The following is a 62057-nucleotide window of genomic DNA, read 5'->3' as shown; positions in this document are numbered from 1 at the left end:
TTACAATAGTTATGGTTGTATTTCTAATAACTTTATCGTTTATTTTTTTACTATCTAGAGATGTAATATAATTTATTAGTTAGTACTAAGATAAGATGTGGCATGTTTAAAAATATTACAAAGCTGCAATACTTAAAAAAATCGTTGTATTAGAAACGTTACTACTCATACGAAATCAATCTGATTGCCTAAAAAAATATTACGTACTTTTTAGACAAGATCTTGAAGGACACAAGTATAAAGTTTTAAGGTTCTCAATGAAAATCAAGAACCAAAAAGTTCAATTTAAACATATTTAGTTTTGATTTAACGTTAAAATAAAGTGCTAAATTCTTTTTCCAAATTTGGCATGCAAAAATATGAAATCTTAATTGTTTTTCTATTAAATATAGAACTATAAAAGCCTGATTTAGGGAAATGTCTGGATACTAATTTTAGAAATTCCTTCCCAATATTCGTCTTTATAGAATTACTGAAAGGAGGATTGAAGTAGAAAACTTTCTTTTTCCTTAACTTTCTTTTATTTTTTCCAATAGGATTATTATGAACATATGATAGTGTTGTTTTGAAGCCACTATTTTTTAAGGTTTTTTTCATACGGATCTTTTATCTTGTCAAATATGTCTTTAGTTTTGGATAGTGATGATAACCTTTTTTATAACATTGATGGAATTTCTTTTTTTATTGGGTATGGGTGATTTGAATTAAAGTTCATACAAATATTCTTAGCATTTTCTTTTCTAGATGGAAGGTACTCGTCTTTCTCCAGGTCCATAGTTATGTCCAAAAAGTCCACCCTCTGTGTGCTGAGTTCGATTGTCACTTTTAAGTTATGTTGCTGAAATACTTTCGTTAGAGGCTTTCTCAGTTGCTCAATAAATCTTAATAAATTTTACAAAATTTAATTTAAAGTCTTAATTTACTAAATTTAAGTTTAATCTACCTTTGTTTTCATTATATAGTTTTGTTTTGTCGTTTTATTTTTGTTATAACTGTATTTACGTTAATTATAATTTATTTTGCGGAATATTACTAAAATTCAATCAGTTAACCAATCACCTAATCAACAAATTACTTATCTAAAACTATATAAAATGTTTGTCCGTTGCAACTTATTAGTTACTTACTTTTTTACTTGTGATCATCGCACTAGCGTGAAACAATTGTTAAGTAATAAACTTTTTTACAATTTAACTTTTGTCATAATTGTATAAAGGCTCCTTAATTGTGAAGTTCTTTAAAAATTTATTGTTAAAACTTCAATACATTTTTTTTTATCATTAAAATGTTTTTTTTTTTCAGATATATCTATAGGTTAATTTGTGTCAATTTTGCTTTTGTGTTACAATTTTTGCTAAAACTAACATTATTGCTACCTCTTTCTTTTTATTTTTTGTTTCCTGTTCTCTCAATTGATAAAATTTTAAGACTATGTTAGATTTTATTAAGTTAGCGAAAACTGCTTATAGTGAAAATTTTTAGGATCCAACAGATTTAATTTCAAAAAATATAAATAAATCTTAATTGTTTAAACCTTGGTATACTAAAGTGCAAATTTTTAATGCATTATAATTATCATAATTATGCATTATTATAGTTATAATTATGATTAGTGCATATTTTTACAATTAAAATTTATCCCTTTGCATTGCTAAACTAAGTATATATGCATGCCAAAATTAATAAAGCAGAGTATTTCTAAGCTATTTGTTTAAAACAAGCGAGTTTTTAAAAAAAGAATATACGTTGTTGCAAGTTTTCAGAAACGTACCAAGCTATATGCCAAGCAGTAAGGTTTTATGAATTAAAAAAAAACTATTTTGTTTATTTAGTTTTTGTTTAACTGAATAAATGTCCTGAAATTTATCTATTTAAACCACTGGTCAGCAAACTGCGGCCCGCGAGCTCGCTTTTTTTTAAATGGAATGCGGGATGCGAGCATATAAATATGGCCTGCTGAGAAAAAATATATTTTAGGTTAACTTTTTTGTTATTTTGGTTTAATTTGATTAGTTTCGTTTATAATTCGTTCCCTGTATAACATTTTTAAAAAAATTAAAAGACTTTACTGCTTTGGTTTAAAAATGTGAAAAAGACAGATTAGCATTCAACCAGTGATTTTCTATTAGTTTCATACTAACTTTCTTATTATAACAGCAAGTTAATAGCTAAAAAAGAGATTGAGGAGTGCTTTGGTATCAGGAAGTTATTTATATAATACCTACTTAGTAAATAAACTAAAGGCAAATGTTTTTCATTGTGTACAAAAGTAATGCACAGTGATTTACTAAAATGTCATTCTTAAAATTTAGGTATTTTGTTTAACATGTTGTTTATACCGAAGTTTCCTCAATAAATATTTTATCACTAAAAGTTGTATTTGAGTGTGCACAAAAATATTTAAATAAAATAATAATAAGAAATAAGACTTGATTTATTTTTTAGAAGTTTTCTATGCACTTTAAATTAATTCCTTTGCACATAAATGTACAGAGATCATTTTAACCATTTTTTAATCAACTTTTTTTTTTAATACTTAATTCGGAATAAATAAAGTTTATGCATAAATTTCTCTTGTTATTGTTTCTACATAGAAAATCTAAGTATTTACAAGCACATTTAAAAAAGCATATATGATATAAATTATAAAAGTTTTTTATAAGTATATATTTTCAATTTTCAAATAGTATTTTGTGGAAAATCAAGTTTATTTCTTTATACTGCATACTAATATACACAAATGCTTTTTCCTGGATCTACCTGTTTAACACAAACTAGATTTAGGGATGTTAACTTTATTAAGGCTGTAAATTGTTAATCAAAATAGTTCAAATTCAAGCAATTAAACAACTTAACATTGGCACACATTCTGACTAAGTCAGGGTAGTTTGTAAACTTTTTAAATCTCAGGCCAATTGAGGCACTTTTTTTCAGTTTTTGGCATAAATTGAATTTTTTTTAGAGATTTTAGGCTAGTTTTTGGTCACTTAGGCTGGCTTTTTTGTTTTGAAGAGTAGCAAAGTAAACTATTGGTGTATGTTTTGTTAAACTATTAGTTTTGGTTTCAATTATAATATAATTAACCCAATAGTCTTAACTTTATTTTAAGAGTCATAATACGGTACCACAATTCATAGAATAAGCTTTTTTTTCTTTTAATACTAATATAGGATTGTTAGTTGCGATGTAAGACATACCAGAAATGCTAAAAATGATATTGAGTTTTTATCTTTATACACAGTAATATTTATATTTTAACTTCTAAGTAACTTCTAAGAAAAGATCAATTTCATTCCTTAATTCGTAGACTCGTAATAAAATCAAGCAAAAACTTAACTAACGAAGAAGCCAAAAGTAAACTTGGACAACATATTGCCTTTCTGCTTTTTTTACTATTTTTCAAAGCTGTCGGTGGTAAAGTTTGTTTGACAAAACTGTTTTCACAACTTTAAACGTTAATTTCATAAATATTAAACTTGTTGTCTTCGCACATAATCATTCCTGGCGTATTACTAAATTAAGTTAATTGATAAAGAAGATAAGTCTAAGATCTAGTTTTAAAGCAAAATCATGTTACTATAATGTATTTAGCAATAACCGCAGTAGCAACAATGTTTATGACAAAAACTTAAGATCAACACCCACTATAATGGTGCATTGCAGGGGCGTAGCGTGGGGAGGGACACTGGCGCATGCGTGCCACCCAAAAAAAGAAAAATTTAAAAAAAGAATGTAATATCTTTATCCTTTATAATTTATATTTTCTGCTTAATTTGCCTTTTTTCAACTATGTTTATCTAGTATTCAAAAATTTAAACGAAATTTTGAATACCAATTAGTGACAAGTTAGGAAAGTACATGTTATTACTCAATATACTGATTCGGTACGTAATTGCAAATGCGCACCGATATGATGAAAAACTCCATAAGTAAAAATTTTATAAGTTCATTAACTTCATAAGAATTTAGACTCAAAAAGCACGCAATTAATATAGCGCACGGCTGTAGTATAACCTTATGGCAGATTATTTTTCTACAAAAAGTTTACAAAAATACGTCACGCTTAATTAAAAATTAAACAATTTTACAATTTTCTTTTTATGCTACATTGTTAAGACTACTGCTAGTTTTCTGAACTTTACTTTTGTAAACATACAAGATAAGCGTGTCGGCCTATGAGAAATAAACATTGTTTATGATTTTTATTTTAAACAAATACAATCAAATGAATTAAATTTAAAAAGTATACTTTTAACTATTTTACAAAGTTGTAATAAACTGTAATAACAGTTATAAAGTTGGTCTATTTTAACATCTGTGTAACTTTTTTTAAATTATGTGCAATGAGGTGTTGTTATCACTGTTTTATTGTATATTAAAGAGATATATATTTTTTTCGTAAATAAAACAGATACTTTCGTTTTATTGATTATATTAATTTTTAAAGATATAAAGTTTACTATAAGTAATAAAAACAATTTTTATTTAGTAAGTTTATATTTTTGCAAGTTTAAGTAATTCTAATGAAATTTATATTTTTATTTAATTGTTTAATTTTGTAATATATAAATATTTTTTAAAACAGTTAACGAACTTATTTTACTTAATAAATTTATTTCAATTATATTACTTATAAAAGTTTTTTAATAGCTAATTACAAACGTTTTAATTTAGAGGATTTTTTGGGAAAAAAATTTGCGCACCCCCTGACCAAAATACCACGCTACGCCACTGGTGCATTGCACCATTGCTTTTAAAATGTCCTTACGTGTGTTTGTGCTTTGCATTGGAACTATACCTATAAGTGATTCTAATATGTCAAAGGCCGTAAAAACACCTCTAAAAAAATCTCAGATGAGCAGCATTTGTTGTTTCAGTTCTCTCATCTTAACAGATCGATTAAAGTCCTAATTTGATTTATGCGGCCATATAATCTTCAGAAATTTCCAAACACTTCATTTAAAAAAAAATCTTTTACTACCGCAAACACAAATTCTTTAAAAAATTTTCACGTCTAACCGGTATATACTTTTTAGTAATTAATTTTTATACTTTATAAATGCCTTGAAAATAATCATGTGCTTTGTTAATCTGACCTAAGCGGTTAGTTTTTTTTCGTTTTTTGCAATAACTCCTAAATAACGTTTTTTTAATTTTATAGTTCGTCTTATTTTTCACATTTACTCTTTTTAAAGTCAGTATTTTTATTGCAGATTAAGAATTTCCACAATACTGAATAAAAAATAACTATTTCTTCTTCATTAACGGCTTTATAATTGTTTGTACGTTCGTTATAAGTATTTAAAAAACTTTACTGTCCATTCAAGCTGACTTATAAATTTTTTTTTTGCTTCATATTTTAATTCACTGTTAATAAACTTCGTTATTTCTTTACTTTGTTAACTTTATTTTATACAGGGTTGCCAACAAACAAACAGGCTAGTTAAAAAACTTGAAAACTCAGACTAAGTTAAACCTGATTAAGACACTTTTAAAAACTCAGGTGTGTGTGAATTTTATATTTCAAGTACTTTGAGTAAATCTTCGACTTCTCAGAAAAGATTTTAATACTGCAGTGTAGTTTATTAACTGTGATGTTTTTCAAGGCAACTTACATATTTTGTATTTTTTTATAATGATGATATTTTAATTATGTATTTAAGCTTGATTAACAGCAAGTTTTTTGTTTTTTTCATTTTGTAGTAACCTTAGACTGGTTTGATACAACTCAGACATTTTTGCTGATAAAATAACAACCATGTAAAATACTACCTAATTACTAATAAGATTTTTGAGAATTATTTATGTTAAAAAAACTGTTTTATATTTTTACAGTACAAATTAGTATTATTTTCTTTAGTTAACTAATTACTGAATATTTTAAAAGTGCAAATAACTTAAACCGCAAAAATTACTTTCAACAGTTAATGTTTTTTTTTAAATGAGAAAAAGGTTGATAACATTTTTTTTTATAAAAGTGACCCTTAAATTTTTTCCTAGTTTAATTTGTATAGAAAGTTAGGTTGTAAGTAAAATAATACAAATCTTAAGTTAAACTTATTAACGGTTTAAGATAGTACATAGTTTATTAAGACTTGAGTATGTTGGCCAATGTAAATTTTATTCTAATAAATATTTTTAATTTTAGTAGGCATTTTATGCGTAGTTAAAAGCAAATTGAAATAATAAACTGAATAAAAGTAAAATATTTTCTAGTGCTACTATAACTAAAACCAAGAGATTTTTTAAATGTCAATTAAACTAAAACTGCGGCCCGCAAAGATTTTTGAAACTTGAAATTTGGTCCGCGAGCACCAACTGCCTACCGACCGCTGATTTAAACACATAAGAAACTTTAGTTATAATTGAAATACAAACTTCAAGGCTTGTTTTTATTTTTGTGTCAAAGTTTTTTTTCTTTTGAAAAGCAAACAAATTTAAAGTAATTTAATTGCAAAGTTATAAAAAACATGCAACAAGAGAATGTTTAAACTACAAACGTTTAGGTATAGGTATGAATGTTTGCTTTGCTTCAATTTCTATATTTGAAATAAACTAGTAACAACAAAATAATTGACACATATTTATAAAAAAATTATAAAAACTTGACAACTTTACAAAAGCTTTATTTGTATAAAGTATTTTGTTAATTTTATACAAACAATAAATTTTATGCGTGCATAAACTTGTTGAGATACTGAAACAAGTTAAGCAAAATTGATTGTTATATAAATAATTGTTTTCAATATTGTTTCAATTTTTTTTTTTAATTATTGTTTTACTTTTGTTTGTTATATAAAAAACACAAAAAGAGCGTAGCAGTTGCTTCTGAACTGCTATGAAACGGCCTTTTATAACTAAGTTTTAAATAAATAATCATGTTTGAAGAAATTATTTCAAAATTTTAGTTTTTTACAAAGTGTTCATATATTCTAGAAATAAATTGACTTTAAATTATTTTAATACTTCTAAAACCTTAGTTGTATAAGTACAATCTAATTAAATATGTTTGTTTTATATTTAAATTTATTTTTCAGCAAACAAAGCAGACGAAAAAAGAAACACAGTAAAACAAAAACTCAGAGTAGTATATTTAAAATAAAAGTACAGTATATTTATTATACTTAACAAGTTTCGAAATTAAATTTAAGTTGTTTGTTTAATTATTAAAAAAAGGTCTGTAGTTTAAACTTAAAAAGTTATTATATTTTATAAAAGTTAGATAAATGTTAGAGTTTAATTTCTTTGAAATAGTTGCATTTTAACTTTCATATACTGATAAATACAATTATTTTTTTATTTAAAACAGTTCTTGTACAAGTTTAATTAAACTTTGGTTTAACAAAACTTAATTATATCTAATTTTTTTTTTTTTAGTTTTAGTCAAATACATTTACGTAAAAATAATAATTTCTATTTGTCAGACGATAAAGTTTTGATATAGTAAAAATGTCAAACGTAGTTAAAATGTCATTAGTAGTCACAGTTTTCTTTCTTTGCTAAAAAAAGCTTGTCTTCGTCTCTGATAACACCTGTAAAAAGTTTATGAATATTTAGTTCTAAATAAAAAAAAAATAGTGCTTACTTTACTTGGGTGCGTACTGCGTACCTCTCAAAGTGCGTAGCGTACCTTACCGATGTCTCTACTTTTTTAAAAGCAGATTAAACAAATTTGGACCTGGTAGTAAATATATATTGTATATCATTAGAAAAGTAGGAAAAAGTTCCTTCAAATATTGTTAAATATCGTGTGCCCCGATTCGTGCGTATAACCTTTTTTTATTTAGAATAAAGTTATATTACTCTAGGTCTACTAGACTTTTGTTTTAACTTTAGAATTGATAAAACAAATACTAATCTCAAAATTTGCTTTACTGAACAAGCATGGGTTTCCATTCATGAATTTTTTTAAACTGTAAATCTTAAACAATCAACTTTTTTTTAATTTTTAGTTATAACAATAAGTTTGTATTTGTTAGAAAGAACATTCTTTTATTTTTTAAGAAGTTTTAATATACCTGACTCCTGAGTTTATCTTTTTAAACCAGTGTCCTTTATAGTAGTGGCAGGGTATAACTTGTTTTTACAAAGCTATCATTTTTTATTTGATACATGAAGTTTTTTTACTTAATTTTTTTTTAACTTTTTTTCTTAACATGTATTCCTGAACGTTGGTTAATTTGTTATCAAAGTATATTTTAAAAAATAGTTTTTCGAACACATAAAAATTTAACTCTAATAGTTTTTATTCATATGACTTGGTGTAGAAAAACCTTTCAAAACTCGGTCATAGAACTACACAACAATTATTTTCTTTACCTACTTTCTATAAAAAACAATGTTTAAAAAATATATAATTGTGTATTAAGAATTTACAGTTTTATGAAAATAAATCATATAAGAAGAATAAAAGACAAACTTTAAAAGAGAAACAAATCACAATATAACATTTTAAAAACAATAACTTATATTAAAAGTAAATGGTTCTTTAGAGGTAGAATAAACTTTTGTTTAGGACAATAACTTAAGCCTATTGACTAGATTTAAACTGTATATTATTGTAAACTTAAATCTATACTTCTATATATTCAATTATGAAAAGATAAACCACCTAAGCAAACAGCAAAAAATATACACTATAATTGTTTAATACAACAATTTCTTTATAAAAAGAAAAAAGTACACAACTAGCTAAGATATGTTCAATTCATATTTTACTAGTGATTTAGTTAGTAATTATTAAACATTTTTAAAGCAATTTTATAAAAGAACTTGTAAATGTACCTATAAAAAAGAAATACTAAACATTTAATGAAATTTTAGTAGTAGTCTTAGTATTATTAAAATATAATAGTACTAAATACAACTTAGACTTGATCCATGTCATCAGAACCCAATAAATATACTTAGCAAAGACTATATTTAGGTGTAGTAATTATCATAATAATTCTAAAACATATTAAAATAGTACCCTCATTGTATTCTATCTACACTTTAACTATTAAATTATTCCTTTAGTATAAAGTCTCACAGACATATCAGGTAGCTTTCAAGATGAACCTGATTTTTATAGACATTTAGTATATAACAGGGTTGCCACACACTCAGTGTACTTAAGATAACTTAGAATAGTTTTATTTTTTTATAAGTCTCAGGGTAGTTTTAAGCTTTTTTAAGTCTCAGGATTTTCTGTATTTAGAATAATATTTAGTTGATGCAGTTTCAATATTTTGTTATTTTATACAACCAATTTTGTTCAAGAAATATGATTTTAATTTATTTTGAAGTGCTTATTTAAAAAAAGTTAGACTTGCAGCTAGTTTTTCATTATTCTTAGAAACAATAATTTTGTTTTTGTTTTAAATCTGAAATTAATACTTATTATGAATTGAGTTTATATTAAATTTTTTAGTTAAAATAAAATTTAATAAATATGCATGTCTAGTTTTATTTGCTCTGCTTCAGCACAACAGACCAGACCATTCTAATGTGACTTATAGAGAGTGAGTTTAATATTAATCATATAGCCTAAAAACTAAAGAATATTTCTTTTATTTATGAGAATTAATGTTTAAATGTACAATATTTTTTAAATTAAACGTAAGTAAATAAATAACAAACATAGTATAATATTTACCTTTGCATGGGTTATTGCCTCTCGGAGTTGTTCAGCGGGGTGGTAGAGTAAAAAAATTAAAAATAAACAAAACGTTTTATAGAAAACATCTAAAAAACTAGAAATGTGACTTGTCCTGGACAAGACGTTGAAAGGTATCTGTGGTGTACGATAACCGAAAGGTTATTCGTGCACCAGATCCTACGACTATATGTTATGAGTTTTTTTTTTCGTTCAATAGAATAATAATAATAATCAAAAAAAGAATTAACTAAAGTAAATATTTTAATTAAAATACTTATATTATAAAGTTTTTACTACCTGTCTAAAAATAAGTCAAAATGTTCAATTTTTTAAAAGTTGCCCTGCTTAAAATCCTCATAAATGTTAAAGCTAGTATGTTATTAAAGACTAAAGTATGTTTTAAATTAAAAAACAAACTTAGTGTTATAGCTTAAAAAAGAAAAGTTGATTTTTGAATTTATATAGTTTTTAAAAACTACAAAAATTGCCTTTGTATAAACTTCATATTCATCTTGAATGATAAATAACTTTAGAAATATTTTTAAGTCTACCTTCAACCTAGTACAGTACACTACCGCTTAAGTACGCAAATTGAACCCGACCAAAAAGTGCGTACTTAGCACGGGTAGTGCGTACTTTTTAAAGACATAGTATAATATAAACTTTAGTTGTTTGTTTTCTTTCTAAAAACTAGCCACCAAATAATTAAGCCAAATAAACAAGTCTTTTTATTTTAAATAACATTTAATACATAATTATAATCTGCAAAACTTTTTATTAGATTTAAAAAACATTATTTTGTCTATAAAAAGTTTCTACATAATTAATACATACTATTAATATAGAAAGTCAATGTCAGTCAATGGTATAAAAAAGAATGTTAAGCCATATTTTGTTTTGTTAGAAGTAAAGTACCAAACTACATTGTGTTTACCAAACATTTTGAATACATCAATGTTTGTACATTTAAATTAAGTTATGACTTAACTATGTTGTATTTGTAGGTTTTTTAGCTTTGTCATCTAGATTTATTAATTTAATAGCATTACAGCTAAAATAACATTATTTTTTTCAGTTTTCTTCAGCCACTATATAAGTATTTTGTTTATTAACATTTAGCAACAGGACTGTCACAATTGGCCACTTAGACTACTCAGGATTACTCACCCTAATTTAAAATTTGTGAAAGTCTTAGGCTAACTCAGCAGGTTGGCCATTCTACTTTTCTTGATAAGTGCGTACTTAAGGCGTGATGCGTACCAAAAAAAGTGCGTACTTAAGCGGTAGTCTACTGTATTGTATTTGAATTTTATCATACAAAGCGTTAGCTATGTACTATTTTCATTAAACCAGAAAAAACAAGGAATACAAGAATTGAGGTAAAAACCCTGGGACAATATTCTGAAAAAACCTGTAGTTTTTAGCAATTGTTTTTTAATATTTAAATACTTAAACTCATGTTATTAATGTCTCAAATTAATAAATACATTTATCTATAGTTTTGAAAACTATATAGTTATTTATCTTAACTAAAAATGATTGCTCAATTTACTGAAATGTAAAGAGCTTATTTAGATAAAGATGTGCGGATTAAATATTTTATTCGCAACCTGGTTTGAGTGACAAAAAATTTTAGCATTAATAGTAAAATAAGTATTTTATTTAAGTTGAAGAGGTCACAATTTTTTGTCACCGAAACCCAGTTGTAAATAAAATATTTAATCCACACATAATTTTGAAAACTAATAACTGAAATTTAATTTTTTATTGTTAGAATTTTTTTAATTATTATTAGTTTATAAAAACTAGGTTTACAAAATCATAAACTGTGCCAAATTAGATTACATTTTTGACTATTATGATGAGTAAAATAAGAAATTATAATGATGTAATAGACATACAGTGGGTTCAAAAGAGAGGTCAAGAAGACATTGATGTTTTTGGTGATTAGAAAATCAAATCATATACATTGTTAATTTGACTGAACTTCTTGTACTAAAACTAGTCATGTATCTTTTCTGCTTCAAGTATTTCAGAAAATATGTAGGTTTAAAGGCAACTTATTTTTTGCTGTTAAGTAGTTGCAGAAATAGTCAAAATTTATTAAACTTTTGGTCAAAAATAGCTTGCAAAATTTACACAAAGTTATCAGAAATAGTTTTCTTTTAACAGTTATCTTAAATATGGTGTAGTGTTTACCGAAAAATCAGTAAGTAAGTCAAAATTCTAATTTTTCTTTTTGTGAAAACAAGTAATTAGGTTTCAAAGTTTTACTTTTAAACAACCTTTAAGATTATTTGCAAAAACAGAAGTCTATATTAACATTAAGCTTTCCTTATGTTTGCGCTAAATCCTTGATAAATAAGTTGATTATAACTTATTAAACTTTGAGCTATAAGATTCATATATCCTAATATTGCCAAACTTCACCATTGAATTTCTGAAAAAAAAGTTATAAACAAAAAAAAATCTGACTTTTCAAGCAAATTGTACTATCTTACAAGGTTGGCCAAAATCATAAAAAAAACAGGAATTTCGAACAAAAAACACTTAAAAATCTAGAACATTGAATATTTTTCACATGTAAAGAAATAAATTTTCGATAAAATTTGAAAAATCTGTCATATAGAAAAAATCATTAATTTGTTTATTATTAAAAAAAACATTTAAAGTAGCTTAAAACAAATTGTACAATATATAATCATATATGTGGGTGTTCTATGTACTTTTGTGTAACTTAATCAAGATATTAATTTTGAATTTAATAGTACAGTTTTTATATTACACCATGACTTTAATTTTTTTTCCGCACTTCAACTTATCTAACTACTTTACCACTTAAACAAAAAAAAAAGGTTTTTAACACAAGAATTTCAGTTTTTATCCAACCATGTTTAACACTTGGTTTGAATTTTTAGTCACAAAATGGTCAATGTCCGCTTGCTAGTCCATTTTGAGTCAGTAATTGTTTTTGTTTGTTTTAGCAATAACTAGTATTTTTGATAAAAAGGTTTGTAATTAGTACCGTAAGCTAATATATTTTGAACTGAATACAGTATATGTTATTCTTCAACCATGTTAAAATCAACAGTATTTTCATAAAAGTACATATTAAAGTCCATATAAGTTATTACTAGTAAAAAAAAACTAGTTATTTTAGTAAATTCATGTTAAAAAATTTAACAGAGTTTAAAAAATTTTATATTAATGTATAGAAGTAAATTTTTGTAAAATGTTTTTTATATTGTATATGACACCTAAAGTATAAAGTGAACATTTGCCTTATCTTGTAACCTATTGTGGACAGAACTAAATAAGTTTAAATTACTATTTTAGATTATCAATCAGAATCTGCAAAACAAATAAAGATTATTCTGACTGCTATGTTGATAAAGCCGATATTGTGATAGGATTCAGTAAAAAGGTGCCATGACAGCTGAGCTATTCCGTATGGTTTTATTAAATAACAGTTCAAATTCAAGATTTTTAAGGGGCCATTTAAAAAAAGTATATTTGAATTTGAAAACATATAAGTGTACTAGAATATCAGAGTACTGGAGATTATGATAATATATTTATAAACTTATTAAACAATTACATTAAAACATTAACAATCATCCAGAATTTTATTTGTGAAATTTTAAATTGTCGTGCATTTTCTAGGTAAACACATTTATTTATAAAAAGTCTCTATGAACTCTAAAATGTTTACAAACATCATTACTTTTTTATTTAACTGTTCAAAATATAGTTTTAATTGTTTGCTAACAAAAGATCCTAGTAAAGTAACTTCACTGGAATATAAATAAAAACAAATTATACAGTAATCTTCCTTTATTCTACCAACATATGTTTCTGTGTGTCAACGAATCAACACACTTCAACTGGGTTCTGTAAAAAAAAAAAGATTACTGTAATGAGAGAATAGAAGCATAGAATAAAGTAGGTGTATACATGTTTTCATTAAAATAAGATATTTTCTACAGATAATAGTTATTAATAGGTGAATATTAATATTAAATCCAACTGTTATAAAACTATATGATATTTGTAATTATTAAGTCTAAAATAAATAAGTAAGCTAAACTACACAACAAAACATAATATAAACAAACAACTCACGTTAATAGGAAAGATAACTAAATCAAAGTTTACTATTGTTAACTAACGAAAAAAATACATTCGTTACAACTAATAATTACGTCACAATGTAAATGAGGTTATTTAAACTATTTAATTTGTATTGCAAAGAACATTAATTTTGTTTTTATGTAATCTGTTTTGAACAAAAATAAAACATTAACCATTAGTTAGTAAATCAATAAAATTTAATAAAACTTAACGACGCTGAAGGCAATAAAAGTCACAGAAACTCGGTGTAACATGTATATTATATATTGAATGTTAGTAATGATTGAATCAAAGTTATATAGAATTAGGAAGCAGATTTAGTTCAAATGTAAAAATCAAAAAGTGAAAAAATGAAAAAATTAAACTTCAAGGAAAAAATTAAACTTTAAGGAAAAACAAAACACAAAAAACATAGTTATTACTAGGCTTACAATGTACTGACCGATAATTAATTTACAGCGACATACATAAAATCATAATGACCTGAATTAAATATATATTTTATTTTATAATTAATAAAATAATTAATTGGTAAAGTAGGAGTCGGCTGTTTAATTTGAATATCCCATACAGATAAATTATATATTTAATAAGTAAATTGTGTTATATATGAAAGTTAAAATGTAAAACAACAAGGTAGTCATATGCTAAGTATAAACCTGCAGTAAAAAACCTACTAGCTCTCTTGGGCGTAGTAGGTAAAAAAGCACGGTTTATCTGTGATTTGACTACAGGCTTCCAATTAAACTTTGAACTTAACATATAAAGGTGTGAAGAATTATAGTCGGAGGGTAAAGTGAATATATGAAATTTCAGAGAATAGAAAGTGACTTGTGTGAAATAGATATAAATAATAAATGAATAAAACTATATGTTACTTAGGATATATAATTATATTAATATATGTTAAGTGAATGTGTGTGTGTATGTGGAAGGTGAATGAAAAGTATGAAAGGTGAGAAGGCGTGGTTTGTATGTGGTTTAAAAAGTGGTTTTAAATGTAACTTAACATACATGATAACAAACAATAATAGTAATAATAATGATATTTTTAACGGTAATAACGATAATAAACATAAATATGACAATAATAAAAGTAATAACAGCATCATTAATAATATTAATAACAATAATGATAATAGTTTTAAAAGTAACAGTAATAATGATTATAACATTAATAATATTGTAAATAATTTTGATAGTAACAGTAACATTAATAACAATAATTGTAGTAATAATAATAACAATTACAATAATAATGATATTAATAATAACAGTATCACTAGTGAAAATTATATTAAAACGCTAAAAAGTAATAAGTCTCGTAATAGCCGTGTGTTGTGGTATAACCCACCATACTGTTCTAGTATTAACGTAAACTTGGGTAAAGAATTTTTGAAATTAGTAGATAAACATTTCCCAAATAACCATTGTTACCGTAAAATATTTAAAAGAAAAACTTTAAAAATTTCTTATAGTTGTATGAATAATGTTAAGTCAATGATACAATCACATAATAATTTTGTTTTATCTAAATATAATGAGTCGACAGCACAAATTAATAATTGCAATAAACCTAATACTATTAAAAATAATAGCAACTATTCAGATAAGACAAATGTAATTAATATTAGTTTAGACATAAAGGATAACAATTGTAAAAATAACAAGGTTAATATAAACAATAATGATAACATTAATCTAATTAACAAAATCAATTATAATAGGCCTATAACTAGAAGTATCAGTAAAAACCTAACTAAAAATGTAAACTCAATTGTACATAAGGAATCATGTTCTAATAAAAAAAATAATAATAATAATTATAATATTAATAAATATGATAATAATAATAATAACTGTAGTAACCAGAAAAATACCAATATCTGTAATACTTATAACGATGAAGTAATTAAATGTGGTTTTAAATTCAAGAACAATGTAGGTAAAAATTGTAACTGTCGTAAGTCGAATAAAATAAACTGTCCGTTACATGGTAACTGCTTATTTAAAAGTGTTGTGTATAAGGTGCGTGTTAAATGTAAACTTAGTGAAGATAAAAACAATAATAATGTTAATGATAATAACAAGGATAAGGTGTATATTGGTTCGACAGGAGGTCACTTTAAAGATAGGTACACCGGGCATAAGTATACTTTTAAGCATGTAAATAAAAAGAATAGTATAAGATTGTCAGATTTCGTTTGGCAGTATTTTGATAGGTATGGAACCAAACCAGAAATGGAATGGAGCATCCTCCACCACGCCAACAATAACATCAGTAGCGCGAGCAAGATCTGCCAAATATGCAACCTTGAACGAATGGCAATTTTAGCAGAAGATAGTAAACAATTACTAAATAATAGACGTGATATTTCAAACAAACGTGTACACAACCGACGGTTCTTCTTCAAATAACACCTTGGCGCCTTCTCACCTTCCACATACACACACACATTCACTTAACATATATTAATATAATTATAATCCTAAGTAACATATAGTTTTATTCATTTATTATTTATATCTGTTTCACACAAGTCACTTTCTATTCTCTGAAATTTCATATATTCACTTTACCCTCCGACTATAATTTTTCACACCTTTATATGTTAAGTTCCAAGTTTAATCGGAAGCCTGTATTCAAATCACAGATAAACCGTGCTTTTTTACCTACTACGCCCAAGAGAGCTAGTAGGTTTTTTACTGCAGGTTTATACTTAGCATATGACTACCTTGTTGTTTTACATTTTAACTTTCATATATAACACAATTTACTTATTAAATATATAATTTATCTGTATGGGATATTTAAATTAAACAGCCGACTCCTACTTTACCAATTAATTATTTTATTAAATATAAAATACAATATATATTTAATTCAGGTCATTATGATTTTATGTATGTCGCTGTAAATTAATTATCGGTCAGTACATTGTAAGCCTAGTAATAACTATGTTTTTTGTGTTTTGTTTTTCCTTAAAGTTTAATTTTTTCCTTAAAGTTTAATTTTTTCATTTTTTCACTTTTTGATTTTTACATTTGAACTAAATCTGCTTCCTAATTCTATATAACTTTGATTCAATCATTACTAACATTCAATATATAATATACATGTTACACCGAGTTTCTGTGACTTTTATTGCCTTCAGCGTCGTTAAGTTTTATTAAATTTTATTGATTTACTAACTAATGGTTAATGTTTTATTTTTGTTCAAAACAGATTACATAAAAACAAAATTAATGTTCTTTGCAATACAAATTAAATAGTTTAAATAACCTCATTTACATTGTGACGTAATTATTAGTTGTAACGAATGTATTTTTTTCGTTAGTTAACAACAGTAAATTTTGATTTAGTTATCTTTCCTATTAACGTGAGTTGTTTGTTTATATTATGTTTTGTTGTGTAATTTAGCTTACTTATTTATTTTAGACTTAATAATTACAAACATCATATAGTTTTATAACAGTTGGATTTAATATTAATATTCACCTTTTAATAACTATTATCTGTAGAAAATATCTTATTTTAATGAAAACATGTATACACCTACTTTATTCTATGCTTCTATTCTCTCATTACAGTAATCTTTTTTTTTTTACAGAACCCAGTTGAAGTGTGTTGATTCGTTGACACACAGAAACATATGTTGGTAGAATAAAGGAAGATTACTGTATAATTTGTTTTTACTTTTTTATTTATATATATTGTGATACAGTATATTTTGTTATTTGATACATTTATTTTTTAGTTTTTTTAAGAAATTTTTTTAAAAATATCGGTCATCACAATAACTAAGTAGAGCTGCAGTCGGCAGCCTGTAATGAGAAACGGGCTTGATCAGATTTTCCTAAAGTGGTTCAGATAATCCCCTTGAGGGCCATATCACAATGTTAGGGAACCATAAACAGCAAAGGAGAGGCTGTAACTGGTAAAGGGGCCATACTTTGAAACTTACACTAGGTAATCTGGAGTTGATGATGAAGAGAATAAAAAAGGTTTTAAGCGTATTTAAGGGTAGTTTTGGAACTTACACTAGGTATTAAGGAACAATTTTTAAATTTACACTAGATATTCTGAAGTTCATGATGAGATGAAAAAAAAGACATTTATAACTTACATAAGACTATGACTTCCCAGAGTGGGTTATTTTTGAAAGTTAGGGGAGGCATAGGGCTATCATTTGAAACTAACACTATATATCGATATCTGGAGTTGGTGATGCAAAGCAAAAAAAAAAGTCTAAGGTTTTTCTTTTTTAAGAAATCTTATTAGAGGGCCATTTATTTTTTAATTTCTTTAAATAGGGCTTTATGAACAAAAGTTTGGGAAACTCTGCGCTGAATCTACTGAAAAAGCTTCTTTGCGGGTCATATAATTAATAACTCTGAAAAAATACAAAAATAAAATAACAATTGTGTAATGAAAATAAAGCATCAGATTGCTGATCCAAAAAGAAAATTATTATAACTGTTTAAAAAATAACCTAGTTTTAATACCTTCTTTTCTGCGTTAAATTTAACTTTATCTTCGTTAAAAAATGAAGTTTTCTACTACAGATAATACAGCAGCCGAAATTTGTTGGGTATTTAAAACAGAATATAGTGATTGTCCTCTTAATCCATCGGAAGATCTTGTAGAACTACTTATAGCTACGCTTATGATAGTTTTGTAGCTAAAAACTATTACCACATGAATTCAAGTAAGTTGTCTTACTTACAATTTTGGCATTGCTCCGTATTCAAAAAGTATTTTAATAAAAAAAAGAATATTTCTTGTACTTTTTATTTTGTGAAAGCTTTAATACTCAAACATATAATACTCAGATGGACATTATTGTCAAGACTGCTTGAGAATAAAAAGTTAAAAGTAATTAATTTATAATTGACATCTAAGTTTTTGACTCATGGCTCATCAAAATTTCTTATTTACTATCTTGAAAATGTAATTAAGGTTTTAACCAAAACAAGCTGGTAAGGGTATCTATGGATAGTCCGGCTGTAAAATGGGCATGATTTAAAACCTCAAGTAAGGAACGTAATAATTAACAGCTTCCTAGGTAACTGTAACCTTCACGTTGTTCATGGATCATTTCAAAAAGGAGTAGAAACAACAGGTTGAAAATTAAAAAGATTGCTTAAAAACTTTTACTTTTTGTTTCACAATGCCGGTGCTAGTAGAGAAGATTTTGAAATTCTCTACTAGTTAAATGTTATCTCTTTCGTTTTAAAGAAGGCTGCTTGAGTCTAATTTTGAGTGAAAAATTTTTAACAATTTTCCCTAGCTTTTTGCTATTTTCCATGTATTTCCTTATATTTTAATATATAAGTTTTTTAAGTAATTTTAGTTGGAATCCTGTGTTTATAGAAAGTCGGAAAACTGTCTATATATAGATGCTGTTAACATCTTTTTTAGACGACATTATTTTTAAACTACCGTGTGAACTCTTAATCTATTTAGTTAAATCACAGTTAAAGTCTTGTAATACATGACCGATAGTATTTGTAACTTACAGAATGGTTAGATTAGTTAACTAGTCGTTGAACAGTTGAAGTGTTTTAATACATAGAGATAGTAAAATTTACTTACTCTTATGTTGGTTTGATAAAATAATAGTCTGAGATTTTTAAAGACTTATAAAAAGTTGTTAAATGACAACTTAAATTGCTAAAAATTAAATTCTGACACCTTAAATACTTAGAAAAGTTCTTAAAGGACCATCTCTCAAAAATTAGTTTGTATTTGAAAAAAAAAGTTTAATTTATGTAGTTCTAAATAATAAGGTTATGATGGTAAAATTTTTATTTAAAAAGTTTATAAATACATTAAACTGTTATATTTTAGTAACTGAAAAACTTGTTAGAACCATACTTTGAAAATAATTTAAATTAAAAATTAAAATTTCCCTTACCTCTAACTAATAATATTATGATAATAAATAAATAGATTAAGAGTAGTTAGAGTTTAAAATGTGATAATCTAAATTGTTGTGCACCCCTAATAAGTATACAAAAGCTATACTTTTAAGACTTAAAAAAGGTTTAAAATTACACTAGTTGAGCTAAATACTTTAGTATCACAAGCAATAAAAATAATCAAGTGTTACAGTTTGTGCATATAAAAAAGTTGTTTGAAACTTAGCATAAATAGAATGTTTTTTATAAACAAATAATTTAAATAAACTTAAAATTTTTATTATAAATTTATATACTAGTGGATAACACTAAACTTTTATAACTTGTTGATATTATAAGACGTAAGTAAATGACAAGAGAAGGTAATTTTTGAGTATTATAGTAAATAATTAAGCTAAAACATTATGGTTCAATAAAATATAAAATAATTATGGAAAACAAGTTTTAACAGTGGAAGCAAATATTTTATATAGTTGATATTTAAAAGTAAATTGTTTTTATACTAATTTTTCATGGCAATTATTTGATAATTAGTAAACAATTTGAAGTTATTAATAGTATAAGTTTACTTTTACTTTAATTGACTCAGTAAGAGATTTAAGCCACAAGATTTTAAAAGTAAATAATAGCTAAATATTCAAATTTTTACAGTAATTTTTTTCTTCAATCGCTTAAATAAACAACTTTTATATTTGTAGAAATTTTTAAGTGTTTAGAATTATTTACATAAGCGTTTATGGATCTTTCTAACCAGTATTCTAAATGGTTATGGAGTGATTGGTTTTGGTTACCTAAGGGAATTTCTTTTAAAGATCTTCAAGACAAACCTAATTTTATCTATGCTAAACCTAAACATTTAGTTTATATGCCTATGTATGCAATACTATTTTTAATTCTTCGAAACCTGTATGAAAAGTTTGTGTCACCATATTTTGCATCTCTTTTAAATATACCTACCAGGAAAAAACCACCAACTCCAAACTTACTATTAGAAGAAACTTTTAAGAGTAACATTGCTCCTGAGAGAATTGAGCTAAAAACACTAGCTAAAAAGTTAAAATGGCCTGAGTATAGAATAATTAACTGGTTTAAAAAACGTCGTAATTTAAACCGTCCTGATCTAACAAAAAAGTTTGCAGAAGCTAGTTGGAGGTTTATATTTTACTGTTTTGCCTTTTGTTTTGGAATGATAACCTTGTATCAGTCTCCTTGGTTTTGGAATCATATTGAGTGTTGGAATGATTATCCTCGTCAAACTTTGTGGCTTTCAGTTTATTATTACTATATGATAGAAGGGGGTTTTTACATGGGACTTGCTTGTTCACTAGTTTATGATGTTAAACGAAAAGACTTTAATCAACAAATAATTCATCACTGTGCCACTCTGTTCTTGATTGTGTTTTCATTTGTTGCAAACTTTGTTCGTATTGGAACTTTGGTGATGGCTTTACATGACGTGTCTGATATCTTTCTTGAGTTAGCAAAATGTCTTGTATATGCCAAGTGGAAAATTGCTGATACACTTTTCACCGTATTTGCTTTTGTTTTCATAGTTTCTCGTATTATAATATTTCCGTATTCTATACTATACACTACTTTAATAAAGAGTATGTGGCTTTTTTCTCCGTATCCTGGTTACTATTTTTTTAATGGCTTACTGATAGTTCTTTGGTGTCTTCATTTATTTTGGGCCTACATAATTGTGTCAATGGCCATAAGAATGATGAAAGTTGGTAAACTAGAAAAAGATGCTAGAAGTGATGATTATGAAAGTACTAGCTCTGAAAGTGATGTTGAAAAAACAGAACACCTCAAAAGTTGCTAAGATTTTTTTGTTAAGTGTTGTCCGTTATCACAACTTTATTGATTTTTAATTTATATTACACTCAGAAACTTTAATTATTGTAGAACTAAGTCTGGTATAAAATGATAATTGGAGCTATCTTTTCTCAACTGATTTACAAAGTCAAATAGTTAATAGATATAATTAAACTAATAGTCAACATTTACTTTTGAGTTCAATAGTTTGTAAAGAAAAATTTTCTCATCCAAACAATTTGAACAACTTTTTAAGTTTTTTTAATCTGAATTTTATAGTTTTGTCATGATAGAGTATTTATTGAATAAATACAAGAATTAGCAAAAAATAATTGATGAATTTTATTTTATAAAGCAAAATTTCAAAACTATAGTAACTACTAATAATTAAACAGTTAATATTCTTCAAGTAGAGTAATCTTTCTCCTGATTACGCACTTTTAACACGTTCAAAAAATGCGTACCTAAGAAGTTTAAGCCTAAATTAAAAATTTAATTTTCACCATAGAGTTTTGGTTCAAAAAAGCAGACTCAAGAGAATGATTCCTGAAAATTAATTTTCTAACCAAATAGCCTGACAATCTTTTTTTAATTAAAATAGAGCTACATTTTGAAGTAATAAAGTTCTTTTTTGTAGATAATAATACTTTTTTAAAGATTTTTTTTATCTCAGTTTAAATAACATATTATTATCTACATTATGCTTTTTGCCTAGAATTAATTTTTCTATTTATACTATATATTATTCTTCAAATTTTATCTGATTATAGTAAATGTTTTATTTACTTAAACATATACTCATTTATTTTGGTACATGCTCTGCTCATATTGATTACCTTTATATTTATATATGCAGTCTAACTTTTTTTCTGTTCCATTCGTTACCTTATCGTTGTGTTTTTTTAGCTTTAACAGTTTTTATTCTAATGTAAATAAAGTTATTTTTACTTTTGAAGTTATTTGTCAATTAATCTTTGTTTAATTATTTTCCCAAGTTTGACATAATGGCTAACAGATACAGGAAGTAACATTGTAATTATCTTACTTTTTTATTAATCTTGAACTGTGCATTTTATGAATAACATTATGGACTATCGTTTTAAAAATCAAAACATTGGAAAATATATTATTAGAAATTTAGACTAATAAATAACAAACATTTTTAAATATTGGTTATAAAAAACAAAATTTTAGCGTAAAGTTTAAAATATAAGTACTATAAGAAGTTTAAGGCAAAGTGTAAAAATCGTTTCAATAAAACTGAGTACAAACAAAACAGGTTATTTGAGATAGCTAAAATAACATTTTACATTAGATTTGCATTTAACATATTCCTTTAAGGGATAATAAACAAAAGAACCTTACACTATAAAATAGGGAGTACATATTTTAGAAATGAATTAATTAAATATCATACAACTTGCTTTCTTATATATTCTATTATGACAAGCTCGATTAGCATTTTTTGCAGTTATGAAAAAATGTCCAAACTTTAGATCCGATTATTTTCCTTATCTTTAAAGCTAACTAAGATTTTTTTTTATTCTAGAAAACGCTCCTTTGCCTTTTAATTGGATTGGGGCTTGAATTTTTGAGTGGGGCCAATTAAAAAAAATGTTTTTTTTTATTATGATTTTTACTCTAACTGATGTTTACGGCAAACTTTTTTTTTAATTCTTACTTTGCTGTGTTCTCAACAGTCGTTGTTTTTTTTTCAAAATTTCTAATATTTTGGTGATTTTTACAAATATGCCCAAATGTAAATTTCAAAGACCTTCAATTTTTTAACGGTCACTGCAGCAAAAAAAAAATATTATAATACACTTAACTATGACTATTTTAGATGGTCCACGCTTTTTTATTCATCTAAACTGTTTTTATGTAATACAATACCCATGCACGTTTTACTAAAATTATCATTATTTGAACATGAAATATTTCTTTTATGACGGATTTCATGTTCAAATAATGATAAATAATTTCTTTTTTTTTTTTGCTATAATGTTCGTTAGAAAATTGAAGGTCTTTGAAAATTACAGTCGGGCATATTTGTATCTATCATTAAAAGATTAGAAATTTTGAAAAAAAAACAATGACCCTTGAGAACACAGCAAAGTAAGATTTCAAAAAAATTGGCGTAAACATCCGTTAGAGTAAAAATTATAATGATAAAAAAGATTTTTTCTATGGGGCCCCACTAAAAACTTCAAACCCCAATCCAATAGATTTTTTTAAAATTAAAGGCAAAGGAGTGTTTTTTAGAACAAAAAAATCTTGGTTAGCTTTAACGATAAGAAAAATAATTGGATCTAAAGTTTGAACACTTTTTAAAAATTGCAAAAAATGCTAATCGAGCTAAGTAAACGATCGTTCTATTATGTTAATCAATTTTTCAAACCAATGTGAAAAAATGCTTCTTTAAACAAAATGTTTTGTCAGAAAACTAACAAAACTAAATACTTTTATAAAGTAAGAATTAATAAAGAATGAGTAAAAAACACTACATAAAGTGATTTAATCAAATAAGATGTATGATTCAAGGTTGCCAAAAAACCTGCAATCCTAAAAAAACTTAGAATTTAACAATTTAGGAGAAAAAATCTAGAATTTCCAACTAAAATCACTAACAAACCCTAGAATTTTAAAGAGAATTTTTACATGTAAAGTATTGAAAATTCGATAAGTACAAAAATACATCAAATATAAAATTGCTTCTATAATCATAATTTATTTATTAAAAATACATTTAAAGTAACTTTACAGTACCTTTTAAATAATCTAATCCTATCTAAGACCTTAAACTCGTTTTATATTAATATGAACCTAAAAATTTGTTTTCTAAATCTTAAAATATTTATAAAACCTGAAAATAAATTTCAAAAGTTTTTTGACAACCTAGTCTTATTCAAAGTTAGATATTTCTGTTTTTTTTTTAAACTGTTTTAATTTCTGCTACCGAGTAACTTAGACGTTAAGTAAGCTAAAATCCGACAAATTTTACTTCTTTTTAATTTATAGTTTTTCAAGAAGTTTTTTTAAACTGATAAATTAACTTAGTTATTCAAATTAGAGCTACCATTTAAGATAGAACCCTGAAAAAACCTAGAATTTGATATTTAAAAAACAAACCTTATTTATTATTTAGATATTACTAAAATTATATATATTTTTCAAGTTTTCATACTGTTTTAGTAAACTATTATTGTTTATTTTTGTTATTTATTTTAATTATTATTACGTATTTGTATTAATTTATATTTATTATTACAAATTTCTAATTATTATTTTTTTTTATAATTATTTTTTATTATTTATTGTAGCTTATCTTTATTTATTATTACTTACTATTGCTTTGTCTTATTAGTTTTTATTTTTATCACTTATTTTATTTTATCATTAAATATTCTTATTGTTTATTAGTATTATTGCAACATTTTTGTTCTACATTTGACCCAGGCATCAAAACCTGGGCCATTTAAACTGAAAAACAAAAAGAAAGACACAAAAAAAAGCAGAAAAAACCATGTTAATAAAATCAGAAAACGTAAATTGATGTATTTTTACAAAAAACAAAACTGTATTAACATATACTGTTTAAGTTAATAACGCATTGGAGTAGAAAGTTTTTCGAACATTTTGACAAACTTGTCTTTTCAACATAAGTAACTTTATTATCAACATATCTCAGTGACCTGTAAGTCTCAATAACAGCAAACATTGTTGCACTATCTTCCATTTTATCATCACCTTCTAGATTTTAATTAACAAAAAAGAAATTCTCTGCAAAACTCAGCAAATTATTTTGAGACACTTAAGTCAATCTTTTCAGTGAGTATGATGCAAAAATCATGGTCATTTAGATTACGTCAGAAATCAAAATTCAAACCAAAAATAAAAACTCAAGACTGAAATTTTTTTCTTGGGCAAACATTAACACGAAATACACATCCAGACTTTGCTTCCGCACATTTGTACAACTAATCGATATTTATTATTTTTCATTACTTATTTTATTTTTTTACCAAGGCATAATCACTGCAATAAAAAGGTACGATATTAGAGTTACAGTACAGAACAGACAATTATAAAAAGCGTTAAAGATTTAAATGCATCGACTAACCACAAAATTTAAAACCTAAAGCCCAAAGCATATTATTAACAATAGGCAGGCCAAAAAAAATATTTATCGAACACATTGAAAAAAGTCCTTTTATTCACAGAAAAGGAACTGCTAACAATTTAAATCAAACTACGCATTTAAACCAAGTCCTACAAATTAAATTAATAATAGATAGAAAAATGATTTACTTATAGGTTTTAATGGTAAATGACTTTTTAAAGTTAAATCTAAACTATTGAAATTATTGTAAAAAACTAAATTGCTTAAAAGTTTGTTCCACATTTCAAGTGAAGTTTTGTTTTATAAAATAAAGATTTGTAATTGTTTAACATTCATTTTTAAGTCCGTATCAGTATTTCCCACGACTTTTAAACATATCTTTCCGGAATTTAATTTAACTACTGATGAAGCCCATTCAGCAAAACTTTTTTTTTACTTAATAAAGTATAAAAATATATTGTATTAATTAAACAAAAAAAAAAAACAGGACTATGTCAAACATCATTATTAAAATTATTTCTGAGCGTAACCTTTTTGTTATTACCTCTCAAGAATTTTTTTAATAAGATTTAAAAATAGTTGTAAATTAATCGTAGTTTCACGTTAAATCTTTAAAGTAAATGAGGTCAAATTCAAGTCTTCTGTATTATAAAGATTTAATACTAACTTTTCTTAGACTATCAAGTAAAGACGTATAAGAAATGTTGCAGAGGTTGAAACTATTCTAGTATTCTTTCTATGGACAGATTTCTATAGACAGATTATTTCTGGTTAATATCTTTTTTTAAGTATGACAGCGTTGCCAAAAAATTCGAATCCTTGTAAAAATTTTGGAACTACGAACAAAAAGCGCTAAAATACCTGAAGTTTAAAAAATATTTCTCATGTAAAGTCACGAAATTTCTATTAGATACAAAAAATATATCGTAAAGATAGAAAAATTGTATATGTTTATGTAACTATTTACTTTTTCATTAAAAAAAATTTTTAACGAAGCTTTACAGTATCTTTTCAATGTTGTTAAACTTTTAATAACATTTTTTTTTTTGAGTTTAATTTTATACTAAAAATGGTCCAAAACACTTGTTTTAAAAGCCTAAAAGAAATTGACAAAAAACCTTTAGCAACCCTGAAGTTTATAAAAAGCAGTTTTTATAATGCTTGAAGTTTTAATAAGTCAAATGATTCATTACAGTTATATATAGATAATAATTACAAATGGTTGCTAACAAAAAATTTTACTATTTTCTAAAACACTTCAAAATTTTGAAATCCACAAAAGCAAACCTCATGAATTACTTAATTAATAACACTTAATTGCAGTATATAAAGACTTGGAAATTTATATATCTGAAAGTTTAAAAAAAAACATTTATATTAAATATATTTGTGTAGGACACTTGTGCAAAACCTTACTTTTTTTGCTTTAAGTGTCCAAAATTCAATAATTCAAATAAATCTTTATAAAAACTGTAAAAATTATTTATTTTAATAAAATAATCAAAACTTAATTATAACAAAACCAAAAACTGTAAAATCAATAACTTTGATAAAATATACAAAACTTTATTATTTAAAACTAGTTTTCACAAACAAAATAAGTGTTAATTTATAATGACTTGTGTTTCTGACTCATTGATTGAGCTGGAAATGCATAATTGTTTGCAAATGTTAATTAAAGAAAACTGAGAGAATTAAATTTTAGCTGCAAAAGTCCAAAGTTCAATTATCGCATGATTTACAAAGTCCAAAGTCTATCGAAAATTGCAGAAATAGAATCGAAAAACTATAAATATGCTCAATCAGAGCGTGAATTAGGTCATTTACCTCAGCAACAACTGGAAGAGGAATGCTGTCAGTCTAAGGATTGGATCACTTGCCGCCGTTTTACAAAGCTGAATCTCCAGCATACACTTCTACTCGAGTCAATTTGGATATTGAACTCTGACGAATAAGCCCACGCATTCGTTGGCATCACCATGATATTTATATCTTTCAATCATATATTTTAACATTTAAACTTAATCTTGCCGAGCTCTACAGCCTGTGTCAACGAGGAAGCATAAGTGCCACCGTCCTGAACCAGTATATTGTACGAGCAACCATCTCTTACAGCACAACTAGAAGCCGTGAACTACAAGAAGTCTTCTAAAGTGTATAACTGTAACGCCATTTTGTTGTGTGTGTAAATTTATTGTTAAATTTAGTATATAGAGGAATCTTGTTAGTTTATATTTAGTTTAAATGTTTTAATAATATGTATTTAAAAGGAAGATTGATGAGATTATTGAATCTTAGACTGTATATAATTTGAAGAGAATGTTTTTAACTTTTAAACCACCTCAAACTCGGTCGCAGACCGAGTGTTCAACCAAAATTTAAGAATGCCCCGAAACTATTGCGAATCTGGCTTTTGTGGAGACTGCCGAACCTGCTAAAGAGGCAGTTTCACATAAAGCTAGAGACGCAAGTAGCACGGAGAGCATAATTTGTAAAATTGCATTAGTTTCATCCATCCAAATGTAGAAAGTTTAAAAAAAATGTAAGTTGGAATATTGCGTCAAAATAAATAAATAAAGTTGATGTTTTTATTTAACCTAAACCTAAAATGTCATATCTACAAAGCAAGACGAAACGTTTAAGATGTTTTTTCTCTAAACTAAATAAAAATTCTTATCTTCATTAAACTTTAACTAAAACGTGTTTATAGCGAATAAGTGTTCAAAAACGCAAATATCTGATTTTGAGTATCTGCGAAACTTCAGCTTCCTATTTGGAGAACACTCACAAAGCTAAAACCTTAAACCACTAAAAACCACAAAGTGTGGGAAAATCATGAATCTCAAATCTCCACAAGTGTTCACCGACGCTAAAACGAAAACAAAAGATTTTCGGTCTAACCATTTTGATAAACACATGTCTTTTAAGAGACTTCCTAAAAAACTTATAGTTTTTTGAGTAAACAAATTCGTCTTGAAGTGTTCGCAATGACTATAGTTTTTTGCAGTTTTTATATAATAGTTGCAATTTGTACTGCGATAGAACGACTAATGCTCACGAGCCGCAGTTTTATCTTTCGCGGTCCGTATCCCACTTAATGTAAAAAAGTGTTCGCGGGCTGCATAATAACCTTTTTGCTGTAGTTTGCCGACCCCGGATAAAAGTAAATCATCAAGCACAAACAAAACTACAGTATTAGATACTTTACAAAAAGTAATTTTTCTATATTGGAAAACTTAAAGAAAGTTCATGGATATATTTCGTCATTAAAGAAATTATAATAGTGTTTGATAAAAATAATAAGGAAAATTATTAATTTAAACTTTGTTGGGATATGTTTTTAACTTAGTTTGAACAATAAAAGCGAATTGATTGATTCATAGCCATTTTTCTTTATTCTTTTCACAGCACACTAATACTTAGGTTTGTTGTTTTGGTACTGCTTAAAATTTTAATGAACTTTTTTAGTTATATATCAAATAATCTTGATTACATTGTTTATTTGGAATGTTTTAAACTTCTTGTCAAATTTGATTAAATTGAAATTTAATAAGTCAAACTTTGTTATCAAACTTTTACGGGGTACAAATTTTATAAAAAAAAATCAGGACAAATGTTTTGCATTTTTATTGAAGTTCAGTAGAAAATTTAACAGTAAATCCTTTTTAACTGCAAATGAGCTAAAAAATATAACATTAACATTTATGAAAGCTTGATATTAGATACGTCATAATAATTTTAAACTAAATATTTCAAGATTTGTAAGTTATTTAGATTTATAAATTATTCGCAAATCGGTCCAGGACACAAGTCAATTGTTTTTACTAGTGATTATTTTCCTGCATCAGTAGTTACAAAAAATTAATAAACGATGGTTTAAAAATCTACCAGTTTATTGCAACATTTTGTTCAAATTAATTTCGGACAACCGTCCTTCATCAGTGAACTTTAAAACTAGTAGAACTAAACACATTAATGCAACAAAATAAATAAAAGTTAAAAAATATATTATGACGTAGTAGTTCAAAACTGTGTAAAACTAAAATTTTAAAATCTAGACGATTTTTTACATTGTAATGATATTTTTGTATGTAAAAGTAAATTAAAATGAAATGCGTATAAAAACAAACACTTTACCGATATAAACTTTAAATTAAAACCTGTCTTAGTAAAGAAATGTTTGATGTAAGTTGTTGTTAATAAATAATTACTGCTATCGGCGAAATATAAATAAAAATAAAAACTTTTCCCAAACAATACTTAAAGTAATTACAAAAACCTATATTAATAAGAAGCTGTATCTTACAAACTTCTTATCTTAAAGAAATAGTTTAATCCATGAATAAAAATAACTATTTTGAAACAAAACTTAAATCTAAGAAGATAATAATACAAAAATTATATAAAGAATTAAATCAACTTGTTTCAGCAGCAAATTATTATTTCTAATATACTGTTTTTTAAGGTAAACATTTTATCAAATAAACAAACGGTTAAAAACTATTGTGAAACAAAAAATATTCTTAGTGAAACTATCCTATTAAAAACCGATTACTGTAAAATTATTGATTTTATAAGTTTGCTATTATCTATAAAAAGGCAGTATTGTTTTGTTTATGTTTATACTTGCTTGTAAAAAATTAGCCCATTTACTCTCTAAGTAATCTAAGTTCGTATGGTTGCTTGTTGAGTCTGTAAAAGTGATTGAATATGCTTCTTCAAAGGTTTTGTTCGATGTTGGATGCTTGTTGGCGTAGTGAAGTTTGAGTGCAGCTCGATCATTTATCTCGCTGGTGGTCATGTTCTTCCAGTTATGTCTGTGAGAGCACCACCTTTGGGAAAAAGACGTAATTGTCTGTCCCACATAGTGCTCACCACAGACATTGCACTTTGCCGCATAAATCCCAAAATTTTTGCAATTCAAATTCTTTTTTAATTCAATCGTTTTACCACTTTTTGATTCTATTAAGTTATTTTTTTTCACCATTTCGCCTACTCCCCCTCGGTCGCATAATAAGCATTTTCCACAAGGGTGAGATCAACCAATTGCTACACTATTTTCATGGGCTTGGATCTTATAGTTTGTTAATAGTGCCGCAATTGTTTGTGGACGTTTATATGCCACTAAAACATTCGGGTTTAGTTCTCTTTCTTTCTTAGTGAGTTTTAATAGTTTCGGGAAGTTTGTCGTCCAAACACTTATATTATCGTTAATTCTCTTGCCTTCTTCATTGGAGATCCAAACCGATCTTTCCATTCGACTGTGATATTAATCATATCCTCAACTAAAGCCTTACAGAAGCAAGATTTTAAACATTTATCTTTTGAAGACTTTATTGCTTCTAAATAATCATTGTCACGTTCGCACAATCTTCATAGTCTTATTGACTCTCTGAATACAATTGATTTGTAAATGGATCGTGGATGGTGTGATTTTCCATTTACAAATACACGATTTTTTGCTGTTGGTTTTATGTAGTTTTTTACATAAAACCTGCTTATTTCTGTCTTGTCAATGACGTGGTTGACATCCAAAAACTCAAGTTCGTCACCATCAATTTTTTGTAGATATTTGTCTGAAAACTAGCTTAAGGTTCTTCAAACGCACATTTCAATTGTCTTTTAACATTATCTGTAACATCTAATGTCTCAGATAAAAAGACAATATCATCAATGTAGCGTTTGAAGAGTTTTGTAGTATTAATTGTAGTTGCAATAGGCATTTTAACGTGGTGCAAATATTTGTAATTGAAACTGAGTTGTTGTCACCAGTTATAATTCCTTTGGATTGTTTGTAGAAGGAACTGCCGTTTTTAAGTTCTACTAGTTTTAAAGTGCACTGATGAAGGACGGTTGTCCGAAATTAATTTGAACAAAATGTTGCAATAAACTGGTAGATTTTTAAACCATCGTTTATCTATTTTTTGTAAAAACTAAATATTTGAAATAGATACTGGTCAGCTAAAAAAATGCTAAAATTAAGTTTAGTAACATGCCAACTAGGTACGCACTGCCAGTATAGCACTTTTCAAAAATAGAAAAATTAAACTGAATTATAGGTATCCTTAATTATCCAGGTTAGCCTAAGTAACCTGAGATTGTGGTAACCATGACGTTTACATATAGACAAAATGAGCAAAAAGTAAACTTATAAAATTTATCACTGCCAATATTGACTAAGGAAACCAGAGTCTACTAAGAGCATCACACAATTTTATCCTTTATTGTTAAATTTTCTACTAGGACAACCACTTAAAATATAAGTATTGCTAAAAAATAAGTTCTAAGTGAGTAAAATTCTATTACTTGCTAGCTTTTTTGAAAAGCACAGTTTAATTAATGCATGATAATTGTTTTTATCAATCTTTGATTACTTTAAAAAAAAATTATTAATTATACTTACCTTTTAAACTTAAAACAAACAAATACGTATATCAAATAAATACTCAAGACTTATAATATAAATAAATATGTTTTGTTTTTATGGTAAAAGTTGTTGTTTTGGAAAACTTTTCTTTAATAGTTATTTGTAAAATTAAGTGGATTTTAATATGTTTGTATGAAGCTTAATAGTGATTAAAGACCAAAATTACTAGGTACGCACTGCCAGTTGGGTACGCATTTTTGCGCTGTGTTCAAAATGCGTACCTAGTTGGCAGGTTACTGTATACAGAACTTTTTAAACATAAGTAAGTAGAAATTTAGATGTTAAAAGGATATTATGATAAAAACATATACATGTTTAGAATTATAGAAAACTAAATAAAAAGCGGCTATTAAACGTTTGATGTTAAAATATAATTCTCACAATTTAGTCGATGTAGTTATTTAAAAAGAATGATTTAAAAAAAAAATCTGATAATTTTATTTTAAGTTCAAACGTTTTTATAGCCGTTTTTCATTTAAGTTTATATTTTTTCAAACTTGTATACATTTTATTGCAGTATCCTTTCAACATCTTTAGTTTAAATTTATTTACGTATGCTTAAAAATTCTTGGTTTACTTAATTTTAATGATCTACCGGATCCGGCCGTTTTTTGCTTCGATCCGAACCTGACCGGATCCTAATTGAGATTTGGCCGGATCCGATCCAGTTTATTGGAAAGATCTTTCTTCGATTAGCTTCTTTCAGTTTTATACTAATATTGTTGTGTTTTGCTTAGAAAACTTTGTTCTAAAGAAATCTTTACTGTTGTTTAATGCCGTTTAAGTTTCAAACAAATCAATTAAGATTGTTGTTTTCGACAAGTTCAGAACTATTTATTTATGAGCTTTTATTTTAAAGAAGAATGCATATATAAAATGTTTCAAATATTTGTATAAATAAAAAAAATGTATAGTATTTAGTATATTACTGAAATTAAGAACTATGAATTTTTTGTAAATTACTGGTTTTATTAAATAGAAAATAGAAAGAAATATTTTGTTCAACTAATTATATGATTTTAAAATTTTATTTGGCCAGAAAATTTAGGCTTTGAAAAAACTAGAAAAATTAAAAGAAAGTGTCCAGTACTACGTGCTTTACAATAAACTTGATTCCAACTATGGAAGAAGAGCAACTTATTAGCCACACTATTGAACTGCTTGAACCTTTTAAATGGTAAAGCAGCAGTGTAGTAGAAACAACGCTTTTCTGTCAATTGTATTTTGGCATGCAGAAAGAGTGTTTTTTTTTTAAGTTTATAGCAAACAATCCACCAAGTCGAAGTAGTTCTACAACCTTAGCAGAAAATGTAGAAGAAGCTTTAAAAAGAAGGTTGTATACTACAAATAACAGCTCACACTTAAACTTCATGATAGCAGCTTGTTGTTAGTCACAACAGCTGTTGATCCATGGTATCAACTTTACTTTTTCTCTCCTAATTCTAGGTAGGATATTGAAAGGATGTTGAAACTAAAAGTAGAAAACCGTAGTCGGTCAAAGTAGTCACTTTCTTCTAGTTCCGCCTAATAATTCTTAAACTCAATTATCTAAAATTAAGTTCATACTGATTGATCCAAGTTTGAAACAGAAACAAGTAAAGTCACTCCCGAAAACGAGCAACAAGATTCAGTTGATCAAGAGATTGAGACAGAAAATAGTGTTTCTTTTATTTGCAGAAAAAAAACTTTTTAAACAAATTTATGAAGTTGGAGTCTTGTCTTGTTGGAGGTCAAACAAGAAAATATACCTACATCTCGCCAAGTTTGCAAGGAAGTATCTTTCGGTACCTCCATCTTCTGTTTATTCTAAAAAGTTGTTTTCTGAAGCTGTTAACTTGTATGAGCAAGAGCAAAATCGGTTGCTTCCAAAGACTGGCGAAAAACTTTTGTTTCTTCATCACATCTTTAAAAAGCTAGAATAGGTTTTTTTTGTAGCCTAAAAGCGTGGATATAAGTGAATGTTATTTACTAATTTACCTATTTTGTATGTCTAAACTTCATCTTTTAATCTAAACTTTTGATTATAAAAATTTAATTTAAGTTTGTCACAAAAAAAAATAAAGTACGTCATTTTTTATTATTTTATCACTTAAATTTCTTTTACATTATACAAAGTACATAATTCAAGTTCAATCGTATAAGTAGCTTGAAATAATATCTTAAATTTTAAACTGAGATTTTGTATAGTTAACAAAAGGTTCAATCATACCAATTCAATTACCAGACCGGTCTCAGTCTACAGAAGGTTTGTGGTCTGATTATAGAACCTTTTCTTAACTTGAGCTCGTCTCGTGGCATACGAAAGTCTAGGCTTAGACTTTGTAGATTTTCGCCGATGTTTTTGTTGAGATTTCGTATAGATATAATTTTTATCTTTTTTGTACTACGTTTAATTTTTTAAAGATAGTTTTTAAAATAGTTTGACTGTACCATTAGGCTTCTTTTTTAACAATATATATGATTAAACATTTTACTAAACTAGTGGTATTATAATAATTAATATTTTTAAGTCTATTCTCTATTAACACTACATAAAGCTTAAAAATTTAGGATCCGGATCTTAATTCAAAATATAACCCGGATCCTAAATTAAATAAAAAATATTCTGACCTTAATTGGTGGTTCCAGTAGATCGCTAATGAATTTTAGCAAAATCTTATTTAAACAGTATTCATTTCAAATATTTAATTTAAATTTATTATGACGTATCTATTATCAAGCTTTCATAAACGCTATCTTTGTAGTCTTAGCTCAGTTGTATACACAATAGTAGTTGAAAAGGGTAAATTGAAAAATTTTCTACTGAATTTCAATAAAATTGCATAGTATTTGTCGTTATATCTTAAATAAAATCAGAATTTATTCACCCTAATTTTAATTAATTGTTATCTAGAATATATTAATATTGGTGATCATTATCCGACCGGATAATACACTTTAGATCAGAATGCTAATAAAAAAAAATCCGGATACTAGTGGTATCGATTCGGTAGATCACTAAATTTACTTTCACTTAACTGCTTAGAAAATTCTAGAGCAGTAATCTGCACGGGTGCTTGAAAATAAAAGGTCACAGACATATTTGAAAGTTTTTTTAAATTACTCTAGATGTTAAAAGAAAACTTGAAACTCACACTAAACATTCTTTGGATCTAGTAGATTATTACTTGAAAGCAACTAGGTAAATTTAAGTAAAGCCTAATTTTTTTATTAACTATTTAGATTTAACCTAATTTAACTATTTAGATCATATTTACCTGAAAAAAAAGTACCATTTCTAGGAAAAACAACTAATTTTAACTCTTTTACAATTTACTCAACCGTTTTATATTCTTTAAAAAAAGGTTAATTTTATTCGCTAATAAAATGTGTAGGGTTAATAAAACAAAACAATTAAACCATTTTTGAAAAAACTTTTTCATTAGTTTCCAAGTTAGAATTGTTTATTTTCTATGAACTACTTATAAACTTAATATTTTTCAAAAGCCTAAATAAAAACGAAGCAATTTAGTTTGAAATGTAGTTATGTATTACACAGAAAAATTTTAATATTAGCATGTATAATGAAACCTAGCTAAGTTTTAATAATACTACTTTTATAAGATTTAATAAACTTATTGATCGCATAACAATTAACTAAATTTAAAACTATTCCGATTAATAATACAACTTTTGAGTCGTTTTAGGTAAAAAATATTGCCTTTCATAATATTTTGTGCTATTTATTATAATTATTGCTACATTTTTCACATTTTATTATACAGTAGATACAATAACAAAATAAATTAAAAATTAATACTGTTAAAAAAAGATCTTAATTTAGTCATTTTACCATTAATTATCTCAGAAAATTTAAAGCTTACTTAAAATAGATGTACATCATCGTTTTATGAGTTAATACTATGCCTTAGATTAATTTTTCTTTAGGAGTTCAAAATTTTCACAGTATAACTTTTTTAATTGGTAATTTGTAATTATAACTCACAAAAAAAATTCTGATTGTTTATAAAAAAAATCATGAAAAATTTAATTTTGTATTTTTAGTTTGTACTTTATATACGAAACCTTTTGATTTCACTTACACTGGCTCCTTATAACTCAAAAACTTTAAAAATTCTTAGCTGTCAAAAGGAATTGATAGCTAAGATAAAAATCAACGGAATAACATCAACATATAAAATTAAGTAAGACACATGGTCTTATATAAGTAGTACTTAATTTATTAAACTAAAAATATTTAAATTTAATCTTAAGAAAACAATTATATTTATACAAGAACAATAATTTAAAGATTTTTTTTAATCTCAGGAGTTTCATAACTTCTGTCACGTAAATTTAGAATCAATTATTTTTTAGGATATTTGGTCAACCTGGTATAAACAAAAAAAGTAGATGAAAAAATCGATCATGTTATAAAACAAATAAATGAATGAATTAGTTAGATTATAAATCACAGAAACATTCAAAATTTTAAACTTAGTTTTTAAGAAATGATAATAAAAACAAGTCTAAAACGTCTACGTAAAACAAACATATTAAAAAAATTTTTTTTTTATACTTCACTATTGTCTACTAAAAAAGCATCTTATTTCGAAAAGAAGTTAAATAAAAATAATTTTGAATAAACCATAATTTATTAACTAATAAGGACAACATTGGTTGTCAGCTACCAGCAAAGCATCAATTCCATACAATTCTAATAAGTCAATGACAAAATCACGATCGTGATTAGCATCCAATCCCATTGCTTTCATGTGGTTAGATGTTATTTCACGATTTCGAGACATCGAAATATCATAAAGCGTTTGAATTATTTCGTTGTTTTGTTGTGTGAAGTAACTGTTTAAAGTAAGTAATTAAAAGCATGACAAATATAAACCTAAAACAACTTGAATTATCAGTAACAGTATATTTTTAACTACTTAGAGTGGTAGCTTTAAAAAGAATGAATATACAACATTTCAAATCTGCATTTAGATTAACATTTAATTTACAATTGTATAGTATAAATATGTAGAGATTTTTGTCATAAAGTTAAACCGCTTTTAGATTTAAAAAATAAATTTAAAAAAAATTGACGACATATAATAGCAAAATATATGTACATCAAAATTAATGGTTATTAATATTAATCTGATTTTTTATACAAGCACTAGACTGCACCATGCAATCATCGAAAAAAATCTACACGACATTACACTACATTATACGACCTGCTTCGTCTTAATTAAAACTTATCAGAAATAATAACTATTGTTACTAGTTAACTAATCAAATTAGTGTAAACTATAATATCACATTCAAACTGACGATAACTTAGACGTTCTGTTACGAATGATTTATTTGCGTCAATTTTTGTCCGTACCAACAAGCGGATGCTTTAGTACTAATATACTTAAGCCTGTTTGATTTGAATGATACAACGGCTTATCTTATCCATGACTGCATTGTTGTTGATGGTCGCTTTAGCTTAAGGCTTATTGTATGATAATGAAAACATCTCAGCTTTGCTAACGATAGCCGAAATATTGCTCCTAGATTAGTTTTAAAAAGGTATGTATATAAATTTTCACAGTAAATAATAATTTCGGTAAAAATTTGATTCAACATCAGCTTAGAGTCTAAAAATAAAACCTATCTCTAAAATGGGAATGGGTCTAATTGGCTTGAAGAAACTTTTGCACGGAGGGTCATTTTTGCAGAAGAGTAAAAAAATATAAAAATTATGTAAAAAACAAAAAAAAAAAAAATATTATAATAATAAGTTACCGACCGAGGGTAAGGGATAACAGTTATAGTAAAAAAAAATAACAGAAAAAAAAAAATATATATAAAGTACATAAAATTAAAACAAAAAAAGAAAAAGGGGTAACAGTGATAAAAATATTTATATCTAATAAAATTTAATAATCAAAAAACAATAAAACAAAAAAATTGATAACAAATAAATTATAAAAATAAAAAATATCGATCGAGGGGTAACAGTAAAAAATAAAATAAATCAAAGTTAATTTTTTTTTTTGTTTAAGCAAAAGTGACCTTTCGTGCAGAAGTGTCTTTGTTCAAAAGTGACCCCTCGTGCAAAATTGACGCCGTGCAAAAGTGTCTTCATGCAAAAGCGTTTTCGTGCATAATGACCCTTCGTGCATATTAGACTCCTACCCCTCTAGAATATTCCCATTGATCTACTATATCTTTAACTTTTATTAAGTTGAGTAAAATTTAAGTTTTCAGTATTTAAATCGTTGTTGCACTTTCGACGTTTGTCTCTTATTAACTAAAATTTTTATTTTAAAATCAAAATGAAATCGTAGCTATTAAAGAAATTAAGATTCTTGAAATTAGTTAAACCTTAATTGATACACTTTATTGTAATAGTAATACTTTTTTAACGCTTTGTTACAATGTTTTTTTTTCAAAAAGTGTTCTATTTTTATACTTGTAATGTATTTTTAGTCAAAGCAGGTTAATTTTTATTTATGACAACATACTAATAATCTATAAGAAAGCATCTAATTTAAAAGAGTTTTAATAAACTTGCGAAACCTTAAAAAACAACAAAAAGTTATTATTTAGTGCATTAGTTTTGCATTTTATACTGCATACCTTATTCTGTATATAATACATAATGTTAGCAATTTTTTTTAATTAATACTAATAGCTAAATTACACCTTTGGTACGGCTAAAAAAAAATTTAATTTAACTGATTTACATAATTAAAACAGATTATAAAAAAACTTTTGCGATGTATAACACTTACTGAAAGCAAGTTTGCTTTTGTGATTTATTTCAATATGGACTTTATTACAATTTTTTCTACCTAATAATATACTAACTACACAACAACTTAAGTATACTTAATATATATAGTATTTATTTCTAATTAATTGTCTTAAATATAGTTTTTATCTTCCAAGTATTTTAAAGATTATTAAAAACAAGTAGTATATGATACATTTACTATAATTTTTATATGTTTAACTGTAATAAAGTATATTAAACAATAGACACATACAAATAAAAAAAAAAATTAAAACTAAACACTTTTTTTTTTACTTTTTAATTTAATTGTTTTTAAACTTATAAAGTAGTAAACTGTTGTCAATCTATTAACGTAAACATTATCATGGTTTAAAAAACTTACGCTTGATAAAAAGATTCTTCACTTGGTATATTTCCGTTTGAATCATTTAAATATTTAAAGTTAAAATCATTCCTGTGAGAAAAAACTTTTTTTTATATTGAACCAATTTCATTAATAGTTGTTATCACGAAAAATGTATATTTAAACAACTACTATTTTGTAAGCACCACTTTATTTGCAAAAGGCAGTATTTAAAAAAGTTTTTTAATTCGCAAACTCTTTTATTTTCTTTATTGAGAAAAACGACTTTTTGCAACATGTTATAAAGGTTAATAAACGAAGTAAATAAGTTTAACTTTATCTAATTTATTATTATAAGTAAATTAATATTTAACTTATTTCTTTTTCCTTTGAAAATTTGGTCACCATCAAAGCTCTAGATTTACTAAACTTCTTCAAACATTGATTTAACGATTAAAAATAACTAAGAAAGTAGTTACTTTTTTGTAATAAAAATTGTAAACTTAATCATACAATCGTATACTAAATTCTGTGCACACTAGACCAGTGGTCGTCAAGGTGGATACTGGTGCAAGAGATTTTTTTTTAGGTTACACGAAATTTTTATGGTGCACGAAACTAATTTAAAGGTGCAAGAAATCTTTAGATTGTATAAAAGAGTTAAAATTGATTCTATTTGCTAAATTCTAGTGATAAGTTCAACATTAAAGCTAAATTCAGTTCTGATGCTTTAGTTTGAGTTTTATTTATTAGTTCTTCTACAAATTGACCATTTTAGTAGGGTGGCTTGGCGTTTAGCCAACAGATCCTTCGCTCTACTGAGCACAAAAGATAGCTTTTTTAAAGATAGTGTTCAACGTTTAAAAAAAGCTTACTGTTATCTAAAATGAAAGTTCATTATCTTAAAAAATTAAATTGCGATGAAACCAATGCGAGTTGGAAAAATTAAATTTAAATATCAGTTTTAAACGGGCATATTTTCAAGTGTTTTTACTTTATTCTCATACTATATTTTATCTAACTTTCGCTATTTGTACAAATTAGTTATGTGGTTTTTAAGGTTAAAATATATAAATAAATATTATTTTATCTAAAAATTCCATGTAAAAATCAACCTTAAATAACAAAAAAATTATTTTATATATTAAATAAGTATTGAGATAAAATGATTGTTATTTAATAAAATTTATAATAGTGATTTAAAAGTTTTAAACAAAAACTTTTATAATTTTTGTACATTTAATGTAAAATAAAATTACAAGGTTTTTAAAAATTATTAATAAAAGCATAAATTAAAGTTTCAATTTTTTTAAGTTAATTTAATTATGCAAAGGGATATTCTTAACATATATAAATTTATTTATATTTTAAATATAAACTAATAAAAAATAGCATTTACTTATATAAAGTATAATAATAAATTGTATGTTGTAAAGAATTTAGACTTTAAGATATAAAAATGATTGAAACTGGTAAACGAATATACTTTTTCTCTTAAAAAGAAAAGAAAAGAAACTGTTGAAACGAAACAAATTCATAGATTAAAAGGTTTGAATTTGATCAATTTTAAATAAAAAATAACATTAATAAATTTATATTTAAAATAGAAACATTTTTAGTAGTTATAATTAATAATTTTGAAAGTTTCAATTAAAATTTTTCAATAATTAGTCTTTCACTTAAAATAAACCTAAAAAACCGTTTAAACGTCCTTAGTAGAACCCTTTTGTATATATTTTTCATTAGTAATTGATCGAAGCATGGCTTTATAGGCAATTAAAGTAGAGAATATGAGAATATATGTACTTTTAAGGTTTAATAGACACGAAAACAAAGTTATAGCATCTAAAACTCTGAAATATTGTTTTAGTACATAAATTAGACAGACAGTTTAAATCTAAAGTTATCAATTTTAATAAAAAACAAATAAATATACTTTTCAGTAACAAAAAACATAAAAACGCTTATAAAACCTCTTATGTAGAGGTTTTTAGCACAAAAATTAAAAAAAAAAAAGTTTGAGCAGGTATAGTATATAAACTTACAATAAATAAAATTTTTAACGGAAACAAAAACACAATTAAAGCGTCTTTAAAGTTATTTTAAACAAAGTTTTATGAAAAAAAACAATTACTGTACTTAAGAAAGAAAATAACTTTCATAAAAATAACAACCTACAATCCTCATTGACAAAATATTTTACAATTCAGATAGTTTAAAAATCCGTTCAGCAGTTAAACTTAGTAACAGTTTGTATAGGTAATATAATTTTCTATGATAATAAACAATTTAAAATGGTTTGGTAAGCAGTTATAAAAAAGATAATCTTTCAAAGTACAAACTTTTTGGCAAAAATAAATACAAAGAAATTTTTAAAACGTCCTAAGTAGAGGTTTCTATCACATAAATTAGAAAACTAGTTAAAAAATAAAAGTTTAGCATGTTTAAAAAAAAAACTTACAATAAATGAACTTTTAGGCTTAAACAACCACGAAAGAACATGTAAAACGACTTTAATGTTGTTGTAAACAAATTATTTTAAGGATAAATAAGTTGTATCTTATGTTTGTTTTAGGAATTAATTTTTTTATTATGATTTTTTGTTTTATTAGCAAAATAGACATATAGTTAATTGTTTACGCATATATTTCTTTAACTTACATCTAAGAATATAATTGCAATGCAGAAATTTGTGAAAAATCTCTAAAAACATAAAATTTATAAAAGCTAAATAAAAAGCGTTCAGTAAGCCTCGTTGGCCGAGCAGTTGAAGCGCAAGGATCGTAAACCCTAATAATTCACATGTGTGTGTTTAAAACCAAGCATGGCCACTTTTTTCATCATTAATTGGTGATCTGCTGGGCCCACATCTGTTGGTATACGCTTTTTGACTCAAAAAGTTTTGAGTCTAAATTTTTTGTTTCTTTAAAATTTGTTTTTAAAAAAAGTCAGTAAATGGATCAAATTAGCTTATTGAAATTACCCTACTGAAATTTAAAATTCACTAAAAATAGATATCCTCCATCTTTTATAAAGCATTATACTTCAAATGATTTCATAAAGGCAGTTTAAATTGTATGAGCAAAGAAACAAACAAACTGTTACTAAGGCTATTATAGGGAGGGGTCAATCAATTTTGTAAAAAAAAAAAAAAAACTTTAGGTGTTAAATGAAAACCTAAGTGTATCCTATAAGTCTGTTGGAATAAATACAAAAATTTGAAACTTTGGCAGAACAGAGTTCATATAAAACTATTCAACTAATCACTATCAATAACTAACATTTTTTACAATAAAAAAACTTTTATGGTATTTACCTTAAGCATTAAATGTTATATATTAACTTAGTTTATTAACTAGAAATAATCTGGTATATATCAATTAAATATCTTTATAAATAATGAGAACTTAAACTAAACAAATGGACTTAAAATTCAGTAATATTCACACTAATATCACATTCTTAGATTAGGCTTACATCAACTTTATTTATCTATGTACTGTTAACTGTGTCACCATTACTACTGTTTATAACTTAAAATATTATAAGACTTTTTTGTTTCACTCAAAATTTTTTATGTTGTGTTTTACTGTTTAGCTGTTAGCATCAATTTATACGGTTGAATGATTTTACTTCATTTAAAAAAGCTATCTTTTGTGCTCAGTAGAGCGAAGGATCTGTTGGCTAAACGCCAAGCCACCCTTTTAGTATTCTGAAGGCTGAAATCAATTTAGTATAAACATTCTTTTCTACAATAAACAAAGCAGCTGAATGGAAACACTACAAAATTGAAATCTCTTAATATTGGTCCAATGCATTAATGAAGTGAGGATCTTTCGATACTCAGCTACAAACAAGGGGAACTATAAAACCTAAATGGTATCTAAAATGATAGCTAGTTTTCTTAACTAGTTATTTTTGTTAAATTTTTTGATAAATTTTAATATGTACTAATATTAATATTTTTAGTATAATTCAATTAGTTCAACTATTAACAAATTACTAATATAAGGATTTAAAAAGTCTAGTTTGGTAAACGAACTTTTTCTGCTTACATAAACTGGGCCTTAAAGATTGAATTGATTTTATGTAAGCAGAAAAAGTTCGTTTACCAAACTAGACTTTTTAAATCCTTATATTAGTAATTTTAAAGTAATTAGTTTCTTGTTAAACTTTGTTTTTAAGCATAGTTTTAATTTAAAAATTTTATCGCTTCTTTATTTAGATTGTTTTAATTCTACCGAGTTTTATTAGTATACCAAATTTGTTTAGCATTAGCACTTATTTAATTTTTAACATTTGATTATTACGTCATTTTATGTCTTAAAACTTTAAACTGCAGTTTAATTTTATTTCAATTTGTATTCATTCCAATCCAGTAGGAAACAATTTCTGACGAGTCCTACTTGAAAGTACTTAAACAAATTTAAAGAAAATGAAATGCATTCTGTTATATAATTTTAGTAAGTTATGCACCGGAAAAAATCTGTTCAAAAATCAAAACATAAAATATGCTATTGAAAATAACTTTGAAAAGGGTCAAGACTTGAATTATATTTATTAAACAGGTATGTCAAACACTCAGCATAACTAAGGCTAATTAGAACATTTATTAAAAATAAGGGTGACAAAGGATTGTTTGATTTGTTTTGTAAAACACATGTTAGTTTTAATAGTTTTCTTAAATATCAAGACTAGTTTTTTTTACTAAGTTTCAACATTGTTTGTATTAAGTACTTTTAATTTAGTTTTATAAAGCAATGCAATTATAAAAATAGTAGCTTATCTAATTATTGAAGTACCTGTAAAATAATAAGTTTTTTGTTTATTTTTTTCCTTTTTACCAGTGATCTTTTTCTTATAAGTACTAAAGTTGTAAAATTAATTGAATTTTAAAGTAACAAAATAATTAGTCTCAAACTTGTTATTATTCGAAATGCAATTACTATGACACCTAACATTTAGTAAACAGAATGAAAAGCATCATAGAGCGCAGCATCAAATAAATAGACGGGCAGTGGGCTCAAGTTGAGACAACCAGTAAATATAGCTTTTAACAAAACAATTTTTGATTGCTAATATGTCTTTTTTTTTCACTTTTTTCAAATCAAATAATAATCAACAAAAAACATATGTTTGTAGTTGTTAGCTAATAAGAAAGACTAAGTTGAAATAATATTGTTAAACTAATGTTTAAGATAGGGGTAGGCAAAGTTTTTAGTTATCGGGTCAAATGTGGAAAAATTTAGCAATAGCTGGGCTGGAGCATTTAAAATTTCTTTAATACACAAAATTAATCAATTGTTTTATTATTTTCAACAAAATTATAATTATATCTGAACTTATACTATTATGGAAATTTATATTTCCAATAAATTAATCTTAATACTTTTTTTGGTATAAATTTTAATTTCCAGAATGCATTTTATTAGCTTAAAATTTGGTTTAGCGGGCTAGATTTGCATTGTCACAGGCTATAGTTTCAATTATTGCAAATTTCCACCTAAATATTGGCGGACAAGATCATTCTAACTCCGCGAACCTAGCGAGTATAAAAATTAAATAATGTTTTAAAAGTGTGATTGATGAAGCAAAAGCGCTCATTAGAAATATAAAAAGTACAATCATCATAGCCTAGGCTTTGTAATTATAACCTAGCTAAGGTAAATCAACAAAGCAGAAGCTGCAGTCTCCTTATAAAAACGATTAAAGTTATTTACGTGTTTTTTATCACTAGCTGCCTAATGTGTAACAACTAAGGGTGCACAGAAACTTTTTTTTGCAGTTTAGTGTGCATATATTTTCATAAGCTTGACGACCACTGCACTATACTGTAAACAATACAAGTTAACATTAAAAAACTTTATTTTATGTCTTAAGTGTCTTAATATATTAATAATGTTTTAAAAACTGTTATTTTTCTTATAATTATACTGGGCAATAATCATTCCTCAAAAAGAATGGTCTTAAGTTTCTTAATACACTTAAAAGTTTGCTCCTTGAATATGAACTCAACTTTCAGAATGAGTTGACAAAGTTGCTTTTTGTTGGGTAAAAAAATTAAAATTACCAAATATCGGGTATTATATTGTTCCACTAAGTTGGTCTTTTATATGCTTGAAGTGACCGCCTATTGAATTTGAGCATTGATTCTAGAGCGATTTGACGAGAATGGGAAGCAGTATTTAAACGGTCTTATCACTTATTAGCTGAACAAAAGAGTGTTTCTTTCGTACCACTACAATATTTTTAACTGAGTAAACAAGAGTGCTGAAATTTAAATTAGTTGTGTTATGTAAATGGGCATAGTTTACATACATCAATAATTCTTAATTTTAGACCTTGTATAACTAATAGAGATTATTCTAAAGTACTACGGTAGCAACTTGTATAGTAGCACTAATACTGATAGGATAACTCTTGGCGTAAACTATGAGGTTAAGTAACAAAAAAGCCGAAAGTCAAGTCTTATCAGCGTCTAGCTTCTTTAATTTGGTAACTAAGCACGCCAAGCAACAGACAACTGAAAAGACTTCTTGTCCTAATTTCACAATTTATCCTAAGCCAAATACCATTATTATAAAATTTTATATAAGTAATTTATTTATGAAGTTGTGTAACTTTTTTTGATATTCAGGTCCTGCAAAATGTTTAACAGGGGAAATTCAAAAAAAAAAAAAAGAATAATACTTAGTATTTTTTGAATATCAAAAAAAGTTACACAACTTCATAAATAAATTACTTATTATAAAATTTTATAACCTTTTATAATAAGCAACTAAATTATAAATACTTGCTTATCTATATAAAATATTCTGACTGTACAAACTGTCTAGAAACCCTATAAGAATTTAGGGACTATAAGGAGGGTCTAATATTTTTTAGCAAAAATAAAATTGTACGTTATTTAAAAACTCAAAGTATTTACTAAAAAAAACTTTACAAAATATAAATACTTCAATTAATTTTTGATATGTAATTATTTATATTTATTTATTCTTTAAAGTTCAGTTTAAGTAAGCAGCAATAAATTGATTATTTGACTAGACTTTTAAAATTTTTATATTAAGTAGTGTTATAGTGATCGTTTTCTTAAATTTTTTAAAAAGTGTAACACTATTATTGTAAGTTTTTATAGACGGTTCGTTTTAGTATGACTTTAAATATTTTATATTTTAACAGTAAACAGTTATTTTTTAGCATTAAAATTTAGTTAATTTTTTAATTATAACTTTGCAATTGATTATTACGTAATTTTATACTTTTTATGAAGTTTTTAATATTTCGACTAAAATATACCTTTATTTCAATTAACTTACTAAGATACTATTTTGATGAGTCTTAGTCGAAAGTGCCTAACAGTAAATAAACAATAATGAAACGTGTGTTGTTATATTTTTGAATTATAATAGTAGTTTTATGTTATTAAAAATTAACTTACTTGAAGTTGACAAGATTGTTATATTTTTCAATGTCAGACTTGTTTACTTTCATTAAACTACTATTAACATTTTGGTTAGCACTTGTTACACACTGGTTATCGACATAGACATCATATAAATCTTTCTTATCTTTAAAAATTCTTTCTGTTGTACCTTAAATAAAACATAAGTGTTTATAATAGCAACCGAAATTCTATATAATTTTAATTACACTGTAACTTATATTTACTTAAAGAAGTAAATATTCAACGTAAAAGGGGGTTAAATCCTAAAGCTAAAACACGCAAGAAAATTATCAACTTTTATAATAATTTCAAAACCATTGTTTCTATGTTTGACATACTGCAAGTATACTTATTATAATACATAATAAATAGTAGATGATAACTATTTTTATTGCAAATAGTAACAAATTCCTCTAATTCGTAAAAGTTTTATGTTTACTATTAAAAGTTAGTGATAAAAATTATAACGATTACTAACTGTCAAACAGCAATATACTTAAGCATAAAGTATACTTTTGGAAAAATAATATGAAAAACAAAATTAAAGTTTTTTTTATAATTTTCTTAAGATAATAAACTTCAATCAAGCTTTATAGACTTACTTTTTACTTACTTAACTGCTATCAAATGTTATTATTAAAAAATAAGTAAAAATAAATTACATGCAATATATGTTTTTTGTTGGGAGATAAATTCAATGTCTGCAACATTAACGTAAAAAATTGGCTTCACTTTTTCTATATTCGAAATGATGATGCTTGCGTTTGAGATTGAGTTATCTACATTAACAGTTATCCTTCCAAGACAGCACGCGCAGTAAACTGTTTTATTAACCACAATTTAATATTATCAAATAAAGTAAAATAAATATGATAAAAGAGTTTAAATAGACATATTTACAACATAGGAATACACAAATACCTACCAATAAACATAGTTTATTTTTTAAGAAAACTTAGCCTCATAAAATTTTTATTTATAAATACATACTATAATACTATTTTGAACTTACTGAATGGTGCACAGCAAAGAAAAGTGTGTATAAATACACAGTTACCTTTGCAAACAAAACAAAGTTGCTTATATGAAAGTAGATATCAACAATTATAAACTAACCTCTATAACAAACAACACCAATAGGAGGAGGTGAAAAAAACAAAATTCGTTTTCTCAGCATAACTAACTTCCAAAGCACGAAAATAGAAGGACCAAAAAATTTAATAAATTGTGAAAAACAACCAGCAGGATGGGTTATCTATAAAAATTAAACTTAAATCACATTACATTAAAGATTAAAAGTTTTTGAATCTCTGGCAGATTTAAAATGAACTTACAGTCATGGGAGGCATAAGTAAATTTTGGTAATTGTAAGACGTTGATTCCAATAACTTTATGTTTGTTGGGTGAACATACACAGATGTTTGATGATCATATAAAAATTCTTGTAATGCATCATACTTAAGTGGATTTCTTATTTGAATTCTATATTACAACAATATTACATACATTATGCATAAAACAAGCACTAGTTTACATGTATTGCAGAATAATATTTATTTTGGCGCTAAGGTTGGTACAAAATGATTAAAAATTAACAGGAAATTGATAAAAACTTACTAAAATCCTAACAAAATTCTAATAAAAACTTAACAAAAAAAATTGATAACAACCATTTTTAAGTAGGGCGAAATTTTGTGTTAATTTTTAAGGCTGGCTGTTGAGATGTTTTAGATAGAACTTTTAGTAATTGATGCATTTTTGGTATTAAATTTGGTGCCCTGAACTTACAGCTTTGCGGTAAACAAATTTAGCATGGCAAATCATGTTAAAAAGTAGCACAAAAGACAGCTTCCTAGCATTTACCAAAAATGAGCTAATGATATTTGATAATTTAGTTTTTATTAGTATTTTTACAAGTTTAAGGGTATAGGGGGGTTCACCTTGATTTTTACAAGTTGATCTTGTTTTATAGAGTTTTATCTGAGCTATCAGATACTTTTAACCATTTGAATAAATTCAAAGTAATTTTTGGGATATAAGCGATAAAAGTCAGTGACCTCAATAGGTTCCTTATAGAAGGCGCAAACCAAAAACACTAAAAATCTATCTCCTCCTTCATTTTTTAAGCAATCTTTTTCAAATTTTTACACAAAAACTATTGATAAACTATAAAAATATTGAATGCAGGAATTTTTGGTAATAAATTTATGCCCTTAACAAAGAGAGTAATTTTATTTTTCAAAAGTTAGGTTCATTTTGTAAAGAATTATCTTATAATTTAATTATGACTTGGAGAAACTACTAGAGAATTAATCAGACATTTCTGCAAAACATTACTGTCTCATTAAGTTCAAAAATCAATTAGTTTTTTTTTTAACTTGATCAGAACTTTATGACACAAAAATTTTAAATTTTGAAAAACAAATTTTTGAGAAATTTGACAACTCCTTAAGAGATATCTTTCTAATTGTTTTTAAAAACTTAAGATAATTAACTCAAAAAAAAGTAGAATGAGATAAACTTTTAGCTATTTTTACTTATTAACCCTTTTAGTTTTCTCCTACCATAAAGAACCTAGTGTACTTTCCGTCTCTAACCAGCTATATTTCAAAAATTAGTTTCAATATATAAAAACTGTTAAAAGCAACTTGTAGCTTACTTAAAACTATACAAAATAAGATCAATTGTAAAAAAGTGATTCAACCATCCACCCTCCAGGGTCTTTAACTTAATTCAGAAGTATTTTACCCAAGCAAAGCATATTATTTATGTTGATAAGTATTTTAATTATATCAAGTTTTTATTTGTTTATTTTTGTTTTAATAATAAATATTTGCACCATATTAAAAACAATGATAACAAATTCAACCAACAAAACTTGATGTTGAAGAAATTGCATATGTTTAAAAAGTGTATTGTAGTTAGGTGCAAGAATTGCAACAGTTTTCATTCGAGCTCCTCGTTCTACCTCGTTTTCAACTTTTAACCGGGCATAACAACCAAGTCCATACAAGTTGTTGTGCTTGAAATATCTATATTGAAAAGATTTAGAGTTTAAAAAGTAATTTCAACACATGTTTAATAAATTATACACAGTTTGCTTAGATGGTAAGTCTTTCTTTAAAATACTTGGAGAAAGTTTATTAAAGAAGTTAATAACCATACAAGGAATTTATTTTTGTAATAGAGATCTAAATTTTACATCATACTTTTAAATATACATTGAAAAGTGCCTTCATTTTAACATTGTTGGCTGTTTGCTTAATTCATAAACCGGATTTATAGCCGTTGTTTTGCAACATAAAATATTAGTGTTACTATTGATCTAAAATTTTAGTTAAGGAAAAAAATGTGCCTAATGCATGTACAATAAATAAATGTAATTGCTGTGAGTATTATCGAAAGAATTAAGAAATCATCGAAATTTAACGCAACTATAAATAAAGCAACATATGAAAATATAAATTCTGCACAAGCTTTTTTTTATTAACTAACAAGACAGTATTTAAAAATACTTTCAAAATTTAAGCAACATTGAAAGAAATTAAAACAACTTTAAGTAAGAATACAATATTAAAAATAAACTTGATGATAAATTTTTGAAGTCAATTTTTATTTCTAATTTATTTATACTTAACTATTAATCTAACGTTCATTAATTATATTATGGCCTTAATTCATTACTATTTAGCTACACTACTTTATAAACATTTAAAATTTACTGCTCCTCAAAAAACAAAGTAACTATAAATAAGATTTTCATAAGCAAACTATAAAATTAAATCATAATTATTTTTAATAAGTTGAATTCTATTGTACAACTTATTCTTTCTTGTAGTTTAACAATTTCTTCAAGGGAACTTTTTAATTCTATCATTTAGATCTGTTCGTCTTTTTGCACCTCTAGCTTATTAGATACTTAAACCATTTTATCTGGGACTTAAGTAGTTTAATATTTTTCAAAATGTTAAAAGTTAAAAAATAAAAATTGAGGAAAAAACTGAACTAGGTATAATTTTTTCTTACTGCTAGAGAAACTTACCTCTTCTAATTGTTTAACATGCTTCTAGGAAAATTTTGTAATTTTTGTCTGACATTAAATGTTTTTTTATTATTCTTTTACCATTTACAGGCTTTGGAAATCAAGGAATTTTGAAAATTTGAACTGAAAAAATCTGAAATTTTGTTATTTTGACCCAAAAACTGACTTTTTTCAACTTTTTCCAAAAAACTGACTTAGTCTGACCTGTTGTGACCCTGTACTGTAATGCTATTTTAAATGAGATTTGTGATAAATAAAGCAAAATAAAAATATATTAAGCTTAGTGTGATTTATATTTTTTAACGATTTTTTAGTGACGTAACAATCCTTAAAGTGTTGGCTTAATTTCACTATTTATGTTTTAAGATATTATTACAATAAACAAACTGAAGATTTGTTCTGTTTACAGACAGTAAAACAATTGTATTTTAAAACTTAGTGTTTTGTTGATGTATAAACCTTTTGTATATAATCTAAATTTTATTACTTTACATGTATAAATTTCTTAAAGTTAAGTTTTTTAGCCATTTTTGCTCAAATTTCTAAATATTTTTAAGTTTATTTTTTTCAAAATTTCTCAAATTCCAGGTTTTTCCGGAACTCAAGGTTTTTAGAAAACCCTGTTTGTATAACTTAACTAAAAATAATCTTTTATTTTTTTTTTCTTAATAAGGTTCTTCTTTGTTACCTGCTGTGGTAGGAAAACTGTAAGTACAATTAACCTTATTAGTTAAGTTGATAATTTACTCTTTTAGTTTGTTGTTTTACTTATAACAAAAACTGTATCAACTTAATAGAATAAGCTTAAAGAATTTTTATTTTTTAAGTATGTTTCATCTTATATAAAGTTTTTTTAATTTTTATAATGTTCAATTCTTATTACAAAACTTTTCAAACTATTGGCTAAGCCCTAAAAATATACAAAAACAGTTAAAGTATTTTGTTAATATTAAAAATCAAATAGTAAAAGTATTTGTCCTTAATTTATTGTAAACTAATATTTACATGAAATCACTGTCTACTTGGTGAGCACCACTAGGAAGAGCTTTAAAAGCAAGAAACTTGGATGCTTCTAAGCTTTTAGGATAAGACCATTCAATAACATTACCTAAAAAAACATTAAGTAATAAAAAAACTAGTTCAAATTATTGTTATTAGCACATTGCATTAACTTAATATTTTTTAAAGTTGTTTAAGAAGTATATTACCACATGAAAACCAATGCTTAATAAAAACAGAGTAAACATATTTTCAAGCTTTTTAGCTCATTATAGCATTTTAACTACTAAATATTCAAATTTACACTTAATTTATGCTAAATAAAATATTTCAAACTGTTAAATAAAATATTATATAATCAAAAAAACTTCAATTAATGTATAAATGGAATTAAATTTTAAAGGTAATTAAAAAGATCAATACTACAAGAAAAATATCAGCTTTACTCAGAAAATTAAGGTCTCAAGTTTTTTCAACTTAATGCAAGAATTTCTTAAAAACCTTAAATAAAAGTAACCTTAAAAACTATACTTCATACGTATTTATACTACACAAACCTTAACCGCTATAAAAAGTTCTTAATTAAAAATATAACCAAAGTTTACAAGATCTCTAACAAAAACTTAATCAAACTGATAAATTTGAATTAAAAGAAATAGTCTACAAAAGAATTACTATAATAAGAAAATACTTAAACTCTGAAACTTTGACGCTAATATAACCAGAAAAGACCATTAAAAACACTTTCCTATCATTATAGAATACAAACTTCTGAACCAAAACAAAAACTAATTTGGCCAAATAAGATAAGTCATATTATTAAGTCTATGACTTTTATAAAAATCAAAACTGTCCAGAGTCATCCTGAGTTTAGTGAAATGTCAAAATATCCTTGAGTTAAACTGAAATTTTCTAGATTTCAAAATATGTTGAGTTATCTTGAGTACCCTGGGTGTGTCCCAAATGTGTAGAACAGGGGTCGGCAGGTCAAAAAAAGAATGTTTTTTATGTGGTTTGAAAAATATATTTAAAGATAGTTTTTTAAACAAAAAATTTAGGCGATAGATTATTCTTTAAAGATAAAACTTAAATTTTATTTTTGTTTTTTGAGAATATTAATATATTAAGCTAGTTGAAAACAAAAATTTAATGTGGCTCGCAGTTTGCCGACCCATGGTGTAGAACTTTGGCTTTCTACTCATTATTTTTCAAGAATTTCCTTTCTGCAATTTCCAGTTGCAGACCCACTGTGAAAGTATATTTCAGAAAATAATTAAAATTTGGCTATAATTCACTCAACCAGAACACTTAAGTCTTTAAAAGCTTTAACCTAAAAAACTGCAATCAATAATACTAAGTGCTTACTATAAAACAAAAAATTACAGACCTAAAAATAGTTTTGTATAAAAAACTTAGCCCTAAAAATTAATTGTAAATATACTTTGCTAGAACAAAAACTTCAATAAGACTTTTGTAAATAATTTTACTACTTATAAAATTAATAAAAAAATACCTAGTTTTGTATCAAAATTTGCAACAAAAACTGCAGAGACAAAATCTATTTCTTTTTCTTCAGATACTTCAGATAACCGAATAGTAAATCTGTTAGATGCACTTTTTGTTAGTTTTAAATTTTTATTAAATCCAGACAGTTCATCACCACTGATTAAAGGCTTTTTTTCATCTGTCATTACTATTCATTCCATTCAATTAATTGTTAGTTATTTAAGTTAAATAAATATTAGCTTAATATAAACTACTTAAAATAAAGTAAGGGTTATACACACGAATTGGGGCATACATTATTCAACATTGTTTGCAGGAACTTTTTTCTATTTATATAATATTTAATATATATTTACTAGCAGGTCCTAATTTCTACAATGTGTTTTTAAAAAGTAAGACATAGGTAAAGTTTAAGAGGTACGCACCCGCGTAAAGTACGCACTATTTTTTTTTTTTTTAAATCTTCTGAACAATCTGATATTGTTTTTAGGAAACTTAATTAAAATTAAAAATGTATAAATTTTCTACAGGTGTTATCAAAGACGAAGACAAGCTCTTTAAAGCATAGATTGAAAATTGTAACTTCTAGTGACAATTCAACTACGTTTGAAATTTAAGCTATATCAAAACTTTATCGTCACATAAACAAAAATTATTCTTTTTATGAAAACTTGTACATGTACTTGACTAAAACTAAACCATAACAAAACATGAATTAAGTTTAACGTAAGTTTTGCTAAACCAAAGTTTAACTAAACTTGTACTAGAAATGATTTGAATAAAAGACTAATTTTTATCAATAGATAAAAATAAGAATGCATCTGATTTAAAGAAATGAAACTTTAAAATTTATCAAACTTAAGTTGTACAATTTACTTTTTTTAGTTTAAACTACAAACAATTTTCTTTTTAATAAATAAATAAACAACTTAAATTCAATTTAAAAAATGATTCATCAATTTTAAAATTGAATAAAAAAGTTTTTTATTTATTTGTTTAGTAAAAAGAAAAAGGTTTGTAGTTTAAACTAAAAAAAGTATTTTATTCAATTTAAGTTTGATAAATTTTAGAGTTTTAGATTTAGGCTAAAAATCAATGTTTTAACTTGAAGGCTAATATGTTTAATCTAAAAAAATACTTTGTTTTAAAGAAGCGATATAAATACATTGTAAAATTAAATTTATTTATTCTAAAAACTAAAATATTTAATCGATTATTATATGTATTATTAATAAATATATATTACAGTATCGTAATTTTGCCGATCTACCGATGTAGTTGTTACTTATACGCCCACCTGGATATTAACTAACTTAACGCGTTATAACAATATCGGTGACGGTTACTTAAATGTTTAGAATTGACTTAGCTAAGCTAAGTTATTTATTAAGTCGATATATGAAACGCGAATTAACCTTAGACTATCATTTAAGCTTAGCCTAATTAAGTAGTAAGATTGTTAAAATGCTTAAATACCTATATAAAGAAATCGAGTCTCTGAATATAAGGTGTATTATAATTAATAGAAATACGACTAAACACAATATAACAAACTGTTCAAATTAAACTACTTTAATTCAAAAGTTCATATAAAAACAGTCGCCGTCGTACACATGTACACAACGCAACACTAACACTTGCAAGCAAAAGCGTTATCAACTAAACACTAAAAAAACTAACTAACTCACCAAAACAAGAGCGTTACTAAATTTAAGTGATTTGAATAGTTTGAGAGAAATGAAAGTAAGAAAATCGCTTTCGACTGAGAAGAACACTGTTGAAGTGTTACATAATCAATATTGATTTACCAAAAAATCTTTGTAGACCTTATAAATTAGAAAATGTTTTTCTAGCTCCGCAGTTTCTAAAAAAAGTTATATTTTGAAACATAAAAGATTTTATACAACAGTAGTATAAAAAAAAACTTAGTACATTTAACTACCAAAAAAACAATTCTTATGTCTTAATAAAAATAAACCTTTTTTTTTTCTCATACTTTTTTTTATTAGCTAAAAACACGTCGAGAGCCAAACATTTTCAATTGACGCCTGGTGGACAGCATTTGGCATACGAGTTGCTAAACCCTGTTGCCTGTGTTATATGAAGAAATTTACTTAGATAGTTTTACACTTGAGTTTTAAAAAAAGATACAAGTCTTAATGGGTGGGTGTCACTTTTGCACATGGGAAAACTTTTGCATGGCGACTTTTTTGCACGCAAGGTCAATTGTACACAGCATCACTTTTGCACAAAGTACGCACTTAAAGGCGTCTCAGTAGCTGTTATTGCCTTTACTATTGTTTAATTTATTAATTCAATTCTTAATGTTTGCTGTTTTACTTTTTATTCACAATAGATTACTATTACTTTTTTTAATTAAAGCGCTCTGCTACTTTTTCCAAACATAAGAAAATAAATTATCTTACTTTGTAGAATAAATTAACTAGCTAGTTTTAATGTTCATATATATTTTGACGTAATTATTAGATACACTTTTTTCAATGAATAGTAACCAATAAATATTTTAGAGTTAGTTCTTCCTTCATTTTCATGTAAGTAGTTTATATTATATTTTGTTATCTTATTTTTCATATTTACTTTAATTTAATTAATATAGACTTAATTATAAATATTACATAGTTTTTTAACAGTTGGATTTCACATTAAGTTTTTTTCTATTAATAACCTATAAAAATCTATAGTAACTGTTTTTATTTTTAATAGATACATGTATATACCTACTTTAGCCTCTATTCTTTCCTTACAGAATTTTTTAACAGAGCTCAGTTGAAGTGTGTTGACTCGTTTAACACACAGAAACATATGTCAGTGTAATAAAAAACGGATATTGATAATTTGTTTGCTCATATATAAAGGCTTCCAGTATAAACTACAAGTCAGTTTTTGTAGAATTAAAAAAACTTATTTAACTTTTGTGATATTGTAATTTTTGTAAAAAGCTTCCAAAACAAGCGTATAGACAGCAAATTTTTTAGTTTTTTTTAATCTTTGTTTGGTTATTATAGTTTAAAAAGTTTTAAATCTTTGCATATATTATATATCATAAGCTTGTTAGAAATTAAATTAAAAAGCTATTTAAAATTCAGTTGTTCGTTAAAACCTTAGATAGTCATAAAAAGCTTTAAAATTCTACTGAATAAAATTTGAAAAATACAGTTGTAATGTTTTTGAAATTGTTTTTGGCTTTTGGTTATCTAGTCGTTTTGCTTACAAGAATAAAGTTTTAAAATAGTCGAGCTTAAATTGATCAAGTTTAAAATTATCAGCTCCTTAAGTTTCAAATGCTGTCATATGTCTAAATTATTAATATCTTGTTTAATGTAACTTTATAATATTTAAGTTGATGATAGTAAACAGTTTGTTATCATCAATTTAACAAAGTTGTCGAAAACAAAGCTTGTCTATTTAAAATAATACAATATTTATATAAAAACAAAAGTAAACCATTAAATCAAATAAAATCCGTTTTATTTTTGTTTAAACTTTTTATTTAATTACTTATAGTCAAAATTTTAGTTTTATATTTCGTTAGTAGGCTCAGAAACTTTTGGTGATAGAGACAAATAAATTACAACAAAGTATTTTTATTTTCGTGTGTGTGTTTAAATGTAAATAAATAAATATAAAGTTTAGTTTTATTTTATGATATTAAGTATAAAGAACCTATGTTTGTTTAACAATAGTTTCTTGCAAAAATATGTAGGCGTTGAACTTTTTTAGTTTTAAAGTTTAGTGTTTTTTAAATTTTAAATTTTTTGTTTCTAAAAAAATCGAAGTTAAAAGATTTTAAAACTAACTATTAGACTATATCGTGGTATTAAACTATTATCGATGTTTAAATAAGTTCACCTCCCTTAACTGTAAACCATTTGCACAATGTAAAGTTACTTTGATAAAAACTACTGAGAACACCGTGTGGTTACTACTGGATTTTGTTATTACAAAAATGTTCAGGACAATAACGTTAAAGTTATTCAACTAGTATTCTAATTATTGCGTTTTTCATTTATTGTTTTTTTTTTTGTGTGAGTTTTTGTTTTAAAATTTTACACAAAACTTAAAATTTCATTATTAATTTGTTAAATAAAACTCTCTAAGATTTTTTTTTTGGTTCTCTGATTTCTCTTTAAGACAGTCAGTTTTGTGTTGAGTGAGTTCTTTGGCTTTCTTTTAATTTTAAAGTTTACTTAATCCATGGTTTTTTTTCTAAGCGCTAATAAAATAATAATAAGTTTATCGCTCATATTTGTGTTTGAGCACTTTATTATTATCCAGTTAGAGACTTCTATAGTCTGTTATATTTGTAAGTTAACAAATTATTTCTCAAAGTACCTTTCGACTAATTGTTAGTTTGATAAAGCTAAAATAAACAACAGTTTCAAAATATCTCGTTGAATTCTTAAAGACTTAAGGAAATTAAATTTATTTCGAATTTGTCTACAAGATACTTTAAAGAAAAGTTTATAAGGGTTTCCATTAATGTTACAGCAGTCTTCTGTTGAATTTGCAATTTTAAGTTTGCTCTTCCTGTTAAATTCAACTTTTTGAGTCTAATTGAAACTTTGAGGTACTTCCCCTAACATTTGCTGGTTCAGCAAAACTAAAACGTTTATTTTACAATTTTTTTTATTTTTAGTTATTATAAATTTAATTTTTGATTAGTTTTTAATATGTTGGGTAAAATGGGTTAGGGATAAATGTATAAATGAAGTAAAATAAAAAGCTTTAGAAAAAATTCTGACCCATCAAATATTAAGGGAAACACCTTAAAACTTCAATAACACTTAGATCAACTTCTAAAAAACATATCTTACCCCCCCCCCTATGGCCTTAAACTACAAATAAATAGTTAACTAAGTATAACAATTAATATCTCAAAACATTTTTCTCTGTGCAATTTCTAAATAATGTTCAATATCTATTTTATATCAACAAAAAATTTTTGTAATAAACTCAAAATAACTCATACTTTTAGTTCGTTGCAGCTTTTAATATCTTTATCTTTTATATAAACATTTTAAATCTTCAGTATTAAAATTGAAAGTTTTAAATTTTTTGTAGAACAAATCTAAAGAGCTAGTTTTTTTTTTAACTTCTTCATTTTTACTTATATTACAATATAAAACTGTAAAAATAAATCTTAACAAATGGAGAAAAACTTAAGTACAAAAGAAATTAAAAATAAATATTTTATACTACTTGAACTGTCTTGAGTAATAGCAATATCTGGTGTTGGTCAGCTATTTTTCAATTCAAGCTTTTGAACTTGAGATAATTTTCCTATCTGACATATTTGTAGACTTGCAACATTCCATACAATATTACTTTGCTTATTTTTTAAAATAAAAATCTAAAAATTAATGAAAACAAATGTTTACTTTTTCTTTAGTGTTATAAAACATATTTTACAAAAAAAGCAAAAAACAATTAACTTTGAAGATATCAGGATTGCCTTGCCACTCTTTGAGTAAAAATAACTGTCCTGAGTTAGTTTAAAAATATCATGTGTCATCATAAGCATTTTAAATTGTTTTAAAGAATTTTTTTATTGTTTTAAAACTAATAGAAACTAGACTTTATAACAAAGCTTTTAAAACCACTAAATCTACCTTAAGTTAAAAAAAAAATCTATCCTTAGTCAGCCTGAGCTTTAAAATATTTAAAACATTCTGAGTTATCCTGATTTTTACTTAGTCATACTTTCCTAAATGTTTTATTTTCTATGCTTTAGAAAAAACTTAATATTTTTCAAAACTTCATAAAATCCTGAGTTATCCTGAGTGTGTGGAAAGATTTTACTAAATGTTTAACAGAACAAAACGAAATGTTTAAAAGATAATTTTTTCAAGGTCAACTTTTTCAATGCTTTTAAAAATTCACAAGAAATATAACTTTTCACTTATCTTAAAATCAGTTATTCTACGATCTTTAGGGAATAGCATTTTTTAAATACTAAAAACAGTTGGTAGAAAGATAATTTTTAAAATACCATTTAAAATTTGATTTAAAACTAAATAAATTTAAATTTAAAATTAATCAATTATGTCTTCTAGACTAAAAATTAATTGTAAAAATTTTGTTTTACAAGTTGGTATAAATTTGTTCATGATGTGACTAAAGAAATTTTAAAATAATTGCTACAAAAATTGGTTAATTTTTAAACTTTATGGCTGATAGAATAAAAAAGTTTGATTTATTTGATATCTTAATACAAAAAGAAACTACTTTTAATAGAAATTTTAAGTTATGATAATTTAAACAATACTTTTTGTATAGTTAGATTAAAATTGTAATCACAGTATGAACTGTTTGTTTATTATTTGTTTTAATTTATTTTTTTATTTTTTTCTGTTTTTTGTTATTTATCTTTTAAATTATGTTGTTAATATTTTTTATTCTTATTATCAATTTATTTTTATTTTATTAGCAGTTGTTTATTGCTATTTTTACTACAATTTGTTTATTCTTGAATCTTTAACACTATAAACCAGGTTTGGCTTTATGGTTTGTTAACAAAATGTTAGCATTTGTCCTTGTAAAAAAATCTGTTATAAGGTTATACTACTGCGGTGCACTAACTAGTTGCGTACTGTTTGAGTCTAAATTCTTATGAAGTTAATGAAGTTATAAAATTTTTCCTTATGGAGTTTTTCATCAACATCGGTGCGCATTTGCAATTACGCACCGAATCAGTATACTGGGTAATTTCCCTAACTTGTCACTAATTTTTATTCGAAATTTCGTTTTACTTTTCGAATACTAGAAAAACATAGTTGAAAAAAGGCAAATTAAGCAGAAAAAATAAACAATAAAGGATAAAGATATTGCATTTATTTTTACTTCTTTTTTTTTTTTTGGGTGGCACGCATGCGCCAGCGTCCCTCCCCACGCTACGCCCCTGAATTGTAGTAATTTGAATTGTCAGAATTATGATCTTTTTTAACCCGGAGATCAGCAATATTTTTTATTGAAATATTTAAATGTTTTATATTTAAATGCTTATTTTAAGTATTTTCTAACTTTGTTAAAAAGTATTAAAATTTCATAATTAAACATTTCTGTTATTAGTCTTAACTGAAAAGTATTACTCAATAGTCAGTTTACTATAAAGTAAATAATTTTTTAAATTTAATAATAAATGTGCAAATTAAATATTTTATTCACTACCCAGTTTTATTAGAAAAATAATTCCAACTTTGTCAAATACAACAAAACAGTAAAATGTTAAGTTAAATTTTAACTTAATATTAACTTAAACTTACTGTTTTGTTATACTTGACAAGGTCGGATTTTTTTCTACTGAAACCGGGTAGTGAAAAAATAGTTATCTACATATTTATTATCTATACGTTTAATATTACATATTTTTATATACAATCTATAATGGGTGGGTGTCACTTTTGCACGAGCGTCACTTTTGCACGAGAGGACACTTTTGCACGAGGTGACACTTTTGCACGGCGTCACTTTTGCACAGAGGGTCACTTTTGCACGAGGTGACACTTTTGCACGGCGTCACTTTTGCACGAGGAGACACTTTCGCACCGCGACACTTTTTCACGATGAAAATTTTTTACGGCAACATTGTTGCACAACGTCACATTTTTACAATGAAATTTTTGCACAGCGACATTTTGGCACGATGACTTTTACGCACAGAAAATCAATTTTGCATGCAGGCCGATCAAAAGTTTTTTTAGCTACTACCAAGTCTGTAACATAAAAAGAAACTGAAAACTAAAATTTTATAATATACCTATATTAAAGGTAAAAAATTAAAGGTCTAAAATCTTAAACAATAAAAGTTAATGTTAAGAACAAACTAACGTATAGATAAAATAAAATTATTTATAAAAGATTCATACCAGGGACAAAAAGTTAATTTATTTAGAAACTAGGATAAAAAATACTTTAAATGTAAATAATTTGTTCTAGTTTATTTTGAATTTTAATATATTAATCAACAACTATGCCTTTTTATATATTTTACTATACGGTTAAAAGTTTATTGTTCATATGATGAACCTAGGTATCAAAACCTAGACCACTTAAACTGGAAGACGCATAAATAAAAGATTAAATAACACCTATAGTTTATTTATTATAACAAATATAAAATCATAATTTGATATAAAATTTATAGGTTAACATAAAAAGCAAAATTTTAACCACATTATATTTATTTACGATTTGATGTAGAACGATCAACATCAAGTATTTAAATGCATTGACTAACAACAAAAATAAAAACCTAACGCTCCAAGGACATTAACGTTAGTCTCTCATCGGCTTATTTCATGATCATGGAATGCTGGTGTAAGCATCTCTTGATACTTATGATAAAAATAAGTTCAAACTTCCAAATGATATTCTCTCATTATTATCATGATCATGCAACATTATTATTATAAAATAATCAAAGTTTACACCATGAATAATGCGCTATTTTATTGCTTTTTTATTCTCACGCTAAATAAAAAAATAAAAATAAACAACAAGTCAAATCTGAAATACCTTTACACTTCATAAACTAACTAAATCTTTGTTTTTAATTAACTATTTTTTGAAATTAAAATAAATTAAAAATATTTGTTCAACAACTATATAATGCTGATTATAACATTAAGAGAAAACAAGTAAAAAATAATACTCAAAAGTTTTAAAGCCTTACTAAATTAAGTTTATTATCCTGTTTGAAAAGTAACAAAATTCAGATTATTTTCTTTTAATATATTCAAAACTGTTTTTATTTAAAATTAAAAATGTGTATTCATCTAGTTTATTTAAATTAAACTAAAAAATATAAATTAATTAACTGTGGTACATTATTATATTTTTCTACGTAAAACTTCAAATAAAGTCTTAACATTTAAATTTC

At 25.2% G+C, this 62057-nt stretch overlaps 1 protein-coding gene and 1 pseudogene across 2 annotated transcripts; one reads left to right on the top strand and one right to left on the bottom strand.

The window, feature by feature from the left end:
* The first annotated feature begins 20396 nt into the window (after positions 1-20396).
* LOC145829245 (ceramide synthase 2 pseudogene) lies at positions 20397-22402 on the top strand (annotated as a pseudogene).
* A 13937-nt stretch (positions 22403-36339) lies between these two features.
* On the bottom strand, positions 36340-53403 carry LOC145849639 (DENN domain-containing protein 11-like). Of its 2 annotated transcripts, XM_082954637.1 has the most exons (9): positions 53166-53403; positions 51659-51761; positions 49485-49643; positions 47946-48093; positions 47728-47866; positions 47274-47432; positions 46606-46759; positions 39204-39275; positions 36340-36897 (listed from the first exon to the last, which is right to left on the bottom strand). In XM_082954637.1, the coding sequence occupies exons 1-9, from the start codon at positions 53341-53343 to the stop codon at positions 36699-36701; spliced, it is 1311 nt and encodes a 436-aa protein (XP_082810763.1). In that variant the 5' UTR covers positions 53344-53403; the 3' UTR covers positions 36340-36698. The 2 variants fall into 2 exon arrangements, with proteins under 2 accessions (XP_082810763.1, XP_082810764.1); XM_082954638.1 differs by lacking the exons at positions 36340-36897; positions 39204-39275 and adding an exon at positions 41903-42034.
* Between the last annotated feature and the right edge of the window lie 8654 nt (positions 53404-62057).

Source organism: Thalia democratica, chromosome 2, assembly GCF_965202585.1.
Source record: "Thalia democratica chromosome 2, ktThaDemo2.hap1.1, whole genome shotgun sequence".
NCBI classification, from domain to species: domain Eukaryota; kingdom Metazoa; phylum Chordata; class Thaliacea; order Salpida; family Salpidae; genus Thalia; species Thalia democratica.
Note: the sequence above shows the minus strand (reverse complement) of the source record. Positions and strands in the feature narration are given on the sequence as shown.

Coding starts and splice junctions, on each gene's coding strand:
- LOC145849639 (XM_082954637.1), bottom strand. CDS start 53,343: ATGACAGATGAAAAAAAGCCTTTAATCAGTGGTGATGAACTGTCTGGA. Junction 49,644..51,658: donor CAAGTAGACAGTGATTTCAT/GTAAATATTAGT, acceptor TTTTCAATATAG/ATATTTCAAGCACAACAACT. Junction 48,094..49,484: donor TTTCTTCAACATCAAGTTTT/GTTGGTTGAATT, acceptor GTTGTAATATAG/AATTCAAATAAGAAATCCAC.